The 58,666-nt window shown below is 52.4% G+C and overlaps 1 protein-coding gene across 2 annotated transcripts; it reads right to left on the minus strand.

Moving 5' to 3' along the window:
* Positions 1-5,292: 5,292 nt before the first annotated feature.
* Positions 5,293-48,705, minus strand: ATL3 (atlastin GTPase 3). Of its 2 annotated transcripts, none has more exons than XM_040970694.1 (13): positions 48,551-48,705; positions 36,337-36,551; positions 36,065-36,208; positions 24,755-24,859; positions 22,392-22,442; positions 16,572-16,628; positions 15,140-15,232; positions 14,095-14,233; positions 9,882-10,009; positions 9,339-9,395; positions 8,587-8,658; positions 6,816-7,247; positions 5,293-5,507 (listed from the first exon to the last, which is right to left on the minus strand). In XM_040970694.1, the coding sequence occupies exons 1-13, from the start codon at positions 48,594-48,596 to the stop codon at positions 5,421-5,423; spliced, it is 1,626 nt and encodes a 541-aa protein (XP_040826628.1). In that variant the 5' UTR covers positions 48,597-48,705; the 3' UTR covers positions 5,293-5,420. The 2 variants fall into 2 exon arrangements, with proteins under 2 accessions (XP_040826628.1, XP_040826627.1); XM_040970693.1 differs by having other exon boundaries at positions 6,804-7,247.
* Positions 48,706-58,666: the final 9,961 nt, after the last annotated feature.

The raw sequence follows: 58,666 nt of genomic DNA on the forward strand, positions 1-58,666 counted from the left end.
TTCTGAGCACGGCAGCACTGCTCCAGAGGAAAGTCCTCCACCAGCCAGCCACTCCCAGTGTGTTTATCCCCACTCACCCCACCAAGGGGAGAGCCATGAAAATGCCAATTTTGACACTTGACTCCAACCAGAAGATTCAGGCTTTTATCAAAGCAAAGGGGAGACATGTACCTTCCTTCTGAAACCATGTCTCTGATATCCGTCAGATCCTACTGAAGAGGCAGAACAAATCTCTACTGAAAGGCCATGCTGGTTCTGCTGCCTAGCTCTCCTTCAAAGAACATTCCAGAACACTTGATCTGGGGAAAATATCCTAGGCTTTCAATCCCAGCCCTATATGTGCAGTATTACATTGCTTAGGACACTGGAGTGACTGGGATTGAAGCCCAGCCTTGCTGCCAATCCAGCTTCCTGTTAATGTGCACAGTGGGAGGCAACAGGCAATGGCTCATATGCCCTCCAGCTGCAACCCAGGTGTTACAGGTGTTTAAGGAATGAACGAGCAGATGGCAGTTCTCTCTGCCCTCTGAATAACCAAAAGTGGATCAGCATTGTGGCATAATGGCCTAAGCCTCAGCCTGCAGTGCCAGCATCCCTTATGGGCACCAGTTCAAGTCCTGGCTACTGCACTTCTGATTCAACTCTCTGTTAATGTGCCTGGGAAAGCAGAAGTTGGTCCAAGTGCTTGGACTCCTCCATCTATGTGGGTGGGAGACCCCCAAAAAAGCTAGCTCTAGCCTGGTCCAACCCCAGGTACTACAGTCAGGTACTACAGTCAGGTGGGAAAGAGAAGCAGCAGATGGAAGATCCCCATCTCGCCCTTACGCCCTACCTCTGCCTTTCAAATAAATCAACCTTTTAAAGTAATAATTATAAGTGGCCAAGCTGGCAGAGAGTTTTGGTCTGCCCAGCGGTCTTTGATCTGGTGACTGAGTAGCTCCAAGTGGGGCTGTCCATCACAGCATCCCATCACTCTGACCCACACCTGTGACCCTAGGTCAGGCCACTCAAGGTGCCCAAGCCCCAGGCTACAGGGCTGACCTGAAAGGAGCATGACTCAAGCCAAACCAAAGAGAAGGCTTCCCGGGATGGATGGACACACACACACACCTTTTTAATAAACAGTAATGGGGAAAGCTCCTGCCTCTTGCCACGCTATGTGGAATGCGGTAAGCTTAGACCCACCTCCGCCTGTCCTCCCTGGGGCTTGCAGGAAACACATCTGCAAACAGATAATTTGGCCACTGCACATTGAGATAAGAGCCCTGTTGACAGCTGAGTTCAAGTGCACAAGGTCACATTCACCGTAGACATCCAATTACAAGAATCCTTTTCCCAGCTGCAATTCCTTTCTAGGGCCTCTTTGTGATCAAGCTAGAGCTGGACTAGACATTTCCAACTGGCACCATGATGGCCGAAGATAAGGCAAGCCTGAGTTTGCTGGGCACCCCCTCCCCCAGCCGCTGTTCGTGGCCACGCCCCTCTCCTCCCCTTTCCTGCCTCGCTCTTGCTGCCCGTGGGTCTCGGCCTTGGCCGTGTTCCCTTTGTACAGGCCGCCGCAGCCCCCTGATCAGGGACCCAGGCCTCCCAGCCCGCTCGCTCTATGTTGCGCACCAGGGAGGGGCCCTCATCCCAGGGTGTTTGAGAAGTCCCAGGCAGCCTCACCAACAGAGCTTTCTTTTCCTCTCCCCAGGGAAGAAACCTTGGCTACCAGCGGCTGGCTCCTCAGCGGGCAGCCAAAGTCAAGGGCTCCAAAGTCCCCCCAAGTCCTTGTTCCCCTCCTGACGTCTGTGTCCACTTTCCCTCCCCCAGCCAGCAGCATGGCCTTCTCCAGCAGCGTGGGAGTCACGTTCCCTCGGCCCAGCATGGGCCACGCCCTCCCACATCCTAGCCACCCTACCAGGCTCCCCACCCCGACCCCGACCACTACAGACCAGAGACACTGACAAGGACAGCCCAGCGTTGCACTCTTTATTCCATTAAACAACCTTACGACTCCAAGTGAGACAGAAACATGCATAGTCTCATCTCATTGCACATTTATAAAATTGAAAGCCATCCAAAGGCAGAGGTTTAGCAGAAAATATTATTTTAATAAATCACTTTTTAAAGAAACATGCACACACACACACACACACGAGACACCCAAGGAACATTTACAAATATTCCAGATTTGTACGAACTCCTTTCAAGGCAAACATCTAAGGCACCACCTATTCACACCCGTTGGAAAGCTCTGGAAGCCGAAGGAATCTTCCCTTGATCGAACACTTGAATTCATGACCCATGGAAGTCCTCCCAAAGACAGACTTTCCTAAACCCTTCCACCCCTAAGCCTAGGTTGAAAATTTCAGTTGCAACTTATCAGAGTTAGTGGCAACCTTTTCTAAGTTTCAACCTTTCTTTACTGTTTTCCCTGTGTGTGGAAGATTCAAGGGTTAAGTCATAGTGCTGGATTTGGTTTGTTACATGAAAAGAAAAAAGCCATCACCAAGACTTGTTTTGAAAATCCAAGTTACACCTGTTAATCAACAGGCTAACTGGACATTCATTTTCCAGAGAAGGCGCCGTGACGATTTACAAACACAGCTCTAAGGCACTTCAACGCAGCCTAGTCAAGCCCCGGAGCCGAGGCGGCCTCCCTGACCGCCACGCTGAGCCGTGCTGTCCCCCTGCAGGCAGCAGACACGTGACCCCTGAGCCACCAATCCCGCTCACTCACCCAGACCCCTCCTTATGCAAGGTACCATTTTTCTAAGTTGGAGAGAACTCTGTGTGTGATCTACTGGCGAAAGTGACTACAATACATGGCCGTGTGTGTGTGTGTGTGTGTGTGTGTGTGTGCGCGCACACACGTGGGTGTAGCATGTGTGTGCATGAGTATGTCAAGAGTGAGTGAGAGAAAAGAGAACGAACGGGGAAAGCAGGAGGGGGTTCCCAGCGCAGCCCCCACAGGACACCTTCTGCGGGGTGTGACCCTCGGCCAGGCCACCCACCTTCACGGCAGCCTGGCCTCACTTTGTCTAGAACACGTGGAAAGATTCCTCAGCTGAAGAGGCAAAGCTTTGTTTTCTGTTATGTTTACATTAGAAGCAAATTGGGAAGTCATTTTTCAAGCTAGCAACAACTAACTTGTCCTGAGATCTTTTTAAAAAAGAAAAATTCTGGAAATGTCCTTACGTTCACCGGAACATGCTCCATGCGCATGACGGGGCTGGTGAGAGAGCCAGGCAAGGGGAGGGGCAGAGCAAGCAGCACGCAGAGCCAAACTGTGGCACAAACTAACGGGCGCCCCAGGACCACGGCCAGTTACAGCCAGCAGTGACCACGCAAACGCTCTGTCTACTGTGACGGGGAGGAAGGGGCCAAAGAAGGCTCCTTAACCTGCCCCGAGGAGATGCTGTAAATTTTTTTCTAGAAGCAGACCAGCCAACTAAATAGGGAGCGAAGCTTCCCTGGACGAGCAGGCCAAGGTAACTGCTTCACAAAACTGCAGCAGAAATGCTGGGCTGCCGGATAACCAAGACCCCAAGGCTCCCTGCAGTCAGCCAGGGCCCCCGGGGCTGCGCTGTGAGCCCACTCTCAGGCACCTGGCCCTCGCTGAGCAGAGCTTTCATTCTGAGGAGCAGCCTGCAGGCTACACGTTGACTTCCAGAACACACTGGAAGCCTGGCTCCCTGTCCACGGAAGGAGGCATCCTGCCAGGTGGGCCGCCCGAAGACGCAGCAGGCTTCGGCAGCTCTCGGCCGGACAGTCCCAGCAAGGCGACAGCTGAGAACAAGCTGGATGCTTCCTAAAACTTTTACCTAAAGTTTGTCAGCAAGTGAGTAAAACAGTAACCACCTCAGAGCAAGAAGGCATGTAGATATCAAGAATACATATAAGACGCTTAGAATTAAATCAGAGACTCATTTTTAAAAATACTGCAGTGGTACAGCATCAACAGACTGCAGGCTAAGCTTTTCTTTCCTCTACCAATTTACCTGTGGAATTTACAGTCCAATTTAACCTAAGTTTTCTATCTTCCTCCTGCAACAAAATGAAATTATCATAACAAGCATGGCTCAGAGACCAGAGTGTTCATACAAATACAGGCGAGTGTGAGAAAGATTAAAAAACCATACAAACTCATCATTAGAAATTGGAAGAAAAAAAAAAAAAGCAGCCAACAGACACAAGGCTTACCTTAGGAGTAAGATTTTGGTCCTTACGAAGCCAAAGCAATTTTAAAGCCACAGGAGACTACTGGAGGGAAAGTAAAGGATACAGACAAGTGACGAACTTAGCTCCATTGTTAGGGAACACTACACAGTGCACGGAAGAAGGCACCTCGGGGAAGGCCTGCGACGCAGGCCACTTCATTATTAATTACTGCTCAGCCACAGGAACCGGGCCGTCCACGACAGGCACTAACACATGTGGTCATGTCTCTCCTGGAATCCTTACTTGGGCAGAACTCAGAGACAAAAGCCACGGACAGCTACATTCGCACAGCTACGAAGCCCTGGGCGCCTGGCCAAGGCACAAACCCAACTTCTCCGAGGTAGGTGGCCGGCTTCTCCGAGGCCACGGGGTTCACTTCAAACCCAGCTTTTGCTGTAGCATCTCCAGCTTGTCCCTTCCACGTGAGCCAGCTTGGCTTTTTCAAGGAATGTCCGCCTCTTTTCTAGAAAGAAGCTATCGGAGCACTTTGCAACTAAACTCTCAGACTGCCCAGTGACCCCCAGACCTTCCGTTGGAGAACACAGCGTATGCAAACACGGCGGGATGTTCTGTACGCGCTGTGACAAGCAGGATTCACCGGTTACGACGACAGACTTTCTAAAGCCTAATGGTGTCCCTTTCGGATGCTCTGTGGTTCTTTAGCTCTTCTAAGTTTTGTAAACTTTTAGGAAAGAGTAGGCTATAAAAAGCAGTGCTGATCTGCACCCACCGGGGCATGCACCCTGCATGGGGTGCCCCTCCCTGCCACCCGCACCCACCGAGGCACCTGCCCCGCTCGGGTGCCCCTCACCGCCACCCGCACCCACCGGGGCACCCACCCTGCTCAGGCTGCCCCTCACCACCACCCCATACAGTGCAGCAGCAGTTCCGGCCGGCCCCCGCCCAAGGCACTAGCATAGCACTCAGAGGACGGAGGTGGCACTTGCACCATGTCCTCAAGCCCCTCCCCCCGCCCCCTAAAGTGCACAAAGCAGAGAGTAATAAGAAAACAGACATAGGCTTGGATCTGGGCCGGAGGCAAGCAAAGGCTTCCGAGGGAACTGGAAGTTGAGTCGAAGGATCTGGAACCGCGCAGAAGCCGGGTGTTTATTCCAGCACCGAGGCACACAGCTCGCCCCCGGCCCCGGGGTGGAGCTCCTCCGACGGCCCGCTGGTGCTGCTGGCCGGTCGTCGCCGGGTGTTCAGGTCTCACGACGCTACTGGGCTTTCTTCTCCCCAGGCGGCCTCCCGACCACGGCCTCCCTCACCGCGGCCTGAGTGGAATTTCCGATGTGAGAAGACGCCTGGCAAGAGTCCACGGATTCCACACGTGAGTTAGCAGAACACCACACAGCGCCACGAGCGGAGACGGACTCGGACACCTGTGCCTCCCCCGCCCGTGTCTAACACAGAGGGAAATGCGGGGCACGGGAAGCAGCTGCCCTCGGGGAGGTGGCCAGTCCCTGCAGCGAGTCGCCCGGCTGACCTGACCCACCTGCTCTTACTCTGAGTGATGAACCCCCAAAGGGGGTTCCCCTGGGGGGAACATCATCATCAGAGCCCTGAGCACTGTGGCAAGATTCTAAATGAAAGAAATGTCATCCATTTTCGAAACCAGCAGCACTTCAGGCTCAACAATACAGTGGTTCAATTCTGCACCTGCAAGTGCCAGCATTCCATATGGCTGCCGGTTCAGGTCCTGGCAGCTCCACTTCCCTTCCAGTTCCCAGCTTAGAACCCGGGAAAGCAGCAGAGGATGACCGAGACCCAGAAAAAGTTCCTGGCTCCTGGCTTTGGGTTGGCTCAGCTCTACTGTTGTGGCCATTTGGGGAGTGAACCAGCAGATGGAAGATATCTCTTTCTCTCTCTCTCTCCTTCTCTCTGTTAATCTGTCTTTCAAGTAAAAATAAGTAAATCTTTAAAAAAAAAATTAAAGGAGCAGGACTCAAAAAGGAAACCATGTTAAGTTCATTTTTTTTCCCCAAGAGTTCTTGAAGCAAATTAATGGCAAGGAGAAGACAGAAAGACACGGGAGTGGGGATTCCCATGAGCAACAGAGCGTGTTGAAGCTGAAGCTTTTTTTTTTAAGATTTGTTTTTATTGGAAAGGCAGATTTTTCAAAGAGACAGAGAGAAAGACCCTCCATCCACTGGCTCACTTCCCAAATGGCCACACAGCCGGAGCTAAGTCAATCTGAAGCCAGGAGCCAGGAGCCTCTCCGGGGTCTCCCATGAAGGTGCAGGGTCCCAAAGCTTTGGGCCGTCCTCGACTGCTTTGCCAGGCCACAGGCAGGGGGCGGGGTGGGAAGTGGAACAGGTAAAACATGAACCGTCATCCACATGGGATGTCAGCACTTCCAAGGCGAAGATTTGGCCACTGAGCTATTATGCCAGGCCCGAAGCTGAAACCTTGTCTATACAAAAGGCCATCTTTAGGCATGAAAATAAATTATCAGGAATAGATGCCCATTGTCCTAACAAGGTATAACAGACTAATGCCTAACAGGAAACTTAAATAACCAAGGGACGCTTCTTGTGCCTGCTCTCACTTAGCCACCCCCTCCCCAACCCTAACCCTCCACGCCCACCGCGCCCACTCACCTGCCCGCTCACCTGCTCCAGCACGTAGGCGGCGCCCACGTCGATGGCCCCGCCCAGCTCGCGGTACTGGCCCGAGTAGCGGACGTAGCCCCAGGTGAGCAGCGCGATGAGCAGCAGCCCCACCATGCAGTTGAAGAGCTGGGCCACGACCTCGAGGCCCACGAAGCCGCTGAGGCCCGAGGCGAGGTAGAGCGCCACGATGGCCGCGAAGAGCACGGCGGGCGTGCGGAACGTGCTGAAGACGTTCTTGCTGCTGTTGTGCTTGCAGAAGTTGCCGTACAACTCGCCGATCTCGTCCTCCAGCTCCTGCTGGTAGCGCAGGCTGAAGTCCTTCCCGCCCATCTTCTTGGTCTTCTTGAAATGATCCAGAGCCAGCTGTTTGAATTCACAATGCTTCTCCTCCAGGGTGTCTGGGGACAAGTACGGCTTCTCTCCCCCACAAACCTACGGGACGCAAGGACGCCAGGATGGTGGTGAGCCCTTCACACACCAGCCAAAAGACACGGGGATGCAACGGTTTCCTATTTTTAAAAACAAAGTGACTTTGGGTATTTTATTTGAAAAGTACATCAATAGAGAGGGAGAGAGCTTCCATCTGCTGCTTCATTCCCCAAATGGCTGCAACGGCCGGAGCCGAGCCGATCCAAAGCCAGGAGAAGCTGGGTCTCCCACACAGGCACAGGGGTCCAAGAACTTGAGCCATCCTCTGCTGCTTTCCCAGCACATTAGCAGGGAACTGGATGGGGACTGGAGCAACCAGGATTTGAATTGGTGCCCATGTGGAATGCAAGTGCCACAGTCAGAAGCTTAAAAAGTTGGCAGTTGGGGTATTTTAGCATGGTGGCTCAACAAACTAGTCCTCTGCTTGCCAGTGTTGGCATCGTATGCGGGCATCAATTCTAGTCCTGGCTGCTCCACTTCCCATTCAATTCCCAGTCTGTGGCCTGGGAGAGAAGCAGATGAGCCAGGTCCGTGGGCCCCTTTGCCCACACGGGAAACCTGGAAGAATCTCCTGCTCCTAGGTTTCAATCGGCTCAGCTTCGGCTGTTGTGGCCATCTGGAGAGTGAACCAGTGGATGGAAGATCTGTCTCATTCTGGACTCTGCTTTTCCAATTCAAATGTAAAAATAAATCTTTAGAGAAAGGGTATTAGACATTCACGTTCTGTGGGCTGGCACTGTGGTGAAGCAGGCTGGTCCTTGTTGGCAGTGCCAGCATCCATGTGGGCGCTGCTTCGCATGCGGTCGGCGCAAGTCCTGGAACCAGGCTAACATGGCATGCCAAGTGGTGACCAGAAGCACTGGCGACCAGGCAGGCCTGGGCACAGCCTTGCTGCCTCCCGACTTGGCTTTCGTGTTTTGTTTTGGAATTTATTTTTTTATGTCTTTTATTTCTTTGAGATGCACAGTGACTGAAGGAGAGGAAGCGGTCTTCCATCTGCTGGTTCATTTCCCAGGTGAACGCCAACAGACGGGGCTGGGCAGGGCCGAAGCCGGGAACCCAGAACTCCAGCCAGGGTGCCCGTGTGGGGGCAGGGGCCCAAGCACCGGGGCCATCTTCTTCTGCTGCGTCCCCAGCTGCACGAGCAGGGAGCCAGGCTGGAAGCCGAGCAGCTGGGACTCAAACAGCGGCAGTTTAACCTACTGTACCCAACAGCAGCCCCGGTTCCGTGTCTGCAGCTGCTTTAAGTCGGTGGAGTCTGGGGCTCCGAAGCCAGCCCCCACCCCCGGGGCCAGAGACACCAAACACCCCGACTACCCGCCCCCGCCTCCCCCCAGCCTACCTCTTCCATCCTGTTGTAATAGACATCCTTGGCAGAGGCTGCCGCTGCTAAATTGTTGGCTTCGGCAGTGGCCTTTTAAGAAAAAAAGCAAAGGACGAACTGTGACGAACGTTTCCGCCAATTCCCACGGGCCAGGCTCTCGCCCTCCCCGCTCGTTCTGCCAGATTTTCAACCAGAAAAAAAAAAAATTTACATTCTTTAATCTGTGAAAATCATTAACACAAGTTAGACCTCCAAAAATCGAGGAAAATATCACTTCCTTGGCTCTGGTTTTAAACATAAGAAACAGTGTGAGCCAAAAAAAGAAAAAGGAGGACGAACACGTTGGTCTCCGTGACGCTGGTCCCCGGCCTGGCCCCGCCGTGGCAACGCCCTGCTCCTAAAGGAACCGACGTTTGCCAGTGCCTGGGCAGAGAAGGTCAGAGCCAATCTGCCGTCACGAAGTGACAGCTTCCACGCAAAAATGGTGAAAAACTGACCCGTGAGTCATGAACACGTGTGTCGGGACATGCTCCATACAAAGACACGCCGCGCAGCAGGCCCCGGCTGCTCCACAGGGGCAGGGCTGTCCTGCCTGGGAACGCCAGGCCCCACGAGCAGAGGCCGTTCTGTCTTCAGGTGGACCCACGGGCAAGGCCAGCAGGTGGTCACACTGCCGCCCTGACCTAGCCGAGACCAGGTGCGACCGGGAAAGGAGAGGCTTGTCGCCTGTGACCGGCAGGTGTCACTCAAAAGTCGGAGGAGTTCCTTACCTGAAGCATGGATTTGGGGTGAGGCAGATCTTCCCCTTGGTAAATTTTGATATATGCCTTAGAACACAAACATTAAAAAAAAGATTATAAAGGATGCTGTTCTGTTCAATTGGATTCACATTTTAAAACTGGTGACCACACAGCTGAGTTTTCCTAAACACCTCGAGCGACAACGGGGGGAGATTAGCGGAAACACAGCAAGCCCTACAAGTGCATGTTTGCGCTTTCAGCTCACATGATAGTCCTAAGCAGGGGCCAGGACTCCACGCGAGGCCCGTGCACGCTGCTCTCGCCGCTGCCTCCGTGGCAGTTCCTGTGATTGCTCCTCTAAGAGCGGGGGACGCCCACGGGGCTCTTAGACCGGTACTGCCACCCAGTGGCCTACTCCTGGAAGGACACTTGGGTCTCTGAACATTCTTCTCCCAGCAACCCCCACAACCCGGGGAAAGAAACGCCTAAATCCACCATGATGAGTTGCACGCATACACCAGTTTTAGCAAGAATCAAACATTTTAACAATAATAATAAAAAAACCACATGTACCTTAAAGTACTCCAACAGTCCCCGACAGGTCACTTTTGAGCCGTTGATCTCCTTTTCCATTAACTTGGAGGGATTTAACACATACGGGATCAGGATCTGTAACTGCTCCTTAAATTCACCAGCAATGTCTGTTTGCAGGACCATGCGGAAGGACACAACAAACCAGGTGGCCTTAGTCTACCGAGGTGAGCACATCGCACAATCCTCACCCTCTGGTTAGTCGTTTGCTAAGATTTCTTTGAGAGACAGACAGAAAAATCAGCTAGTTCACTCCCCAAAGGGCCACAGGAGCCGGGGCCAGGCCTGGGTGAAGCCAGGAGCCTGGGACTCCGTCCAGGTCTCCCACGTGGGTGGCAGGGACCCAAGCACCCAGTCATTATTATTCACTGCTTCCCACGGTGCTCTGGTAGGCTGCTGGCTTGGATGCAGAGCAGCCGGGACTTGAACCAGAACTCCTGAACGGAGTGCAGGTGTCCCAAGCTGCAGCACGGAGCCCACCCTTCAGAGCCAGCACTCCTCGGCGCCTGCTTCCGCCTGCGGTGCAGCTCCACAAGCTTGGCACAGGCTCACCTGGGGGCGTGGGTCTGCATGCCATCCCTGCCCCAGAGCCACGTATTAACGGCCTGCTCCGGAGGAAATGTCAGAGGCAGGACCCCGAGAGAGGTCCTTAGGGAGCTGGGGACTGCCGTGGGGACGTCGTGCAGGAGGCTGGCAGTGGAAGGCCCAGGTGGAGCCTGGCCACGCTCCACTTCCCGGCTTGCCTGGAGATCCTTCCTCTGGCCCTGCTCTGCCATGTGTCGGGGGGTCCCTCGCTGGGCAGCCTGTGCTGACATCTGGACTCTGAACCTGACCACAAATGTGAGCCAGATATAAGCAAGCTGCCTCAGCTATTCTGTTATAGGACCAGAAACGGACTCACACACGTGGCTTTCCTTCCGGGGGAGTTGGCACCGTGCAGCAAGTTGAGGAATTTAATTTGTAAAGAATTTGATTAACAAGCTTCCCATCGCTCCTTCTCTGTGTATATCTACCTTTTACAAAAAGATATAAATAAACCTGGGCCCGGCGTGGTACCCTAGTGGCTGAAAGCCTTGCCTGGCAGGTGCTGGGATCCCATATGGGCACCGGTTCTAATCCCGGCAGCCCCGCTTCCCATCCAGCTCCCTGCTTGTGGTCTGAGAAGGCAGTCGAGGCCGGCCCAGGGCTTTGGGACCCTGCACCCGTGTGGGAGACCCGAAAGAAGCTCCTGGCTTTGGATCGGCACAACTCCAGCTGTCGCGGTCACTGGGACGCAACGGAGGATCTTCCTCTCTATCTCTCCTCTTCTCTGTATATCTGCCTTTCCAATAAAATAAATAAATAAACAGATAGATAAATAAATCTTTAAAAAAAAAAATAAAGGGGGAGGGTGACAACATGGTGGCTCAACAGGCTAACCCTCTACCTTCAAGCATCAGGATCCCATTTGGATGCTGGATGTCCTGGCTGCTCCACTTCCCATTCAGCTCCATGTTTATGGCCTGGGAAGCCAGTGAAGGATGGTCCTAGTGTTTGGGACCCTGCACCTGTGTGGGAGAACTGGAAGAAGCTCCTCCTGGCTCCCAGCTTTGGATCAGTGTGGCTCTAGCCATTTTAACTATTTAGGAAGTGAACTAATGGATGGAAGATCTCTCTGACACTCTCTCTATATATAAATTAACCTTTCAAATAAAAGTAAATTTAAAAAATTTTTAAAGTAATTAACAAGCTCCTCAAACACCACGTGTCAGAGGCAAGCATTTGGCCTAACAGTTAAAACACTCCCTGGGGTGCACATGCAGGACACCAACACCAGGTGGCAGCAGTGCTGGCTCAAGTAGCTGGGCTTCCCTGTCCACATCCAAGACCAAGTACACGGGAGAAACCCATATACGTTTCCAGCTTCCGGCTGCAGACCCAGCGACTGTGGGCATTTGGGAACTGAGCCAACAGACAGAACACACACACTCCCCCTTTCTCTCTGCCTCTCAATCAGTTAAGAGCTTATTGAAAATCAATAGTTGGACCCAGCACAACGGCCCAATGGCTAAATCCTCCCCTTGTATGTGCTGGAATCCCATTATGGGTGCCAGTTCATGTCCTGGCTGCTCCACTTCCCATCCAGCTCCCTGTTTGTGGCCTGGGACAGCACTCGAGGATGGTCCAAAGCCTTGGGACCCTGCACCCACGTGGGAAACCCAGAAGAAGCTCCTGGCTCCTGGTTTCACATTGGCTCAGCTCTGGCCATTGCAGTCACTTGGGTTGTGAACCAATGAATGGAGATCTTTCTGTCTCTCCTTTCTCTGTAAATCTGCCTTCACAATAAACATAAACTAAATATTAAAAAAAAAAAAAAAGAAAGCAAGCAAGCAAGCAAGCAGGCCTGGCGCAGTGCCCTAGTTGCTAAAGTCCTTGCCTTGCACAAGCTGGTTTCCCATATGAGCGCCAGTATTGATCCTGGAGACCCCACTTCCCATCCAGCTCCCTGCTTGTGGCCTGGGAAAGCAGTCGAGGAAAGCCTGAAGCCCTGGGATCCTGCACCCGCGTGGGAGAACTAGAGGAAATTCCTGGCTCCTGGCTTTGGATCAGCATAGCTCCAGTCATTGTGGCTGATTGGGGAGTGAATCATCGGGTGGAAGATCTTCCTGGCTCTCCTCCTCTCTGTATATTTGCCTTTCCAGTAAAAACAAATAAATCTTTTTTAAAAAAAGAAAGAATTTGCAGTGGAGCGTGGGCGCTGTCTCGGAGGCTGGCGCGCCGAGACTGCCAGGGTCTGAGAGTTAATGCCCTGCTTCCAGCGCAGCTTCCCGCCTCCCGGTGGCGCGTGACGGCTCAGGGCCAGGCTCTTACTGCACTCCTGGGGGACTCACAGGGCACCCCAGGCTCCCGGCCTTGGCCAGTCCAGCCCCGGCTGTGCACATCTGGGGAGTGAACCAGTGAGTGGAAGATCTCTGTGCCCTGCCCCCCTCTCTCTGTTATATTTCTCTCTTACTCTCATCCTGCCTTTCAAATAAATAAAAGTAAGTCTTACAAGAGAACAAAAAATTTTAAAAAAGCAACCCCTTGGATATCTTCCCCATCAGTGATAAACTTGCTAAAAGCGCGACCAGCAACAGGCCACCACAGCTGCACAGGACTCCGTGACCTGCGCACGCAGACACCAACGCACCCTCCACCCCCTCGCCCTGCTCAGCTCTGAAAATTCCCTCTCAGCGGCTTTGCAGGTGCAAGGCTCTGGCTCCAGCGCTTGCCCAGGCCGACCTCCCTCCAAGGCCGGGCCTGGGCGGCTCAGCGACTGCGTCACGGGCCTGGAGGCCTCCGCCTCCTCCTCAGGATGGCTGCCAGCCACTGCAGGGGCTCAGGGAGCAACCCCAGGGAGGTGAAGGCCAGTTCTGCTTCTCTGACCACATTCCGTTCGGCGGGGATGGGCATCCAGCGTCAGACAAGGACATACAAAAAAATGCATTGTGAACTGAAGACAAACAGGGTTATGAACTCCTTCCCACTTGGATGGCAAGCTCCCCTGGCACCGAGACGGCACAGCCTCACAGCGGAACCTCCCGTGTGACAGAGGGCGGGAGTGGTAGGACGAAGCTCTGCCTGGTTTCACAGAACTCCCAGGTCTGTGGCACAGTGGGGGCACTCCGTGGTCTCCAAGGCGGGCAGCCCGGGGGGCTTGGACAAGCTTATAAACAAAGCGCTCAGTTTACTGCGTGTGTAAACCACGGGCCAGCTACTCAGTGACTCAGGTCTCCATGAGGTCACTGGACCCCTGAGTCCCGACTCAGAGTCTTCTCGTGTGCCAGCTGACGGGCACTTCCTGGCAGCAGCACGTGACCCAGCCTCAGGCTGTGGCGTAATCACAGGTGAGACAGAACAGCAAGGCCACGCAGCCGGGGCCTCTCTCTCCTGCAGGAGCTAATGTACCCAACAAATCAGCTTCTGTTTAGTCTTCCTATATTTAGCGCCTGCACCCCTTATAAACCAGTAACCACAGTGTATCCCTTGGAAAGACCATGAGTGGATGCTTCTAGAAGGCTCAGAAACTAAAGTAAACAAATTCTGACCATCGCAGCACACGAGAACACAGCCTGGCCTTGGAAGAGCAGTCTTCCTCGGAGACGAGGCAGGTGCAGGCCCTGCTCGCGGCGTGGCTCACGGGGTCATGTCAACTCCCATGTGTAGCGACACACACCTTTCAGTTTCCCATCGAAGTCGGGGCTTGTGGCCACCTGGAGCCCCGGATGCGGCAGGAGGAAGCAGGTGACATCAGAGAAGCACGAGTGGATGTGGTTCCGGACACTCTGGATCTCCTCGTGTTGCTGTTCCCTCACCTGCAACGAGGCCCAGTGAGTCAGCACGCGGAGACCGGGGACCCTCGGGTGACAAGGGAGGCAGGCAGGCACACAGCCACCCGCCTTTGGCTCCCACAGCTAACACAACGCAAGGCGTGAGGCATTTCTTAGAAGAGAATATTGTGCAAATATTGAGCACAAGGGGAGGGCAGTGTGCAGGAGGGAGGATCTGACCGCCTGGAAGCGACTGACAAAGGAGCCCAGTGTTTCGGTTTTCGGGGAACAGGCTGGACCTGTTTATGCCCATGCCAAAACAAATGAGAATTTTGAAGAAACACAACAAAACTTTTTAAAATGTGAATACAGGGGCCAGCACTCAACAAGCTAATCCTCTGCCTGCAGGTAACGGCATCCTGTGTGGGCGCCAGTTCTAGTCCTGGCTGCTCCACTTGCCATCCAGCTCCCTGCTTGTGGCCTGGGAAGGCAGTTGAGGACGGCCCAGGTCGTGGGACTCCTGCTCCTGGGTGGGAGACCCAGAAGAGGCTCGTGGCTCCTGAGCGGCTCAGCTCTGGCCTTACAGTCATTTGGGAAATGAGTCAGCCGGTGAAGGACCTCTTACTGTCTCCCCTTCTCTCTGTAAATTCGCTTTTCAAATAAAACTATCTTTAAAAAAAAAAAAACTGAACACAACACTGTACGGACACATACGGAATCTGTGATGTGAGATGGAATTGTCTCCAGAGCCTGGGCTTTTGCCGCGGGTTTTCTCCACCGCCCTGCGCGTTACGCACCATGAATAAATGATACTGGCTCGTGCTAAGACTCATACATATTTAACACCTGAAGATCACGTCCAGCAATCTGTTTTAAATGCAACAGCCAGAGGCAGATGAGAAGGTGGCCGTGACCCCGGCTAACTTCTCGGGAGGGCACGCGCCCGCTCACCTGCAAACGCTTGTCCAGGAACGCCATGCCCCCTTGCAGGCCGTAGCTGTACTCGTAAGGGAAGCTCCAGTCCCGGACCAGAAACATCAGGGTCTGTCCGGGGAAAGAACACAGCACAGCGTGAGGGCGCGAAGGCATCTTCAGGACAGCCGGAATATTCCACAGTGGGATGACACTTCTTCCAAGCGGACAACTGTATTGAAGCATTTCCCTATTCTTTCTTTTTTTTTTTTTATAAGGATTCTGAGGCTGGCATTGTGGCATTGCAGCTGGCACCTGCTGTTATTGATAACACCGCCACCAGAAACGCTGCATCCCATTTGAACACTGGCTCACGTCCTAGTGGCTTCGCTTCCTATCCAGTTCCCAGCTAACAGCCCAGGAAACGCAGCGGAAGATGGCCCAGCTTCTGGGTCCCCTGCCACTCATGAGAGACCCGGATGGAAGCTCCTGGAGTCTCATATAAGAGACTCCTGGCCCCGCACTAGCCATTGTGGCTTTTTGGGGAGTGAACCAAATGGAAGATCTGTATCTCCTCCTAATAGTCTGACCTTAAAAAGAGAGAGAGAGAAAGAAAAAAACTTGCTTAAAAAGCAGAGTTCACCAAGAGAGGAAAAGAGAAAAGCAGAGGAAAAAAGAGAGGGAAGGGAGAGGAAAAGCAGGGAGAAACATCTTCCGTCTCCAGGTTCACTCCCCAAATGGCTGCCAACGGCCAGGGCCGGCCACGCTGCGGCCAGGAGCTTCCCCCGTGTCTCCCGTGTGGGTGCAGTGGCCCAAGCACTTACTCCATCCTTTGCTACCTGCCCTGGGACGTTAACAGGGAGTAGCTGGGACCCAAACCGACGCCTACCCGGGATGCCATTATTGCAGGTAACAGATAACATGCCAAGCCACGATGCTGGCCCCAGGGTTTATCCACTGTGTAATCACTTAGAAATTTTAATAACATCGGAAGGACCAGAACTAGCTGAAACGTAAGGCTAACTTCTCCGGTCCGTCCTTTTTGTTGGTGCGGGTTAACTGGGACAGAAGGAAGACACGAGAAAACGGTAAGTCCTGCACTCAGCACACAGCGAGGGACAAGGGAGAGAGCATCACGGTCAGCTGGGTCCCCAGATCAGACCTGCTGCTGAGTGACACACCGCAGGCACCCCTCATCTACAGCAGGGGCCAGCGCACACGTGCCCTAAGGGGCCAGAGGGCGTGGCAAGCAAGCGCTGGGCTCCGCGTGGTGGCAGAGCGGGGGGCCCGGTGCGCATCGGCATGCAGTGCGCCTGGCTGCGATCCCCAAGAACTCAACAGCGGGCGCCAACATCCGGGCTTCAGATCACTGACACATGTAATAAAGCATTACTCTCCTTTTTACGCTTCTTCAACCATCTGAGAGTGTTCAAACCACATGTCATTCACACTCCCATCATCAGTATTTTACCTGGAAGGGTTTCTGGAAAATTTCATCCATTGCCAGGCGGCCGTACTCCGTGAAGAGCTATTAAAAAAAAAGAAGAAGAAAGAAACAAAGAAAAAGGGTTCTGGTTTCTGTAAAGCTAAACTACTTAAAATAGCTCTACTGTCATTCTTCAGCCAAGCGCTCATTTAACAAGCTAGATACTGCTCACACGGGGCCAAGGTGCCGTTTCTAACCACCACAAGTGCCACCGAGCCTGAAGTCGGCTCGGCTGTGGCCCCGTCACATCCTACACCGGCTCACGGGCAAATCCAGAATTCTAACCACCACACGTGCTCCCCCCACCCCCGACATGGCCCGAGATACTCCAACAGCTCCAAGGGGCCCCCCGTGCACAGCCTGGAGGACACTGTGACCCTAGAAGGTCAGCGAGCACAGGATTACAGTTGATTGGACAATATTTGTATGATAAACAACTGAGTGGGTGCCCTTTGTGTGACTGGACATCCTTTGCATGAGAACAACCGAATGGCCACCTTTTGTATACCTGATTGGATATCGTTTGTATAACAGGTGAGTGGACAGTGTGTGTGTGAGAACACTTGGTGGAATATACAAGACAAAAGGACTTCCAGACAAAAACAGAGAAACAGTTGGTGGGTTTGTTGATGAGCTCAATACCTCCACCCTTATCCGTGTGTATAAAGTCTGTTGCCACTAGTAAATTTCAGCTATTGATCATCAGTCAGTAGTCCATGTGTTATTATCGGCTCCGTGCACCAAGTCCATCTCTGCAGGACAGCGACACAGCCAGCGCTCCCTGCAGACCACCCCAGTGACAGCAGACCGGCCGACGTGGGCAGTGAGGGTGGTTAGGCCCTACACCACTTCTACTCCAAACCCTGCCATCTCGTCTGGTCTAAACGCTGGTCCCGAGACAGACACTGGGCACAGCGGTGCGTCTGCTACGTGGGAGGGGCGCGTCTAGCAGCGAGGGCCAGGGCTGGAGTCCCTCCCGACTGGCCCCTGGGAGGCAGCAGGGGACGGTCTGGGGGTGCCTGCCACCGTGTGGAAGTCCCGGATGAGTCACAGGCTCCTGGCCTTGACCTGGCCGGTCCCGGTGCCCCGGGGCATCTGGAGAGGGAACCCGCAGGTGGATCTTTCTCTGCCTCTCTGCCCACCTCACTCACTCTCTCTACCTTTTCAACAAAATAAATAATAACATCAAACACAAATTGAAAAAGCCACTCATTAGTGTGATTCAGCCACCCTGGCCTTTCTTCTTTATGAATGATTTATTTTTATTTAAAAGGCAGATTTATAGGGAGAAAGACAAGAGCTCTTCCACCCACTGGTTCCCTCCCCAAGCGACAGCAAAGGCTGCAGCTGAGCTGATCGGAAGTCAGCAGCTAGGAATCTCTTCCAGGTCTCCCACGCGGGTGCAGGGTCCCAAGGCTTTGGGCCGTTCTCTGCTGCCTTCCCAGGCCACAAGCAGGGAGCTGGATGGGAAGCAGGGCCGCTGGGATTAAAATCGGTGCCCATATGGGATCCCAGCACATGCAAGGCAAGGCTTTCAGCCAGCCACTAGGCTACGGCGCCAGGCCCAGCTCCCTCACCTCTTAACTCACGTGCCTCCTGCTCAGTGAAGACGTCTACCTAAAACAAGATCACTAAACCGGATAAGATTAGGGTTCACGCGAACATTCAGCTCTGCTTATTCACAAACCCAAGCAAGGCTTCAAAGTTACAAACCCACAGATAGTGCGAGAGCAGACAAGAATGGTTAGACATTCCGAACAGAACACTGATGACAAAAACTCGGGTTTGCCTCCTTCTGTAGCACTAAGGAACCTGAGAGAAGCGGGGACCACCAGGAATCTAGAAGATTCTCTCAGAAGAATCCTCGGGAGCCTCAGAAAACACAAGCACACAGTTACCTCGAGTCCGGAGTGTGGCAATGAAGGAAAGGTCTGGAAGTCTCCAGACTCTGCACTCTCGCCCCACCTGCTTCCTGGCCCCCAGAGCAAGGCGTGGGAACAGAGGCTCCTGTCTTCGCATAAGACACTTCATTGATTCAGGGAGTGTGGGAAGCAAGCCAGGATAGAGCTGACAGGCCAGGAGAGCAACCCGGCCGGGACCGTCTGGTCTACACGCGCACCGGGTTATTTCTGGGGATGCACACAAATTCCCTTGCCATTTCTCTTCCCTCGCTCCACTTCCTGTGAGATATTGCTAGGCGCAGAACGGGGGGAATTCCTGCAAGGCCTTCCAGACACGGTGTTACCAGACCAAGCAGCCCCTGGCGCCAGGCCGGGAGCCCAAGCATCGGCAGGAGACCCGGTAAATGCCAGTGTTGCCCGCCCTCCCTCAACCCTGCAGGAGCTCCCATTCTTGCTCCTTTGGTCCCTGTTACACATGGGCCAATGCTTACCTTCCTACCCGACACCTGGAAAGGACAAATCACAGTCTAGCCCAGGGTGCCACGCTCAGCTGAGGCTGGCAGCGAGTCCCCCACCTTCCTGGAAACAAGCCCGTTAAGTTCAAGCACAGACACGGGGCCAGAAGTCGCCTCAGCTCCCTTGAGCGGACGGAGAGCTTCAAGGTGCTGCCCGGCCTGAGTCCCGCTCTCTCACCAGGAAGCTCGTGTGCTTGGTGGCCCGCTCTGCCTGCAGGGGGCCGAGGACTGGGGCCCCTTGAGGGAAGCCACGGGCATGTAAATACACCTGCCCTTCCGTCAGAGCAGCACCCTGCATCCCTGCTGTCTGTCCTCGCTTCCCCTCCACTCTAACGCCTTGCATCTCAACATCTACCACTGCCAGCACGTGAAGCCCTCTTGTGGGATACCTCCCCTCTCTCGCACCTCTGTCCTCCCACTGCGTATCTTTCTCCTCTCTCTTCTCTCTCTCTCCACTGCTCTGCCATTCTCTATTCTTCGGATCTTCACTCAACCTGCTAGGGAAACTTCCTATGGTGTATGTATACTTTTTAAAGAGATTTGTTTTACCTATCTTAAAACAGCCAAAGTGACAGACAGAGATCTGCCATCTGTTGGCTAATTCCCCGAATGGCCACCGTCACCACCCGGGCTGGCCCGGGACAAAGGTAGGAGGCAGAAGTGCCATCCAGGTCTCCCACGTGGGTGGCAGCAGTCCAGGTGTGTGGGCCGTCTGCTGCTGCCTTCCCAGGCGCGTCACCCAGGAGCTGGATTGAAAGCTGAGATTCAAATCAGCACTCTGACCCAGGACGCTGGCACCACCAACGGCAGCATAACCCTCTGTGCTACGACGCCAGCCCCTCTGATATAAATGCTTTCCTTGCTTGCTGCCATGGCCTCACTTTCCAGGAGCCCTGCCGGACTCTCGCTAGGCTGCTCTTTAACGACGTGTTACTGTGACTCAGCTTCAGCAACACGGATAATATCTCACCTTCCACCTACACGCTTACCAAGGAGGAGGAAAACCCGCAGGGAAACCAGTCGCCATGAAGATTCAAGCCAAATCAGAGAGCCAACAGGTGGGATGAAAAGGAAGGGGGCTCCGACCACTGGGGCTGCGGCAGCCACGCTGGAGCCTGGAAGGCAGTGAGGCAATGCCCGCGTGATTTTTTTTTTTTTTGAGGAGGGTAGTAAGATTTATTTTGCTTATTTGAAAGGCAGAATTAGAGAGAGAGTGCCCATCCACTGCTTCACCTCCCAATAGGCCCAACGGCCAGTGCTGGGTCAGGCCGAAGCCAGGAGCCAGGAGGTCTTTCTGGTCCTCCACGTGGATGCAGGGGCCCAAGCACTTGGGCTATCCTTTCTTGCTTTTCCAGATGCAGAAACAGGGAACTGGATCAGAAGTGGAGCAGCCAGGACTCAAACCACTACTCATATGGGATGCTGGAGTTACAGGCAATGGCTTAACTCACTATGCCACAGCCCCAGCCCCAGTGCCTTTGCTATTCTAAATGAAACTTACCTTCATTCAATAATTCTTGTGTAAAAGTAAGGTATTTTCAGAGGGTGCAGTGGGTGAAGCCAGTTCCTCCCTTGGCCGCCCCACTTCTGAGCAGATAATGCATCTGGGGAAACAGTGGAAGGTGGTCCAAGTCCTCGGGCCCTGCGCCCGCGTGCGAGACTCAGTGTCAGGGTCCTGGCTTCAGTGACACAGCGCTGGCCACTGCAGTCTTTCTTTCACTCCTCCTCCATGCCTCCTGTAACTAACTCTGCCTTTCAAATCAATCAATCAATCTTTAAAAAACAAAGATTCTCAGATCTGCAAGACCTCAGAAAGAGCTACCGCCCACACATCCTTTCTCAAGAGCCGGCTGGAGAACGGCAAAGGTTGAGGGGTGAAATAACCAAAGCTCCAATGGGATCCAGCTGAGGCGCCAAGTAAGAAGCTGCCAAGACATGGCAAAGGTGACAGCCGCACGCCTGCCCAGGAGAGGCTCGGGTCAGTGACCGCAGGAACACGCAGCTCCCGAAGAGGACACGGGGCAGGACCCAGAGCACCAGGAGCCTGTTGGTACAAAGGAACCGAAACCAAAACAAGCAGGGGCAAAGACATGGAGAAGAAACGTGGTGTTGGCTCGGCGACAGGCCTCAGCTGCGAGGAGCGCCTACCGCAGCTGCACCACACAGTCAGCGCGAAGGTTTCTTCCAACCAAAAAAAACTGTGATCCAAGCACTGGACCAACAAGGGACAGGAAACTGCAGGGGAAGGGTGGGGAAGCAGTAAAGAGAGCTCAGACTGGGGCAGGCGCTGGCCTGGCAGTGACAAGGAGCTGGGATGCCCACACCCTGCGTCACGGTGCCTGGGTGTGACAGCCAGCCCCACTCCTGACTCTCTTCCTGGGGATACAGGCCCTGGACGGCAGCAAAGCAGGCCAGGCAGCCGCTGGGTCCCTACCGCCCATGTTGGAGGCCTGGACTGAGTTCCCACACCCTGGCTTCAGCTTGTCCCAGCAGGGCCGGGCTGCACGCACTTGAGGGGTGACACAGGACATGGAACATCTCTCCCTCTCTCCCCCTACAACTCTCTCAGATAAACAAATTTCAAAAAAAAAAAAAAAAGTGTTGACACAGAGGCAACACCCCTAAGCCCATTTTTAAGACCCTCAAAGGGAGTCAGCCGCCTTTTCAGCATGGGTGTTTACACAGTCGCTGGGTCGGCCATCACCCTGAGCCAAGTCCTTTGGCACTTCAGTCAGTCACGTGACCTGACTGAGGCGGAGTCTGTTCACTCCCACCTCGTCCCACCTGGCCCCTGTTCTCACCAGTGAATGCCCTAGTGGCAGCCACATACCCTCACCTTGGCCCCGCCACGCCCGTGATGCCCCAGGCCCTGTCACCACGCCCACACTCCCACCTCCCCTGGTTTCTCGCCAGAGCTTTAGAGCCTCAGGATGGTCTCGCTGAGTGCGTCCTTACGCATCCTCCAGCTGGCCCAAGATGTAAACCCTGCAGCCACAGTGTGAGGCAACATCAGCCCTCCCAGGTCCAAACTGCCGCGGCACGGACACTCAGAGGAAAAGCCCATCGCTATTCCGCCCGACCACGACCTCACCGCCTCCTGCACCGTCGCTTAGCCCCGCTGCCGCACTCACTGGCCTCCTTGCCGGTTTATCCCGCCAGCTCAGGGGCTTTCTTCTTGCCACTTGCTGTCCCAGAACACCTCTCCCCCCACCCACCCACCATCTCTGCTGCTTGCTCCAATCAGCGCGGGCCTCTCTGACCACCCCTGCCCCACGCACGAATCGGGTCATCCTGAGCTACAAATTCCCAATCACATGTCAGTCTCCCGCTAGACAACTACCCGGTTCTAAAGCCTCGATCCTAGAACTTCAAGCCGATGAGACACATACCTGCAGCTGCTGGAGGTCATCTTCCTGAATGTTCTGGGACAAATTGTAGATCTAGGAAACAAAAATCCACGTTGATACGATCGGCTGACTTCCGACACCTGAAATCAGCCGTGAGCACTAGATGGAAGCTACGTATGATTATAGGTTCTGCACGCCAGAGTGGGACATTAAAGCCAGAACAGTATACACTGTGTCTGGGAAACTATGGACAAGAGGTGGAAACTACAAAATCCCATAACCTAAAGCATGGTTCTCTGGTGCTGGTGCTGCAGTCCAGTAGTTTAAGCAGCTCCCTGCAAAGCCAGCAGAGCCCTGGTTGGAGTCCCGGCTATTCTACTTCCAATCCAGCTTCCTGCCAAAGCAGCTGCGAAGGTACCAGAAGATGGCCCCAATGCTGGGCCCCTGCCAGCCGGGGGACAGTCCAGGATGGAGGCCCAGGCCCTTGGACCCCTGCTAACCAGGGGACAGTCCAGGATGGAGGCCCAGGCCCTTGGACCCCTGCTAACCAGGGGACAGTCCAGGATGGAGGCCCAGGCCCTTGGCTTCTACAGGCCCTTGGCTTCTACAGCACCTAGCCCTGGCTATTACAGCCATTTGGGGTATGAACCAACAAATGGAAGATCTCTCTTTATAACTCTGCTTTTCAAATAAATAAGTAGATAAGCAGAGAAATCTTACATCACCCAAGAAGGTGTGAGGAAGATGGGAAGTATAACCTATCAGGATCATAACTGGTAACTCATACACAACAGACTCAAATCAGCATTAGACAATAACAAAACTATGAAGGCATATGGGGGGAATCAGGAGCCAACCCAGCAACCTCTTAACAGGAGGTCATATGCACAGAGCGGGCGGCGGGGGGGGGACCCCAGAGTGGAGCAGGCGGAGAGGAGGAGGCTTGTATCCCAACCCTGGAGACTCCTAGATCCTCACCAAGGACTATCAGTACGAGCTCCAAGGACTACATCCCAACCACCAAGGAGACCACGGGGAATTGCAGTGCCTTCGGAGGCCGAGAACTCTGAGGTCACCCACCTCCATTTGGATCTCCCACATGGGATGGAAGAAGCCCATACCCTGCCTTGCAGGATCCAAGGCCTTCCGAACGACAACTAGGAGCATTGAGCGGTCTACAGAAACAAATCAGTAAACTTTCCTTCAGGACTAGGGGGAGAAGCTTTCTCTGGTTCTTGCCTGGTTCCGACTTTGGGTCCCCACCCTCTCTCGTAATGACCATCAGGATCGCTCCAGAAACGCCTCAAAACGAACTAACACATAAAAAAATAAACAAAAAAAAAACCCTAGAATAGATGGAGAACAGCAAGGAAAGCTTAGAAACAGGAAACGGGCAGTGAGGATGCACTTATAACTCACTGGGTGGGACACGAAGATTAGTTACTCCTCACTAGGGTTTTGAAGATTTCTCTGCACACCCCTCCTAAAACTGTTCACCTAAACTGTTGACATATGTTTTGTTAGAGTGATAGAGTTAGACTACCTGAAAAACAGCCAGGTTCTGCAAAATCGTGCTTCAACGCTATGAACTGCTAAATACTTAAATTAAAATAGACATGAGACAGCTGAATAGTAATCTATAGCCATTTTAAGGTGTATAGAACCCAATTGTATATAAACTAATAATCGTAATGTCAATGTAGAAGTCATAGGATGTGGTTCAGAACTTGCACTCTTTTTTTCTCTCTCTCTTTTAACATGCTGGTTACACAATACCATGTCAACTAATTCCATTACGTTATAAATTGTTACTGATGTAATGTCGGGGTTTTTAATTGATTGGGATGATACTCTGTTGGCTCTACCTTCAGACCAGAGACGGTCTCCCCAAGAAACTGCTGAACTTATCTGGACAATAAGATGCTGGACTCTATGCTTTGTAGATGCTTGCAAGGAAAGAATCTCAACTGAATCTGAACTGTAGTAATACAACAAGAATCCACCATGGAGGGAGGAGGGGTTTTGGGGAGGGAAGGGAGGAATTCCAGAGCCTATAAAAATTGTGTCACATAATGCAATGTAATCAATAAAAAATAAATTAAAAAAATAAGTAGATAAATAAAATATGGTTATGGTTTTCCTAAGTTTTCTAAGTAGTTTTCCAAATCCGCATTTTCCGTGTGACTTACTTTTACTTCTACTTTTCACATCTTGGTTCATTTTATTTATAATTATATGAACTCCTTCTGGAGTGTCTAGGAGTCTGCGGAGGGCATCCCCACAGCGTCACAGTGTTGCGGAAGGGCACAGCGTCAGGGTGCTCGGGAAGGGCAGTCACTGAACGAGACACCCCAACTTCCGTCTTAGATTCCCTACAAACACCTGCTCAAGTCACATGATCTCACCTGGACCGAGCTGGTCATGGTACTCAGAGCAAAGATGGTGGCACAGTCCTTCACAGTCGACTGGCTGTCAAACGCTCCCTGGGTGTCCATCAGGACGACTGCCACCTACAGAACAGGAAGACACAAAATATGTTAACGTGAGCAGGGGGAAATGGAAACGGTTGGGTAGCATCCACGTGAGCCTTCAGCACCTGCTCCGGCCACCTCGCAGGGGACAGCCTGCTCTGACCTGGCACGCAGTAGGAGGCACAAGGAGCAGTGTGGGGAAGGCACGCAGTCCCAGCCATCACGACAGTCACAGGCTGCCCAGCCGGTCACCTGGCTCACAGGCTGCCCAGCTGGTCACCTGGCTGTCTGTGGTTGCTAAGAAACAAGTTCTCCTGAGTACAAATTTGACTTCATTTACATTCATTGTGCTGATTTTGGGTGTAAAAATTAACATCATTTTGATCTTTACCAAAGACAGGACAGGATACAACAAAGACGTCAAATGAAAGCAAGAAGAACCTGGAAGAACCTGGGCTGTCACTGCCTCCATGAAACACAGCTGAGCTCCGTGAACCTTCAGGCTCTCCTAAGGGCTACGGGCCCCACCCGCTCCCAAGCTGGAAAGGAACGATGTAAAACGCCAGGTGCACACAGCCTCATTATCCTAATGCCACTTGCTGGGATCTTCAGCCATGTAACTGAAACATAAGGCCTTTTCGATTTGCATATAAGAGGACCCAATGTTGACAAAAATAAGTAAATTCATCGGTGAGCACCGGATTTTTTCCCAATGCCTAGATTATTACAGAAGCCAGAGCAAAGAAGCTTTCCGTAAAACTCTGCTGAGTCCCAAGAAAAAGAACATAGTTGAAGCCCTTTATAGCCAACATACTTTTTATAATGATGAAAATATTGCATACACTGTATTTTTAATTTTAGAAACAGCATAACTGTGATTTATATTCAAGTCTCATTCATCATATTATTCATTTTTATTTTCATATCCTAACCCGCTATTGTGCTAGAAGAAATTTGATAACAATTCAAGCAAGAGAAAATTCTACGCAAAAAGAAAATATACTGAAACCAAATAAAGTTTCTAGCCTGAACACATGGAAAGCTAATGACAGGCAATCTGAACTTACCCACAATTCATTCACTGTGGGAAGGATACTAGTAAAAATGAACAGCCACGAAAATGGATTTCCGCATAGAAAAAACAGTGCTGGATCCCTACCTCACACAATATACAGAAGTTCACAGAGGTCAAAGGCTTCCTACAGGGAAGAGCTAAAACCAGCTAACTCTTCAAAAAGTCAGAACAGGTACAAGGGTTGACATTGTGGCCCAGTGGGTTACACTGCGACCTGTGATGACAGAGTCCATAAAAGCAGTGGTTGGAGTCTAGACTGTTCTACTTCTGAAGCAGTTCCCTGCCAATGTACCCGGGAAGGCAGCCAAATGTGGCTTCGGTGCGTGAGCTTGGGTGCCACCCATATGGGAGATGGCGCAGACAGAGGTTCGGCTCCTGGCACAGCCCCAGCCATTGTGGCCATCTGGGGAATAAAGCAGCAGGTGGAAGACCTTCTCTATCTCTCCTCTATAAAAATCTACATTTCCAATAAAAATGAACAGGGGTTTTTTTTTAATTATTTATTTTTATTGGAAAGGCAGATATACAGAGAGGAGGAGAGGAAGAGAGGAAGTTCTTCCATCCACTGATTCACTCCCCAGGCGGCTATAACAGCTACAGCTGAATTGATCCGAAGCCAGGAGCCCAGGTCTCCCATGCAGGTGCAGGGTCCCAAGGCTTTGGGCTGTCCTCCACGCTTTCCCAGACCACAAGCAGGGGGCTGGATGGGAAGCAGGGCTGCCGGGATTAGAACCGGCGTCCATATAACTGGTGTTACAGCGCAGCTGATTAAGACACAGCTGTAATGCCACCATCCCATAAAATCACAGGTTCAAGTCCTGGCTGCGCCACTTTGGATTCAGCTCCCTGCTAACTCGACTAGGAAGGCAGCAAAGAACAGCTCAAGTACTCGGGGCCCTTCCTGCTTTCCATAGGAGACCCGGATGCACATGGCTTCAGCCTGGACCAGTCTTAGCCTCTGTAGCCATCTGAGGAGCAAACCAGTGAATAGAAAATCTCTCTTTCTCTCTCTGTAACTGCATAAATAAATCTTTAACACAAAGATTTAATTTATTGTCTTCTGAGAAGACACACAAATACCAAAAGACACATGAAAAAGATGTTCCAACTCCATTAATCACTAAGCATATAAAAAACGTAAATCCAAACCACAATGAAATATCACTTTCTACCTACTAGGCTGCCTGTGGCCAAAACGATAAACATGGTGCCAACACGACGACACAGCAGGTAAAGCTGTCGCCTGCAGCCCCTGTGGGCACCGGTTCTCGTCCCAGCTGCTCCAATGCCCATGCAGCTCCCTGTCCACGCACCTGGGAACAGCAGCGGAAGGCGCCCAGGTGCTAACACGTGGGCGATCCTGATGAAGCTCGTGGCTTCTGCCGGGCCCACCCGTGGCTGCTGCAGCCATCTGGAGAGTGGCTTTTATCTCTCTAACTCTGCCTTTCCAAGGAGATCAATACATCTCTAGAGAATATCAAGTGTTGGCAAGGACGTGGAGACCGTGGCCTGGTACAGGGCTGGCACAGCTGCTTTGAGAAGGCCTCTGGCAGCTCTCTGAAAGGTTAGTCATGAGGCTGCCAGGACTCGGAGACTCCACCCTAGGACGCACAGCCGACAGAGCTGAGGACATATGCTTACACAAAAACCACACAGTCATGCTGAATTCATCCACAATCACCAAAAAGTGAAAACAGCGCAAATGCCCAACATTGGACGGACAAAAGGTGTATTTATACAACGGAACAAGATGAGCCACAGAACCCTGGCTGAGCTGGGGAGGCCGGACACAACAGATCCTGTTAGCTGCACGCTTCTATGACATATCCAGACCGGCCATCCAGATGCCTGCAGACGCCAGGGCTGGGAGCAGAGGGGACGGGGGGCCTGCAGCCTAAGCGTGGTGCACCTGCACGGTCCTGGGGTGCCCTGACAAGCACAGGCTTCCACACTTCCAAAGTCTGCAATATGGGAACTCTATCACAACCAGGGCACATCATTACTGCCCAGGAAAATGAGGTTCGCAGAGGAAACCAGCAGGAACCCCACGTCCTGGAGGAGCAGCACTTTATCGAAGTGCTGCACAAGTGCGGGAAATGCTATTTTCGTTCCACAAACTTGCGTAAGCGCTATCAGGAGAGGCTGGGAGCAGACATCTAGGAGAGAGGAAACGGGCCGGGCGCTCTCACCCCCAGCAACTCCACTTCCGGCCCTTCACCAGCGATCACAGCCGGAACACATGGTAAGAATCAGCCCTAGGAGGGTCCTTCCAAATGTTTGTGGGAAAATGGGACTAAGACACGATTACTCTAGTGCAGAAAGATTCTGAAATCCACACACGGGTTTTTTCAAGAAAACACATTTGTCATGCACTGTTTGAAATCGCCCTCGTGCATGATGACCAAGTACACACGGCTGAAGCTGAGCTAAGTCATTGTAAGGTATGCCCTGATCCTTTCTACTCTGCCCTAGTTCTTTCTTAAATTCTAGTCAGGAGCTCAGAGACTGATTTCAGACACAGTTTTGCGTGGACTGCAGACACCATTACTCCAGAAGACGTGTATCCCCCAGCAGCAGGCAACAGCCTAGCTTACCTCATACCTCATACCTGGGCAGGTGTCACACTGGGACACCTTTCCAGAAGCCAGCAGCTGGTGGGCATTCTGGGCCTGGTTAATGCCAAATCTGGGTTAAGCATGCCACCGTGCCAGCATAGTTGCCTATTTTTTCTTTTTTTTTCCTTTTTTCTGTTAAACATCTGGGAGAGGGCCCAGCGTGATAGCCTAGCAGCTTAAGTCCTCACCTTGAACACGCAGGGATCCATATGGCGCTGGTTCTAATCCTGGCAGCCCTGGTTCCCGCCCAGCTCCCTGCTTGTGACCTGGGAAAGCAGTCAAGGACGGCCCAAAGCCTTGGGACCTGCGGTGCATAGGAGACCCAGAAGAAGCTCCAGGCTCCTGGCTTCGGATTGGCTCAGCTCAATCCATTGCAGCCACCTGGGGAGTGAACCATCGGACGGAAGATCGTCCTCTCTATCTCTATGTATCTCTGCCTTTCCAATAAAAATAAATAAATCTTAAAAAAAATTCAAGAGAATAAGATGGAGCACCTGCCATGCCACTATGGGTGCATGCCAGTTAGTGCCACTCCAGCACCACCCACTGCCACCATAAGCACATTGAGGGGGAGGCACACTGCTTGAGGCTGGGGGCAGGAGACAGCTAGGAACAGGGGCCACTGAGGGCTGGTTTGATATAAGAAATTATTTCTGGGGTGCTTCCACAGACTCAGCCACTGCGCCCACAGTGATCGACAGAGCCAAGATGGGGTGGATCAGAAGGGGGATCCAGAGGAGCGCCCTGGGTCAGGCCAACACCCCAGTCTAAACACGTGGTCTGGGGGCAGGCTAGGCCAGGCCAAAGCACCTGCTGGCACATGCGAGAGCTGGGTCTGGGGACTGACTCAAGCAGGGTCTCTTAGGAGTCAGCAGGATGGGTCCACCCCACACGATCCCCAACCTCACGCAACACCACAGGGACATCGGTCTGGCCTTGGAGCGCAGACTGCGTACTCTGTGTTAGGCAAGACCGCAGACGGGGACATGCATGGAGGATAGCTCAGCTGCCCCTCTGATTCTACAGGGGACCTCAGTGCCCCGGCAGAAGATGGAAGGAAGAGAGGGTTCGACAAGGCCACAGGAAGAATCCCCACCGAGCATCTAGCGCTACCGACATGCCAACGCACAGAGAGCCAGCAAGTGTGGGCAGCGTGGGCATACCAACACACAGAGAGCCGGCAAGTGTGGGCAGCGTGGGCATACCAACGCACAGAGAGCCAGCAAGTGTGGGCCATGGGGTCTCGCTCCTGGCGCACCTCAGGACAATCGAGACTACTCAAGCAGCACCCTCAGGACGCTCCTCCCATCAGGGTCCCTCGGCGGGCCACCTCTGTCCCCTAGTGCTGATGGGATCTGGCAGCAAGGAGCAGCAACAGGTCGCCCTGCCTCCCCCTCCCGGGGCACTGCAGTCGCGGGAGGGAGGATGGGGTCTTTCCCTCACCTTCCTGCCCTGTCCCTTGTCATCCCACCCAGAGACCTGCATGAGCCTGCAATCCCCTCACCTCTGTAACAAGCATTTAAAAACAAATACAATTTAACTTAACAAAAAAGGAAGACATGTATCAGGATAGTCATTACAGCAAAGACCATAAAAAAGGAAAAGCACTGAAAATGTTCGCCAGAAGGAAATGGGTGAATGTGATATTTACATGATGATCGCTACTGAAAGAATTACTGAAATAAACCTCATTTATAGACTTAAGAACACTGACTTCTTCATCTAAAAAGTAAAAACAAATAGAATCCTCTACTCACACTCAATCTAAACAGGAAAAATGGAGCCTGGCGCAATGACCTAGTGGCTAAAGCATCGCCTTACATGTGCCGGCATCTGCAGTGGGCGCCGGTTCGTATCCCGGATGCTCCACTTCCCATCCAGCTCCATGACTGTAGCCTGGGAAAGCAGTGGAGGACAGCCCAAAGCCTTGGGACCCTGTTCCTGTGTGAAAGACGTGGAAGAATCTCCTGGCTCCTAGCTTCAGATCAGCTCAGCTCCGGCTGCTGGGGCCACTGGGGGAGTGAACTACCAGAGGGAAGATCTTTCTCTTAGTCTTTCCTATCTGTAGATCTGCCTTTTCAATAAAAATAAATAAATAAATCTTTTTTAAAATAAAATTTAATTTTAAAAATAGGGTCTGGCGTGGTGGCCTAGCAGCATCCCATATGGGCACCAGTTCTAATCCCAGCAGCCCCACGTCCCATCCAGCTCCCTGCTTGTGGCCTGGGAAAGCAGTCAAGGATGGCCCTGCATCTGTGTGGGAGACTCAGAAGAGGCTCCTGGCTCCTGGCTTTGGATCGGTGCAGCTGCAGCCATTGTGGCTGCTTGGGGAATAAATCAGCAAATGGAAGATCTTCCTCTCTGTCTCTCCCCCTCACTGTATACCTGATTGTCCAATAAAAATAAATCTTAAAAAATAATAATTGGGCCCGGCGCGGTGGCACAAGTGGTTAAGTCCTCGCCTTGCACCCCAGGGATCCTATATGGGCGCCAGTTCTATCCCGGCGGCCCCACTTCCCTTCCAGCTCCCTGCCTGTGGCCCGGGAAAGCAGTCGAGGACGGCCCAAAGCTTTGGGAACCTGCACCCACGTGGGAGACCCGGAAGAGGCTCCTGGCTTCGGATCGGCATAGCATCGGCCGTTGCACTCACTTGGGGAGTGAATCATCGGACGGAAGATCTTCCTCTCTGTCTCTCCTCTCTGTATATCCGCCTTTCCAATAAAAAAATAATAATAATAAAAATAAATCTTTGAAAAAAAATAATGAAAAAAGTAAAACACACCCCAAAAAATAAGAAACACAAGTTCTAAGCAAAAAATCTCACTTGGTACAAAAACAAGACAATTTTCCTAGACTTTGTTTTTCTCTTGCTAACTTCTAAACAACTGCTCTGAATCCAACATTTTCTCCGACAGTTCCCTGACTTTCGGGGAACCTTCTGGATCCTGTAGGATGACGGAATGTGATGCTTCTGAAAAGAGCAGGGAAGGTGATGACACGCTTCACTAAGCTGCACACCTATCGGGATGACAGGCACCAACAGCAGCCAGGAGGCAGAGCCGCCAGCAAGGCCACAGCAGGACAGCCACCTCGGAAGAGCCGGGCAGTGCCTACGACACCAAGCGTGCTCCTGCTGCCCACTCCAGCCATCCCGCTCCTCGGCACGCATCCACAGGAGCTGAGAAACGGTGTTGCGACTGGAAATCCACACATGGACGCTCACGGAGGCTTTATCCAACGCACAGCCCGGGGTGCATCCGTACGGTGGGATATTACCCAGCCAGCAAGAGGAACGGGCTGCCAAGACACAGACAAAGGAATCTCCGTCATCACTTCCCGGCCTTCGGACAAACACGTGCAGAGGGACGGCAGAAGCTAGTGGCTGGCAGGAGTACAGGGGACAGATGGGTCACCAAGGAGTTTCTAATGCAGTGTGACTGCGTGTTACAACAGTGGACCTGTCCCTGCTTGTCACTGTCAAAACCCAGAAAATAACACACTGAGCAGACTCTAACGTAAACGATAAACGCTGGTTGGTGTGACCCATGCGTCACACCAACAAGTTGCACATTACCGACTGAGGGCCGTAAATGTGGGAAATCTTGCACTTTCTCTCAATTTTCCTGTAAAACCTAAAACTATTCTAAAAACAATAAAGCCTATCATTTTTTAAAAGGCAGAAAACCAAAATGTCAATAAAACACATCAAGTTGGGCCCGGAGCGGTAGCGCAAGTGGTTAAGGTCCTCACCTTGCACGCCCGGGATCCCATATGGGCGCCGGTTCTAATCCCGGCAGCCTCGCTTCCCTTCCAGCTCCCTGCCTGTGGCCCGGGAAAGCAGTCGAGGACGGCCCAAGGCTTTGGGACCCTGCACCCGCGTGGGAGACCCGGAAGAGGCTCCTGGCTTCGGATAGGCATAGCATCGGCCGTTGCGCTCACTTGGGGAGTGAATCATCGGACAGAAGATCTTCCTCTCTGTCTCTCCTCTCTGTATATCTGCCTTTCCAATAAAAAAAAATAATAAAAATAAATCTTTTAAAAAAAAAACACATCAAGTTTTACACATATGTCAATTCAAGCAGATAAAATCAAAGGAGCCAGAAAGGTCACAGGATTGAAAACCAAACTTCCTCACCTCTGATATTACAGAGATCTAAGCTATTAAGGACAATCAGTGTGTCAAACACCCAAAGAATAAATGCAAAAATGAAAACTAATTCATCAGGTGTCAGTACTCTACATAAAAGCATCGTGTAGTCAAAAAAAAAAAAAAGGCAGGGGAAGTGGCACTAGAGACATGATGGGATGCTGCGACACCAGCATCCTCTATGGTGCCAGCTCACGACCCGGCGGCGCCAGGGCAGACCCCGCTCCCCACCAATGCACCCGGAAAAGCAGGGAGGATGGCCCGAGCGCTTGGGCCTCGGCTGCCCAGGTGGGAAACCTGGGAGAATCCTCCAGCTCCTAGTATCAGCATGACCACCCCCCTGACTGTTATGGCCATGTGGGGAGCGAGCCACTGGGTGAAAGACCTCTGCCTCTCTGTAACTTTGACCTTCAACTGCATTAACTAATTAAAAATTAATAAATAATTTGTGCCTGGGGCCAGGATCGTGGCACCAAGCTTTTAGCCACTTCTTGCAACTTCAGAGTGCGGAGTGAAATCCCGGCCGCTCCCACGTGGATCCAGTTCGCTGCTGACGCACCCAGGAGGAGCACTGGGGCCTCTACTCTCCTTGTGAGAGACCAGGATGGAACTTATGGCTCTTGGCTTTGCTCTGCCTCAGACTTAGCTGTTGCAGCCATCTGGGAAATAAAACCAGAGGACAGACGATGTGTGTGTGTGTGTACTTCTTGTCTCTGTTGCTCTGCTTTTCCAAATAAAATTACGAAAATATTTACTGTCCAGTGCCAATAATGTAGAAAGAGGGCACGACATGGATCAATTACACTAAAAGGCGATTCACGCGAGGCCGACCCAGCGGCGGCCGTTTGACGGCAGAGGCCCTCTCGTCACTGCCTGCAAAACGAGGTGAGTGACCAAGACCGACCAACAGACATCAGACTTACCCACCCGGCTAAAAATCACAAGATAACGGACAATACATCAAGACACAGGACCCCAGGGAACAAAGGGTGACGAGCCCCGTGAGGGAGAACACGGAGGAGGTGAGTGAGTCCTTTGCCTGCTCAGTGTTCAGCCCCAGCTCCAGAGGGCAGGGACCCAGCACAGCCTGGCAGGCTCTCTGCGCTCAAGAGATGCAGCAGGAGCACCCAGGAGACCAAGGTTACTGCAGTTCACAGGCAGAACACAGGAACCCCAGGAGGGGGAGAGGGCTCCCCTGGGATGCTGAGCTGAGGACTCAGTAGCACATGTGTACAAGGATCAAGTGGGAGAAAGAACAGCCCCGACAGCTTAGAGGGACAGCACCAGGGTTTCCACAGGACCCAGGGCCATGCCTGCTTCTTCCAGGCAGACCGCAAAGCCCTCATGCCTGCAGAGAGGTTGTGGAGAGCCGCCAGAGCACAGCCTCTACGCTGAGCAACAAAGCACTCGGAGCCATCTCAGCGGGTCCGAAAAGCCAGAGCTGCCACGCTGCTTAACTGCATCCCAGAACCAAGTGGAATGTCGCATAGGGATACAGAAATAGTCCGAACCCAACAAGGCAACATTCCCGAGACGAGCATCTGATCAAAAACTTGCAGGCACAAACAGAAGTAGGAAAATAGGACCCAAACAAGGAAAAACATCCACCAGTCCAAGCTGACTCAGAACTGAAAGATGTTCAAACTGACAGAAACCGGCTTTAACAAGTATTATGGAGGCAGACACTTGTGACAGTTCAGATACTGGGTGGGGCACTCCAATCCCACCCCCCGAGGGCCAGGGTTCAATTCCTGGCTCCAGCTTCCAGCTTCCACTAACGCAGACCCCACAAAGCACTGGGGATGTCTCAAGTAATTGACTCCTGCACCCACGTGGGAGACGTGGGTCGGGTTTAGTTCCCAAGTTCAGCCCAAGTCCAGTCCAGCACCAGTCACTGCAACATCTATGGAGATAACCAGCAAAGGGAAGCAGGCTCTCTCTGCCTCACAAACAAGCTCAATTAAAACAGACACAAACTAGTATTCTAATTGTAATCCACATATTCAAAAAGTAATTACATATAGAAATTGAAGAAATCCCAAAATAAACTGCTGTGGTAGTTAATACAGAGAGCATAAAAATGATATGGATGGAGCCAGAACAATGGCTCACTGGTTAAAATCCTTGCCTTGCATGTGCCAGGATCCTAAATGGGTGCCGGTTCGTGTTTCAGCTGCTCCTCTTCCCATCCAGCTCCCTGCTTGTGGCCTGGGAAAGCAGTCAAGGACGGCCCAAAGCCTTGGGACCCTGCACCTGCGTGGGACACCAGGAAGAAGCTCCTGGCTCCTGGTGTCAGATTGGCTCAGCTGCAGCCATTGCAGTCATTTGGGGAGTGAGCCAATGGAGAGATTTTTCTGTCTTTGCTTCTCCCTGTAAATTTGGTCTGCCTTTCCAAAAAAAAAAAAGAAAGAAAGAAAGAAAGAAAGGGGAAAAAAGACATGACTCACTCCTCCCAACCTGTACAAGGAAACAGCAGCGGCTTATCAGGCAGGGGTGAGGCAGGAGAAAGGAGAGCCAGGAGAGCAGCTGCTGTCCACCTTCTCATCAAGAGGTGTCCTTCCCTGCTGCACCCCCAGAATGGCGGCCAGGTCTGTGACACCCCCAGGGGAGGAAGCAGCAGAGAGAACGCCTGTGACAGCGGAGACCAGCGGCCTCGGGGCAGGAGGGAAGAACAGAGACAGCCACTCTCACAGCAGGCTCTCAGGGCCATGGCGCTTTCCAAACTACATCTACACGCTATTTTTAAACCCTGCACTCGGAACATTTTGATTTAAAAAAAAAGGGTGACAAAGCATTTTTGAGAGCTGGCACTGTGGTACAGACAGGGGTACCAGCTGCAGCCTGCAATGCCAACATCCCACATGGGCGCCGGTTCCATTCCAGCTCCCTGTTAATGCACCTGAGCAGGCAGCAGGAACCCACTCAAGGCCTGGAGTACCCGCACCCCGCGTCAGAGACCCACCCTGAGCAGGCAGCGGGAACCTGGCTCAAGGCCTGGGGTACCTGCACCCCGCGTCAGAGACCCATCCTGAGCAGGCAGCAGGAACCCACTCAAGGCCTGGGGTACCCGCACCCCGCGTCAGAGACCCACCCTGAGCAGGCAGCGGGAACCTGGCTCAAGGCCTGGGGTACCCGCACCCCGCGTCAGATACTCAGCTAGAGTTTCAGGCTCCTAGCTTTGGCCTAGCCCAGCCCTGGCTGCTGCACTCATTTGAGGAGTGAACCAGCTGATGGAAGATCTTGCTTTATTTGTTTCTCTCTCTCTCTCTCTCTCTCCCCACCTTCCTCTCCGTAACTCCGCCTTTCAAATAAATACATAAATAAATATTGAAACAATTTGTAATTAGGTTAAGCCAATACACATGGACGGTCTCCAGCAGTTCATCCTTGAAAGTCTTTCCTCCTACCTTCTTCCCGCCCGGCTTCTCCACAGTGAACACCTCACTCCAGATCTGGATCCCCGTGGTCTCCGGGTCCGAGCCCCCGCGCCAGGAAAAGCCGGTCAGCGGCTCTTCTGCGTCACCCAACCAATTGGAATGACCACCTTCTTTCTGTAGAAGAAACAAGAAACAGCCATGAAACGGAACTGTGTTTACCAGAGATAATCCATGAGCTCATTTTGCCTTGTTTTCTAATGTCAAAGTTTCTGATTTGCAGCAGTGAAATAATTCTGCCTTACCTGAGAATATAAGTATCGCAGCATGAAGTCCAGAATAAAGGACTTGCCCTTTCGGAAGGCGCCAGCCACTGACACCACGACCACATCGAGATCGCGGATGTGGTCCTGCAGGAGGATGCTGGCCAAAGCTTTCTCTTCTAGCTCGAAGGAATGTTGCTCTTTGTGAACCAAAACAACCTGCACTGGTCCAGGTTTGCCGTTCTCCATGGCATCACCTAGGCGGTTGCGGAGGAAAGAAAGTCAATGTTTAGTCAATTAATTAACTGATTGAAAAGCAGAGTGACAAGAGACGGAGACAGCCAGACTCAGAGATCTTCCACTTGCTGGCTCACTCCCCACATGGTCCAACAGCCACAGCTGACAGGCCTGAAACCAGGAGCAAGGAGCTTTCTCTGGATCTCCTACGTGGGTGCAGAGGTCCAAGCACTTGGGCCATGTCCTGCTGCTTGCCTAGGTGCATTGGCAGGGAGACAGACCAGAAGTGGAGCAGCCAGGACTCGAACCAGTGCACACGTGGGATACCAGTGCTGCATGCAGAGGTTTAACCTGAACCTCACAGCACTGGCCCCAGAGCAAAAAAACCTAAACAGTGTAAGAGCCTTAACTGTAAAAGGGAGGAAAAATGGCAAATTAGACTTCATTTCCAGGTGGGTAATAAAAACGACATTCTTTATTTTTCTTTTTAAAAACTTATTTAATCTTATTTGAAATGTAGTTATAGACAGGGGCGGTGGGGAAAGACAGAGATCTTCCAAGCACTGGCTCATTCCCCAAAGGGCCACGAGAGCCAGGGCTGGGACCTAGGGAAGCTCGGGCCTGGAACTCCATCGGGGTCTCCCGCTGGCACTGCAGGCGGCATAACCTACTGCACCACAATGGCTCCGATTTATTTCAATAATTATATGCATGAATGCACATTAGAAAACACCACCAAGCCAAGGCTTTGATGAATTCTTAATCAGTAAGCTTTTTAAAAAGTGTGCATCAGTGTGAAGCCAATGTGAGGGCACACACTGAGGGAAATGTACCACAGAGAAGCAGGCGCAGCCACGCGTCTTTCATCCAAGAAGCTATGTGACCACACAAGAGCATCTGGAGGCTGACTTGGCCACCTAGCTATGGGCACTACTGCTCACACCTCACACTCACAGTGGCAGAGACACACGTGCCCCCCCCCCATTTTCAGTCTGTGCAGACCACCACCACAGTAATAAATACAGGCCAAATGTCATGCTGCCAAGGCAGCGACGCTCTTCCACTGCTGCCCAGGGATAATCCCGGAGCTTTACCGCAGGAAAATCCAAGACCTCAAGCCCTCCACAGAAGAGCTGCTGAGAGGGACAGCGCGGTGGCACTAAGCCATCACTGGGACGCCCACCTTGCTCACTGTGTTGCCGCCCTGGTTCAGTTCAGTCCTGGCTTGCCATTAAGACTTCTGGGAGCCAGCGGAAGACCTTGGGGTCCTGACACCCACTTGGGAGACCCAGCCGGAATGCCAGATTGCTGGTCTCAGCCCAGCCCAGCTCTAGTGGGCACTGGGACATGAACCAATGCATGGAAGGTTTGTCACGCTCTTCCCTCTGTCACTCCACTTCCAAGTAAACGAATGTTTTTTGTTTTTTGGTTTTTTAAATAAATAACTAATGAGAACGATTTATTCAGCCCCTGCTGGATAAGCTCTAGTGTTAAGTACTGCGCATGACCCGGAGGAGTACAAACTAGATTCCTCACTGGCAAGAAGAGCCATGCCCACCTTCCCCTTCTGCTATAAAAGACTAAAAAAAAAAAAGAGTTACAGAGTAAGGGAGGGAGAGATCTTCCATCTGCTGACTCACTCCCCAAACGGCCTCAGTGGCCACAGCTGAGCTGATGGAAAGCCAGGAGCCAAGAGCCTGCTTCAGGCCTCCCACATGGGCACCAGGGGCCCAGGGCCTCGGGCCATCCTCCACTGCCTTCCAGAGCAGAGCAGCCGCGGGACTTTAACTGGTGCCCCTATGGGGTGCCAGCGTGGCAGGCAGAGGATTAGCCTGCGACAACACCATGCTGGCCCCCAGAGAGCAGACTTTTTTTAGCAGTCATGTAACCCAGGTGGCTAGGGTGGGATGAGGTGACTAAGCTCGCATCAGTGTGGAGTGACAGGAATGACACAGGGCGCGTCCAGGTGGCACAGTCTCCCCTTCCTGCAGGCTCCCTGTACGAGTGGGATGACTCATTCCGGGCCGGGCCCATGAGGCCGCCTCCCGGGTACAGCGAGGCAATGAGCAGCAGGACCCAGCACCTTAGCAGCAGAACTGCCATACTGGTTCACTTTTACAAGACAGAAAATCATCTACCATGCATCCGATGGCTTTCATTTACAGCCAAGCCTCAGAAGCAGCGCAGCAGTCTCCCAGGTTTTCACAATTAAGTTCGCGATGCCAGGCCTTTCAGCTTTGTCTATGGGTGTTTCACGACGAACCCTGACTGAGCAGGGGCTAGCCCGGTGGTGTAGTAGGCTAAGCCTCCAGCTGCAACTATTGGCATCCCATACGGGCACTGGCTCAAGTCCTGGCTTCTCCATTTCTGATCCAGTTCTCTGCTTATGGCCTAGGAAAGCAAGGGAGTTTGGCCCAAGGCCTCAGGCCCCTGCACTCAACATGGGAGACCCCAAAGAAGCTTTAGGCTTCCAACTTCATAAGAAGCCAGGTCTGGCCACTGAGGCCATTTGGGAAGTAAAGCAGCAGATGGAACACCTCTGTTTCTCCTTCTCTCTCAATCAAAATCTGCCTTGCAAACAAAAATAAGTCTTTTAAAAAAAAACTTTTTAGAAAATAATAGAGTTCACTACAAGCAGGCACACAGCAAGCAACTACAAAGCAGACAGTGTGTGCTGGAACAGGGTTGGCGACTGCGCATGAGGACACAGCTGGCACCATCAGGGCAACGGGCACACCAGCCAAGGTCCCAGGTCTACAGGCCGGAAGGATAATCCAGCAACACAAACGCACACAGCTCTGCACGACCAACTCCCCTTCAGGAGCAGCTGAGGGTCACTGCGGACGGCTGGAAAGACCTGACTCAGCTCGTCCTCTCCCCTGTCTGCAGCCTGGGCCTCAGGAAAGGAGAGAGCCCCGGCTGTGCTCCATCAGGGGGCTGCAGGACAGGTGAGGGTGCTCCGCCAGGGGGCTGCAGGACAGGTGGAGGTGCTCCACTGGGGGACTGTAGGACAAGTGGGGGTGCTCCATCGGGGGGCTGCAGGACAGGTGGGGGTGCTCCACCAGGGGGCTGCAGGACAGGTGAGGGTGCTCCGCCAGGGGGCTGCAGGACAGGTGGAGGTGCTCCACTGGGGGACTGTAGGACAAGTGGGGGTGCTCCATCGGGGGGCTGCAGGACAGGTGGGGGGTGCTCCACCAGGGGGCTGTAGGACAAGTTGGGGTGCTCCGCCAGGGGGCTGTAGGACAGGTGGGGGTGCTCCGCCAGGGGGCTGCAGGACAGGTGGGGGTGCTCCACTGGGGGCTGCAGGACAAGTGGGGGTGCTCCACCAGGGCTGCAGGACAGGTGGGGGTACTCTGCCGGGGGGACTGCAGGACAGGTGGGGGTGCTCCTCCAGGGGGCGCAGGACAGGTGGGGGTGGTCCACCGGGGGGCTGCAGGACAGGTGGGGGTGCTCCGCCAGGGGGCTGTAGGACAGGTGGGGTGCTCCTTCAGGGGGCTGGACAGGTGGGGGTGCTCCGCCAGGGGCTGCAGGACAGGTTGGGTGCTCCACCGGGGGCTGCAGGACAGGTGGGGGTGTTCCTCCAGAGGGGCTGCAGGACAGGTGGGGTACTCCGCCGGGGGGCTGCAGGACAGGTGGGGGTGTTCCTCCAGAGGGGCTGCAGGACAGGTGGGGTACTCCGCCGGGGGGCTGCAGGACAGGTGGGGGTGCTCCACTGGATGACTGTGGAACAGGCGGCAGATTTCCAACCTTCTGCTCATTCTAACCACACACACTTCTCGTAACTTGATCCGCGCACATGCAGCCGCTCGCCTGCCATCCTGCCATCTAGACGTTTTGCACGGAACTCTTACTGCTCTTCCAAGCAAACGCTTCCTTTCCATTCATCTCCCAGGTGCCCATTAAGGTCCTTTGCTAATTTATCGACACAATCTCTTAGATCCCCCTTCACCAAAATGAGCCAGGGCTCAGCACTGCAGCACAGTGAGCCAAGCCACCCCTTGCAATCCACAGGAGGCTCCTTCCAAGTTCCGGGGACCCCAAGTCACGAGTGCTCCACTTCCAATCTACCTTCCTACATGTGCAAAGTGGAAGGTGGCTCAAGTGCTTGGGCCCCTGCCTCCTCACAGGAAACAGCTTCTTGTACCGGTGTACCCGTATCGGAGACCCAGAAGAGGCTCCATGCTCCTGGTTTTGGATGAGTCAGCTCCAGCCGTTACAGCTGCTTGGGGAGTGAACCATCAGATGGAAGATCTTTCTCTGTCTCTTCTCTTCTCTTCTCTTCTCTTCTCTTCTCTTCTCTTCTCTCCTCTCTCTCTCTCTCTATATATATATATATATATATATGACTTTGCAATTAAAAATAAATAAATCTTTACAAAAATAATCATTCAAAAATAAAACAGAGTAGGCATAGCAGGTTAAGCCACTGCCTGCAGTGCTAACATCCCACTTGAGTACTGGTTTGTATCCCTGCTAACGGTTGACAAAAGCAACGAGAATAACCCAGGTGCTTGGGCTCCGCCAGCCCTGTGGGAGACCTGGCAGACGCGGCAGGCTCGGGCCTTGCCCAGCGCTGATCGCTGTGGTCAGGTGCCAGATCGCAGTCTCCCCCTCTCATTGTAACTCTTCCAAATGAATAAATAAACCTTTAATGAACATAATAAAACACACCTTGGGTCATCTCCCCGACCGGTGGCAGCCTCGCTTACAGCTACCTGATGTCACAAGCCACTCTCAAGTGTTACTGCTGTCATGTCCCCGCTTGGGGTGCACACTAATACTCCACTGTGGCACAGTAACACGTCACATCAGCAGCTACAGGATTCCAGAAACACCTCACAGACTTGTTTCAAACGGATCAAAGCTAAAAGTTGCAACCTCTTGGGTCAGTATTCCCCTAACTCCCCATTCTCCATATCCTCTCAGGAAAATGCATTTCATCAGTCTTTCCGCTGGGACAAAAATCTGGCTTTAGGACCTGTCTAGTCCTGAAATGCCACTGGGATCTCCCATGTCGTCAGCTGGGGCCTGAGTCACCCAAGGGAGCCGGACCGAAAGTGAAGTGAAGCCAGAACCTGTCCCAGCACCCCAGTGATGACAGCACGGGGGCAGTTGAACCCACACAGCCAGCTGCGGGGATGTTTTCATCCCCTCCTTCCCAACCCGCAAACTGGCTCTCACTCCGTCTCTCTGCCGAGTCTCTGATTTACCAATGACCTTTCTTGAAATATCCAATGGTCCTACTTCTGATCCTTACTCAACTCCTCTGCGATGAAACACAACTCCCACCCGTTTTAAACCCTGGGGCTGGCATTGCAGCATAGTGGGTAAACCCACCACCTGCGACACCGACGTCCCATTGGACACACTGGTTCATGACCAAGCTGCTCCACTTCTGATCCAGCAACCTGTTAATGTTTCTAGGAAAATAACGGAAAAGGCCCCAAGTGCCTGGATCCTTGCATCCACATGGGAGACCCAGAAGAAGCTCCTGGCTCCCACCTCCAGCCTGGTCTAGCCCCAATGGTCCTGGCTGGCTGGGGGAACGTACCAACAGATGGAAGGTTGTCTCTCTAAAATGTGGGAACGCCGTGTGGTTTCCTGCTCCATCTTCCCCTCCCGCCCCCATGAGCCCACGCCAGCACTCTGCTGCTCACGCCCTCAATGAACTCTTTCTTCTTGCCGTTTCAACTATCCCCTCCATTTGGTTGGCCTACCGCCATAATTCCAGCACCTGCACTGAATCCAACCATGCCACTGCCTGCAGGACCAATCACCTGGATGTTCAACGTCACCTCACTCCTGGGGGCGTGACCTGCCCCTGCTCCAGGTCGGCCACTGGAGGCCTGTGTGATCCCAGGCAGGCCTGGTCAGTGTCAGACCACCAGCCACCCTTCCAGCTGGGCCCGCTCGGGATGGATCCTCCCGGCATCTCCCAGCTCTCAAGGCCTTCCCAGGTTCCCCGCTCTGTCCTCACAAACCCAAGCACCCCCCTTCCACGTCATGTTCTTTTTTTGGCAAAGGCTGTCCTTGCATCGAGGCCCACCGTAACAACCATTAAAGACCCACCTTCAGGCCCACGCCAGAGCTGCCGGGAACAGCTTAACGCAGACTAACCAACACACTCAATATGGGTGCTCAAAGAAAATTTGTGGGGATCCCATTTCACAGACAGGCTCTGCTTTAAGATGACAAGACTGCGTTGGCATGGGGACGAGTAGGCTAATCCTCCAACTGCAACACTTGATCTTAGCCAAAGGGCTGAGAAGCGATTAATCCTCCCGCTGCTAACGCCAGTATCCCATATGGGTGACAGTTCACGTCCCACCTGCTCCACTTTCAACAGAATTCTCTGCTTATGGCCTGGGAAAGCAGTTGAGCACGCCCCAACACCTGGGAACCCTGCACCCACATGGGACACCTGGAAAAAGCAGCTGGCTCCTGGCTTCAGATTGGCTCAGTTCCAGGCGTTGCGGCCACTTAGGGAGTGAACTTAGGGATGGCAAATCTGTCTCTCCTCTGTAAACGGCCGGTGCTCTGCCCACCCGAAGCCAGGAGCCAGAAGCTCTTCCGGATCTCCCACACGAGTGCAGGGTTCCAAGGCTTTGGGCTGTCCTTGACTGCTTTCCCAGGCCACGAGCAGGCAGCTGGATGGGAAGCAGGGCTGCCAGGATTAGAACCGGCGCCCATATTGTATCCCAGCACATTCAATCAAGGACTTTAGCCACTAGGTTACTGCATTGGACCCGAATGAAAACAAATGAATCTTCACCAGAAAAAAACAAAAAGACAAAGCTCAAGTTGAAAGCTAAAAGGCTTAAGTGAAACTTGAAGGGCTAACAGGTGAAATGAATTATTATTGGGAAGAATCACAGCCACATGTGTATCACAGCACAGACTGTAGAATTTGCTCATAATTCCAGATTTTTCAAGGTCTTCGAAAAAAAAAAAAAAAAGGAGCTGCACTAAGTGGATGAGACTGCTAAGCCATAACTGGCCCTCTCAGCAGCATAAGCACAAAAATCAAGACATAAGCTCTACTGTAAAAAAAAAAATATATATATATATATATATATATAGAGAGAGAGAGAGAGAGAGAGAGAGAGAGAGAAAGGAAGAACAGGCATTTGGCCCAGGACGCGGGACAATCCCAGCCCGCATCAGGGAAGGCCCGAGTGGCCAGCTCCGGCTCCAGACCCCTGACTTCCCACTAACGCAGATCCTGCGAGGCAATTCCGTGACGCCTCAAGCGGCCGAGTTCCTGCCGCCCACATGAGATCCCAACTCCACTGCAGCCTGTGATCCCCGCAGCTCCACTTCAAGTCCCAGCTGCCCCACTCAGCCAGCTCCCTGATGAGTGCGCCCAGGAAAACCAGCGGGAGGCAGTCCACGCACTCACGCCTCCTCCACGCGACACGGGAGACCGCACCGGAGCTCCAGGCTCACAGCTTCCGCCTGGCCCAGCCTTGGTCACTGTGGCCATTTGGGGAGGAAATCATTAAATGGAGCACTGACCTGTTACTCCACCTTCTCAATCAATCAATCAATCCTAAAAAGTGCCATTTGTTAAAAAAGAAAAAGAAAAAGAAAAACGTAAATGTCCCTCAAAAACTTTGAAAAGATCGGCACAGCGACAGATTCGATGAAACCAGCTACTCGGAAGTAGTTCCTACTATTATTTCGAGACAGTCCCACAGAGCTGAGCTGGTTACCCTGGCAGCCTCGGCCAGCGTTTCTCCAGCTCTCTGCTGAAGTCGGGGAAGGCAGAGGTGCGCCTGCCCTTAGAGTGAGCAGCATTCAAGGCCTCCACTCACTAACCACAGCGATGCTGGGCTGAGGCTATGACCCCCCCAAACTGCCGCTAGCCTTTAGTAAAAGTAAGGTGTGGGGGAGAAAGAAAGGAAGGGAGGAATATCACCCAGGGGAAAGCCCCACCAGGGCTCGCCCAGGCTCAGGACACGCCCGGCTCAGGGCACGCCCAGGCTCAGGGCTCATCCTCATGGAGTTCTGAACCAAGCGAACAAAAGCGCTCTGCCTGGCAGACAGCACAGCTGACTCACCCGGGAACTATGACCTGGGTTTCCAACTTTCCAGCGGCCAAGAAAAGCATAGCCAAACGTAGAGCAAGAGGAGAAACATCACGGCTCCGCGAGCTCCAAGCCCCCAGCTCAACAGGCTGGGCCGGGGCTCGAGAACTGAAGGGACTCGGCACAGAGGAACACACACACAGCTTAAGGCTGCAGGAAGACCACTCCTCAGAACAAGCAGAACATTGGCAGCAATTCTGTTCCACTTCATCCAAGGCTTTAGGAGGAAGCTGCTTCGGTAGCAAAGCTTGTGCCTCAGCTCTGAATGCCCAACAGAGCACTTTCATTAAAAAGATTTATTTATTTTTATTGGTCAGATGTACAGAGAGAAAGATCCTCCACCCACTGACTCACACCCCAAGCAGTCACAAAGGCCAGAGCTGCATGGATCCAAAGCCAGGAGCCAGGTGGGAGGCCCAGCATGTGGGAGACCCAGAAGAAACTCCTGGCTCCTGGCTTCAGATCAGCTCAGTTCAACTCCAGCCATTGAGACTACTTGGTGAGTGAATCAGCAGACAGCAGATCTTTTTCTCTGAAAATCTGCCTTTCCAATAAAAAAAATAATAAAATAAAACTTTAAAAAGTGAGTTCAGGGGCTAGCTTGGTGACACAGCAAGCTATTCCTCCGCCTACAGTGCCAGTGTCCTGTATGGGTACCAGTTAAGAGTCCCAGCTGCTCTACTCTCAAGCCAGCTCCTTGCTAACGGCCTGGGGAAGCACAAGCTGGCCCATGGCCTTGGGCCCCTACATGGAAGACCCAGAAGGATCTCCTGGCTTCCAGCTTCAAACTGGCCAGCTCAGCCGTTGCAGCCATCGGCCACTGCAGCCATCGGCCACTGCAGCCATTTGGAGAATCATCAGCAGATGGAAGATCTTTTCCTCACCCCCTCTTAAAGGGAAATAAATAAATCTTTAAAAAAAAAAAAAAAAGTTCAATAGTGATTTCATTTACCTCTTTCTGAAAATGCGAGACCCACAAAATCAATTCAATACCTGGCTCTCATCAGCTGTTTCCGAGCTACTAATCTGTGGCCTTATCATGTCGGGCCCTACACTTCCTCCCCCACTCCTTTGGTGCACACCCACACTAGCAACACGCCTCAGCCATGACACGGACTTCACATGTTCCAATACTCAACACGCATGCAAATCAAAGGCTTTTGTTTCGAAATGTACTCAAAAGGGCTTCAATTTCCCAACAGAAACACTCCATAGTGGGGACCACTGCCACAGCAAAGTAAGTTAAGCTGTCATTTGCAACAGCGGCAAACCCTATCAGTGTGCTGGTTCAAATCCCGATGGCTCCGCTTCCAATCCAGTGCCCTGCTCTTGTGCCTGGGAAGGCAGCAAAAGATGGCTGAAGAGCTGATTTTATAACTGTGTGTGTGCATGTGTGTATTACACATGATTGCATGAGTGTACAAAATGCAATTACAGGGGACTCGTGTGACTTGCTGCGAGTAGAGCCCTCCCTGGCCAGGCTGGGGGTAGGTGGCTGGTACGAGGTGCGGGGTTGGAGTTCCCGGCTGCGGGCTCGGGCCAGGCAGAGCCAGGGCTGCCGAACACACCTGGGAAGCTGACCAGCAGACAGAATGTCTCTTTTGAACTGTCCTGTCTCCCAGCCTTTCAAAAAAAAACATGAAATTTTCTTTTAACCTAGAATAAATGTTTCTGAGTAATTGTGCAGCAGAGCTGAGAAGCACAGCTGCCAGGAGAAAATCACTTTCTTTTAAATAAAAGCTTGTGCCTCAACTTTTTCCTCCTGGTACTCTTTAGATAACATGCCCCTACAGTCTCAGAGAACTCGGTAAAATATTTTACCATTCACAGCTTTTCAAAGTAATTGGAAACTTAACAATTACAAAGAAACAAGAACGAACCATCCACAGGTTCATACCCCCAAGTGGATACAATTTCCAGGGCTGCACAGACAGAAGCCAGAAGCTTCATCTGGGTCTCCCCAAAATGAAGTGTGGGGCTGACGCTGTGGCATAGCACATTAAGCCACCACCTGCAACGCCAGCATCCCACAAAAACTCCAGTACAAGTCCCAGATGCCACCTAAAATCCAGCTCCCGGATAATGCGCCTGGAAAGCGGCAGATGGCCCAAGTGCTTGGGCCCCTGACCCTGAGCAGGCAACCCAGAAAAGGCTCCTGGCTTCAACCTGGAACAGTCCTTGCCATCGCAACCATGTAGCGTGAAACCAGCAGATAGAAGATACATGTCTCTCCCTCTCTCTCTGAAACTTTCAAGCAAATAAAAAACATGTAAAAGCTAAATGTAGTTGTGTTGCTTGAACACTTACTACGAAACACAAGTCCAGAGACCTTTGAACAGACAGGTGCGAAAGCAGTTCTCAAGTTCACACACATCTAGGGTCCCCGAGGAACTCTATAGACATCACGCAGAGTATGAGCCATCAGTGACCACCTTTGGGAGATAGGGAGGGGGGCGCATTTATTATTTTTTCTGTGCCTTCAATTCTGTTACTTTAAACAATGAGTGCTGAGCATGGTGTAACAGCCTCACTGATGCTCTACAGTGAAGCTCCAGGGTCCCATGTTGGCACTGGTTCGTGTCCCGGCTGCTCTACTTCCCTTCTAGCTCCCTGCTTGTGGCCTGGGAATGCAGTAGAGGACCCCGCACCAGCGTGGGAGACTGTGAGGATGCTCCTGGCTCCCAGCTTCAGATCGGCTCAGCTCGGGCTCTGGCCACTGTGGCCACCTCAGGAGTGAATCAACGGATGGAAGATCTCTGTCTCTCCTCTCTCTAAGTCTGATTTTCCAATAGAAATAAATAAATCTTTTTTAAAAAGTATATTTTAGTAAGTCCCAAAAACTAAGAAAAGGACACATCACGCAGCCCCGGTCACTACCTTCCTTAACTTCACGGAGTTAGGAGCTACAGCGAGACCACACGGAGCAGCTAGACAGTGTGTGGGAGCAGGGACCGCTCAGGCACGCAGTCCTAACCACTCCAGGTGTGAACGCAGCAACAGGAACTTCTAGACTACAAACCAGTCTGTGTGGGAGCCCGGGAAGGAAGGGCACCTGGCTTGCAATGTTGAAAACCTGACAGAATGCAGTAGGTTTTGCTTCTGACATTGGCGACTATGAAAGTAAAACTAATGGGCCATGCGTCACCTTTCACTGCACTACTTCCGGCTCCCATTCCGGCCAAGCTCTTCACGGCACTAAAGGATTTCTGCAAATACGGCTCTTTCCCTCCCTTCCACCCCCCTTTCAGACTGCTTCACCAGGGCACACTTTGAACAAGAACAAAGTCAGACAGAAATGACAGGCGGAACTGTCTCCATGAGCCCGCGCCGACTTTTATTGAAGGCAAAAGCATTAAATCCGTTTTTTTCTTTGACTGCTTTCTGACTTCAGGAAAGCGTGCTAAGTGCTACCAACTTTCTCCAAAACCAACCTAATCTCCTCGGGAGCGGGGGGGTTAGCTAGGCGATCTACCGGGGCTGAAAGCCGTCTTTGGAGAAAACTGCAGTCCTAAGGAAGCCCCCGCCTCGGACGCAAGCCTCCAGCCCGGCCCCGTTAACGCCGCCCAGAGCCGCTCGGCACCCCCAAGGACCCCAAGGGAGCAGGCGGCCAGCCCAAGGCCGGACGCACCGGGGCCGGACGACGGCGGACAGCAACCCCCCGCCCGGGGCCACCGGCCCTCGAGGCAACCCGGGGGGCGCCCAGGGGAGCCAAGCGGCCTGCCCGGGGACCGGCCCGAGCCCCGAGGGCGGCCAGGCAGAACCAGGCGCCGCCCGCGCCATCCCGATCCCCGCGAGAGGTCCTGGACCCCCAGAAGTGGGCGAGGGGCGCGCGTTGGGGCCCAAGCCCTGGCCGAGGAAGGACGGCGCGGGCGGGGTCCGAGGAGCCACGGCCGGGATGGCAGCGAGTCCCGCAGGGGAGTCGGGCGCCTCACCTGCTCCTCTCGAAGCAGCCGCTACCGCTCGCTGAGGGGACAACATGGAGCCACCGCCTTCAGCGCAAGCAGCAGGGGCGCCAAGAAGAGGGGCGGGCTGGGGCGGACACGAACCAAGCCCTGGAGGCGGGAAACGGGCGGAGCCTGAGCTCAAGAAGAAACTCAGGCGAGGGGAGGGACGCGGGAGCCGCCAAGGCGCCGAACGCACGCCGCCGACTCGACGAGGCCCGACGGCGGCACGAGGCGTGGCAAGCGCTCGCCCGATCGCGGCGGGAAAGCGCACGCGGCCGAGGCCTGGGGCAGCGCGGGGCGTGTGCGCGTGCGCGCCGCCGGTTACCTGTGGCTGCAAACAGGGTTCTGCGGCCCGTTGGGATTTGTAGTCCCAAGTACTCAGGGTTCTGGCCGGCGGGGCCCATGTCGGCTTAGGAGGAGGAAGCGGAGCAGAGGAGGGGCGAGGTCCCGAGAGTTCGGCCAAGTGGAACTACAACTCCCAGCAGGCCATGCGAAAGAGAGGGAGGCCCCGCCCGGCGCCTAGCGTAGAGACCAGGCCCCGGGCGGAGGCCTGGGGAGCCGGGCACCGGGGTCCGTCTCCAGCCGGCCCGAGGGCGAGGTGATTCGGTGTTGACCGCCGGCTGAGGCCGCAGCGGGGGTGGGGGCAAAAGGGAGGCCTGCCCCGTAGGTGACGTTGCGTGTTACAGGGTTTTTGATGATTTTGACTTCACAAGGAAAGGTGGCCGTGATTTCATTGCTTCATCATCATCGCCCCATATTCCTGGCCAAGCCTGCCCGGAGGCCGTCGCGGCTCCTGGAGCACACGGAGCAACTTCCCGGGGCGGCTGTTTCACCGGCTTTGTCCAATCCAAGCCGTGGCCATGAACCCGTGAACCTCGCACTTAGGGGAGTTTGTTTTAAACCTGTTTTGTGGTGGTGGTTTTTTTTCCCCCCAAATACGCTTTAAAAACTGGTAGATTGCCACAAGGCAAGGACGGTGCTCAATTCTCGCTGCCCGTTTGGGAACGCATCATCGCAGGATGGTGACTTTTGGATTTATGGGATTGGGAATGGTGGTCTTGAGAGGGATAAGGCGAGGCCCCACCTCTGCACTGAGTGTGCCCGAGGCAGCACCTGCAGGGTGTGAGGCCAGTCCTGGGCACACAGCCGGTGCCAGAGGCCAGTGACCTGTCCACACCGTGCGGAGTTTAAAACTGCACACTCATCCCAAGGGCTTTCCCCTCCTGCGTCACATGACTCCCCAAGACGCCTTCACCTCCTGACCTGATGCTTGCCCAGTCCTCATGGTCTGTTATTTTTTTTTTTAAGATTTTATCTATTTAAAGTCAGATTTACAGAGAGAAAGATCTTCCATCCGATGACTCACTCCCCAAGTGACTGCAACTGGCTGGAGCTGAGCCCATCTGACGCCAGGAGCCTGGAGCTTCTGGGTCTCCCACATGTTGGGTGCAGGGTCCCAAGGCTTTGGGCCATCCTTGACTGCTTTCCCAGGCCACAGGCAGGGAGCTGGATGGGAAGTGGGGCTGCCAGGATTAGAACCAGCACCCATATGGGATCTCAGCCTGTGTAAGGAAAGGACTTTAGCTGCTAGGCTACTGTGCCAGGCCCTTGCTAGAATGATATTTACAACTTTGTTCCCCTACTTCATCCCCAGTATCTCGAATAGGGGTTGAATTAATGAATGTAGAAGGTACCTGTGAACATCTAATGCTGCGCACTCACTTTCTGGGGGTTTTGTTTTATTTGAAAGACTGGAAAGATCTCTACGTCCAGAATAGCCAGGGACAGGCCAGCCCAAGATCAGGAGCCAGAAACCCCAGTCTGGGTCTCCCCCAGGGGGTGACAAGACACCAGTCACTCTGCCGTCCCCTGCTTCCTAAGGGCTGCATTTACCAGGAAGTTGCAGTCAGAAGAGCTGGGACTAAAACCGGGGCACGGCTGTGTGGGATGCATGCCAGTGGCATGCTAACGACTGCACGAAACTCCTGCCCCTACGTTCTGGTGCTTAAGAATCCCAAACTTCTGCCTAGAGCAGAATGCCCTGTTCTATTGTGAGGATCCCCAACCAAGAGCCACTGAAATCCTATCCCATCAGATGCTGCCGCGGCATCTGGCCTGGCGCAGCCATCGGTCAGTGTCACCAACCTCCCCAGACCTTGTTGATGTTTGGAATTTTAAGCAACACTGTACAAATTACAGATGGATTTTAGGATTAGTCACAATGTAACCATTATCAATGTGCAATGTTCTGTGGTTACTTCCTTCTCAGCCACGGTCATCCCAACTAAATATTGGTAATTATACAGTATGACACTGACTCAGAGGTTAAGCTTCTCTTGTGGCTTCTCGGAAGCAGGTGACATGGGAAGTTAAGACCACTGGCTGTGCAACCTTGGGTGCATACCTTAACACCCCTGAACCCATTTCCTCATCCCCCAAATCATTCCAGGACCCACAGCTTCTGTAGCTTCCAGGAGAGGTAAGCGTTTAGCAACGATGACTGATGCATAGTCAGTGCTCACAAGTGGGTAATGACCATCTTCCTTCCAGAAAAGCAAAGTCATAAATATGAGACTCAAAAAGTGTTTTACGAGGCACCAAGATTGCAAAATTGTTTTCTGCAAGGACAGCCGCTGTGACTCAGGTCCCAAAGATTTCCAGAAATAGACCAGATCCTGTTGAAAGGCAACAGTGCTGCCAAAGATGCATTCCTGTCCTTGAGGGACTTATGGGGTAACCCCACGGCAGGTCCCTGCCTGTGAGCGCACTGGAACCCAGCGCAGCGTGCTGCCCCCTGCATCCGCAGGCACCACTGAAATCTCTTAGTTCACCTGCGTTAAAGTGGCATGAGGAGAGGTTGGCGTCGGGCATGAGACTCCCTTATCCCGGGTCAAAGTGCCTGAGTTCAAGTCCTGGCTCCACTGCCTGGTTCAACTTCCTGCTAATGCCCACCCTGGGAGGCAACAGGTGATGCCTATAATGAATGCTTGGCTCCCTGCTACCCACATGGGGAGACCCGGATGGAGTACCCACTGGGGCACTTGTGGAGTAAACCCACAGAGAGGTGTGTCTCTGTGAGGTAATGATGAAAAGATTTGATAAGCTCATTTTAAAAAACAGGCCTTCATAGAAGTTATCAAGTTCAGTATTAGAACCACAACATGGTGACAAATTCAGTTGGCACAAAAGATCTGGTTAGCTGCTGCGTCATTAGTAATTCAACCAACAACATGGGTCGTAAAGGCCTCAAAAACAATGCACATAACACAGTGTACTGCATGCCGCTGTGTGTTAAAGTGGGTTGAAGAGGATATAGACTTGCCACATTGACCTTGGGATGCGTTTGCCACCAAAAGATCTCAAGAGGTTACCTGTGCTTGTAGGACGGAGAGAAGACTGGTGACCAGAGAAAATGTTAGAGACTGGCAGTGTGGCATGGCAAGTTAAGCCACCGCCTGGAACACCAGCATCTCATATGGGCATAGGTTTCAGACCCTACTACTCCGCTTCTGATCCTGCTTCTTATTAATGTGCCTGAGGAAGCAGCAGACAATAAGCCTAGTGCTTAGGCCCCTGCACCCACATAGGAAACGTGGAAGATGCTCTGGGCTCCGGGCTTTGGCCTAGCCCAGACCTGGTCCTTGAGGCCATTTGCAGAGTGAAATGAACAAGTGGATGATCTCTGTTCTTCTCTCTGAAACTCTGGGCATTCAAATGCATAAACTAAATCTCTAACAAAAAAAGAACTTTACAGTATAGCCATACGCTGCGTGACACATTACAGACACTATCAGACCCTGTGTACAAAGGTGGTCCCGTAAGATCACGGTGGGTCTGCAGGGAGCCCGTTGCCTGGAGATCCTGTAGCGTCAGGCGTTAGTCACGTGTTGGCGATTCTGGTGAGAGCAAACCTCAGACATAGCAAAGCACACGCAGATCATAACATTAGGATACTGATTGTGTTTATAAATAAAAATGTTAGTGCCAAATAGTGTGTCACGTTATGGTAGCAGTAGCTTCATGTGTCTCATGTTGTTTGGGGAAAAAATGTATTTAAGTGACAAAGTTGGAAAAGGGAGAGACACAGGGGGAACTCCATCTCCTGGTTCCCTCCCCTGAATGACCATAGCAGCTGGAGCTGGGTCAGCCTGGAACTCCAGTCAGGTCTCCATGGGAACTGGCAGGGACCCAAGGCCTCAGGGCAGCTTCTGACACTTTCCCAGGCACATGAGCAGGGAGCTGGATCAGAAGGGGAGCAACCAGGATTCAAACCAATGTGTATATAGGATGCCAGAGTCACAAGCAGTAACCTAAACCACTGTGCCCCACGGAGGCCTCTGCAGTGTCTCTTTTTCAAAGATGTATTTTGGTTTTAATTGGAAATGCAGATTTACAGAGAGAAGGAGAGACAGAAAGCTCTTCCATCTGCTGGCTCTCTGCCTAAGTGGCTGCAACAGCTAGAGCTGGGCTGATCCAAATCCAGGACTCAGGAACTTGTGGGACTGCCAGATCAGTGCAGGGTCCCAAGGCTTTGGGCCTTCCTCCACTGCTATCCCAGGTCACAAGCAGGAAGCTGGATGGGAAGTGGAGCATCTAGGACATGAATCAGCGCCCACCTGGGATTCCGGCACTTACAAATTGAGCCATTGTGTCTGGTCCCCTGTGGTGTCTCTTGATGTAATGAAAAGGCCACATGGCATTTCTCAGAACATACTCCATGAAACAACATATGAACCATATATATTCTTTTGAAAGCTTACGCAAGGGTTCTTCCAAACAGTTTATGGTAGGGGTTGGTGTGATGGCTTGATTGGCTAATTCTCTGCTCCTGTACCAGGATCCCATACACATGCCAGTTCATATCTTGGCTGCCCACTTCCCATCCAGCTCCCTGCCTGTGGCCTGGGAAAGCAGTCAAGGATGGCCCAAAGCCCTGGGAACTCCACCCACATAGGAAACCTGGAAGAAGCTCCAGGCTCCTGGCTTCAGATCAGCTTAGCTCTGACAATTGTGGCCATTTGGGGAATGAACCAGTGGATGGAAGATATTTTTGTCTTTTCTTTTCTCTGCTTTTCAAATAAATAAATAAATAAATAAATCTTTTTTTTTCAATTTATGGCAAATGAGATTGAACTGTAAGTATATATGATGGAATATTACTCAGCAGTAAGAAATAATGGAATTTTGACATTTGCAACAGTTAGACTCAAGTGGAAATTGTTATGATGAGTGAAATAAGTCAGAATAAAAAAAAAAAAAGTTAAATACCAGGCCAGCGCAGTAGCCTGATCGCTAAAGTCCTCGCCTTGCACTTACCAGGATTCCATATGGGTGCCGGTTCTAATCCCGGCAGCTCCACTTCCCATCCAGCTCCCTGCTTGTGACCTGGAAAGCTGTCAAGCATGGCCCAAAGCCTTGGGACCTGTACCTATTTGGGAGACTCAGAAGAGACTCCTAGCTTCTGGCTTCTGATCAGCTCAGCTCTACCAATTGAGGCCGCTTGGGGAGTGAATCATTGGACAGAAGATTTTCCTCTCTGTCTTTCCTCCTCTCTGTATATCTGACTTTCCAATAATTTTTTTTTTTTTTAACGAAGGAGAGGGAAAAGTGAAAACTCTTGTGATGCTAGGGAGGCTTTGATCTTAACAGATGTTGGTGATGATGGTGATCAGAGGACCAAAAATTCATTTATCTGTGCACTTGGGTGCATTTCTTGCCGTATATGCTGTATTTCAATAAATGTTTTAAAAAGGCACAAATTTATTTTGGTTGAAAAAGTTTTGAAATCTATGCACATCCAAATATACCTATGTGCACAAGGATATATCAAGAATGTGTGGAAAATTGATTACAAGATTAATTTATTTTGATAGCAAAGATGTTGAAGTGCCCACACCGTTTTACATAATATGCATTTTCATGAACATTTGGAAAGCCTGCATGTGTATAAAATGTGAGTGTATTCTAGTTCTGAAGCATGACAGTCGAGACGCACAGGGTCCTGAGAAGGCCTCGACACTGCGGTGGGAAGTTGTGAAAGTGTCAGTTTGCTAGGGGAAGGGCGGGCCCAGCACAGGCCCCACAGTGAATGCTGCGCAGTGGAACTCTCGAAAAATGGCCGTGCTCCAGGGCGTACTTTAAGAAATGCCCTCTGAGCCAGTCCCTGTCCAAAAACTTTCACTGAATTTCCTTCTGCCTCAAGACAAAGCCTCGGTTTTCCTTTGAAATGCTTTTATTTTATTTGAAAAGCAAAGGAAAACCTTCCCTATGCTAGTTCACCTCCCTAAATGCTTACAGCTGCAAGGGCCAGGCTAGGCTGAGTGCAGGCCTCCTGCCAGGCCTCCCACGTGGGGCCAGGGACCTAGCCACTGGAGCCCTCCACCTGTGGCCTCCCAGGTGGGGCCGAGGACCCAGCGACTGGAGCCCTCCACCTGTGGCCTCCCACGTGGGGCCAAGGACCCAGCCACTGCAGCCCTCCACCTGTGGCCTCCCAGGCCTCCCACGTGGGCCGTGGGGCCGAGGACCCAGCGACTGGAGCCCTCCACCTGTGGCCTCCCAGGTGGGGCCGAGGACCCAGCGACTGGAGCCCTCCACCTGTGGCCTCCCAGCTTGCGCATGAGCAGACGGCCAGCAGCAGAGGCCAATCCAGGACACCTTGCTAAGGCATGCAGTCATCAACCTTCGCTCCAGATGCCTGCCAGTCTCAGCACTGCTGCACTCTTTTCCCAATACATCTTCCCCATGTTGATTCTTGACCAGCCCCTGGATCCAGTCACCCTGACCTAACACCCAAAACACTGTAACACACATCATCCCACTTCTGAGCCTCTAGCCACCCCCTATAGCTGGTTGTGCAGTCGGGTTTAGCACTAAGGCAGCCTACAGATCAAATCTAGGATGCATTCTGCTAGATGATCGGCAGGGAACTGCATCATGGGAGGAAAAGATGGGTATTTTGTGATCCCTCTGCTCTGAAGAGTGCCCCTCCCTTTAAGCTTTATTTTTGTTTCAAAAGCAGATTTACAGAGAGAGAGGGAGACAGTGATCACAGCTCCAGCTGAGTTCGGAACTTGCGAAGGGTGCATGGATGAGGCACAAAGAGGAAAGAAAGACAAGACGGACCACTAGGATTTCATGATCATAATGGACCATGCGGGAAAGCTGTCTGCTTTATTTATACAGAAACAGTCCAACTCTGGCTCAGACTTTTTACATCATGGTCAAGTGGGTGTTTCTAAGGATAATTCTGCCATTTGTTTTACCTAAAAGCAATAGAAGTTCCTACTACAATTCTTATTCTACAACTTAATCTTGTATCATAAAGAAAAGGAGAACCTAAAGATCAAGGAAAGAATGAAAGCCTAAATATAGATGCCTTGATTAGCATAAGGTCAGTGGGGACAGCCAAGGCAGTATGAATAATAGAAGGCCCTTTTGCAAGACGTTATTATTGACATTAACCTCCAAGCTCACATTGAGTAAAAAAGCCAACTCCACAGTAGCAAACAGTGGCTGAACGGATTAGAGTCCTTCTGCAGATTGGTCCAGTGTTCATGCAAAGCAACCTGGAGCTGCATTCAGGTGGTTGTAGAGACATCCGCCGGGCCCTGCCATACAGCGGGAAGTTCCTTGCAGCCCTGCCTGCAGTGGGACAATACTCTTCACACCTTCGTGTCCCCCCACATCCACTGCATGGACACCGGCAATTATCCACTGGTTCACTCCCCATATGGCTGCAGCGGCCAGAGCTGAGCCTGTCAGGAGCTGGTTCTGGGTCTCCCACACAGGTCCAGGATCCCAAGGATCTGGGCCATCCTCCACTGCTTTCTCAAGCCACAAGCAGGGAGCTGGACTAGAACTGGTATGCATACGGGATGCCAACGCTGCAAGGCAGAGGATCAGCCTATTGAGCCATGAGAGACCAGCCCCAGAAAGGTCCTTCTACAAACACAAAGAAACGCATCCCCAGTGTCTGTTTCACTCCATCCTGCCCAGCCTCTAATGACAACTGTTGGGGTTCAGTGAATCTGAGCGAGACTCTAAGGCGAGTGAGATGCTTTTAGTGTTTAGTCCAAGGGGCAACCTCTTGCCATAAGTAACAAGTGCCCTGAATTAAATAATCGTGGGGTTTTTATACTAAAAGAATCAAAAGCTGCATAACAGAGAGCAAGTACATGATTAGGGGCTAACAGTGGCACAAAACAGAAAGCATGAGATAGGAATTTACAACCTATAGGCTTGGGGGTCCTGATCCTATCACTTCAACTCAGACAGTAATAAAACAGCATGCCTCAAGGGTAGCTGTCTTTCCCACAAATCCAGAAACTCCAAGGTTATCCCTGTCTCCTGCCTGCCTCCTTGTAACAAGATGCAGGTGTCTCTTTGGAGATTCCAGACTTTCAGGAGTACAATCGCCTTTACAACTAACGCTTTCAAACAACCTTATGATTCCAGACTCCTATCATACCGGGAGCATCTTCATAAAGCCTCCCCAGGTCACCACTCACTCTTTCCATAGTATTTCCTTCTGGTCTTTCAAACTCCTGCAACTCAGGTGCCATGTAGTCAAACCTTCATAGCTTTGCGTTGTTTGGGGTTGCTTGTGGTCACTCTTTAATCTCTGTTATTTCAATGGGTATGCTCCATGCTTCAACTGGTTTCGAAGCTCAGCGAAGGCAGGAGTGACATTGCGTCTGGGGAGGGATTCTCTGAATGGCAGGTGATCAGTAAGTGTTCATGGAACAGACTGCATACACAAATATGCAAGCAGGCTTAGCGAGAACCAAGGCAAGATGGAGCAAGAGGAAAGATCTAGTGCAGAAGTTAAAGTGTCAGAGGAGATCACCAAGTCCATGTCAAGTGTAGCTGCTTCTCTAGATTCTCAGGTTTTCAGGGAAATGGCCTTCCTTTCCATTCAGGTCTTAAAGACTAACAAGGGCTTTCAGGGTTAGGAACCACCACAATTTCTCATCTAGGACTCAAAAATATAGATACAAAAAAACAACCACCAGCACCAGTCAGCTTGTATCAGAAGGGCAGTTAACCGGCTCGGTTATCCAATTGGCTTCAATTTCCCTCTGTCCTCTCGGGAGAGTTCCCTGCCTGATCAACAGATACCCTGAGCACCAGGCTAAGATGGCCATCAGGAGGTTATTTGGGGAATGATCCTTGAGTGCCTCTCCCAGTGCTGCTGCAGCTAGGAGGCTCCCTCCTCCTCTGCAGCCTCGCACACCTGACCTCAACAAAGGTCGAGGGCGACTGGGACGCCACAGCCTCTTCTACAGGTCCTCTGCTCGTATTGTTGCCTCCCTGCCCCTTTGAGACTCAGTCCCTTTGCAGGATTTGCTGACCCTGCAATTACACCCGAGTCCTTTGTGGCTACAGCATTAGCAAAGCATGCAGCCTGCATTCGATTTTTTTTCTTTCTTTCTAGGATACAGCCTCTTCCCTGTTTAAAAACATTTCTGTACCTTCCAAACGTTTCCAACCCAGAGGAAGCAGAGAATGAGCAAAAGCCAAAACAAATAAACCAAATGTCTGGTTTCAAATAGGTTTTCTCCGAAAGAGCCCTTTTTGGCTATGTGAAGGAAATTCAGTGATGCGATTTTCCAAACACCCTCTTTATGAGCTCCATCCCCCACGCACCACCCCGTCAATAACCACAGCCAGTGTGTGGTCTCTCGGCTATTTCAGCTTTATTGTTTTTCTCCCCCCTATTCCATTTGTGCCCCCTTTTCTATCGGGACCTCAAGCGGACCCCTGTTGAGGAGTGGCAAGGAGGTGAGAGTGCGCAGCAGGTTCTGGGCCGCACTGCAGTGTGACTGGAATGAGCAATGGTGGCTCACCCTGCACAGCGGCCGTCTCCGCCCGGCCGTGCCTGCGCCGTGCTGCGGGGGACACCAGGACACATCCACACACCTGCAGACAGCACCTTGCACAGTGGGCCTGGTCTACACTGCGCTCTTCCCTTTCAGTCAGTCACAGCCTCAGACAAAACACAACGGCCCTGGGGTTACGGCAGAAGACGGCCCCAGCTGACTAGAAGCGCGAGGAAACTCCCCGTCGCTCACACACACAGGATCGTCCCACCCTCACGCACCACCG

Source organism: Ochotona curzoniae, unplaced genomic scaffold (genome assembly GCF_017591425.1).
Source record: "Ochotona curzoniae isolate NIBS_2020 unplaced genomic scaffold, NIBS_Ocur_1.0 scaffold_4937, whole genome shotgun sequence".
Lineage (NCBI taxonomy): Eukaryota > Metazoa > Chordata > Mammalia > Lagomorpha > Ochotonidae > Ochotona > Ochotona curzoniae.

What these genes read in the sequence shown, in the direction of transcription:
- ATL3 (XM_040970693.1), bottom strand. Translation starts at nt 48,596, where the DNA reads ATGTTGTCCCCTCAGCGAGCGGTAGCGGCTGCTTCGAGAGGAGCAG. An exon ending in AGAAGCCGGGCGGGAAGAAG is followed by an intron (nt 24,860 to 36,064) that starts GTAGGAGGAAAG and finishes CCTGTTCTGTAG; the next exon opens with GTGGCAGTCGTCCTGATGGA. An exon ending in TTTTCCAGAAACCCTTCCAG is followed by an intron (nt 15,233 to 16,571) that starts GTAAAATACTGA and finishes TTCCCCGGACAG; the next exon opens with ACCCTGATGTTTCTGGTCCG.